Raw genomic sequence first — 72,089 nt, forward strand, 5'->3', positions numbered from 1 at the left:
TACAATTCAGCGTGAACAGTACGGTGCTACTGTTCATCTATTTATAGGCATGGGACGCAGCCCGGGTAAAAGTACATTTATGTCCCCGACATTCACTTATGATCGTAATACAAGCCATTAAGGACTAAGTAGTCTTTTTCCCCTTCGGTCAGCATCATCATCATACTTCATCTCCATTACCAGCCGAAGCTGTCAATCTAGCGATAGCTTCGGCGTTTATTCTTATCATCCTTAGATCATATCTTCATATCGCATGCCTTCATCATGAGGAAAAGACTCGCATCTTGAAGACGAAGCTCCCTGTAATAGCTTATGCTGAATACAAATGGTTAATTATGTTTTTGAGGGCCTTCAGAAGAGGAAGGCCCCCAACAATACCAGTTTTACACTCTGCAGAGGTTGCGCATCTTTACCCACAAGTCATGTTACCCATCTGCCACAGGGCTGTACGAGCCCAATACACTTCAACCAAGGAAGCAAGGCAGGGTAACACTAGGAGGCCTTTACAAAGTTACACTAGCTTCAGAAAACCCACTACAATTTCTAGTGAGTGCAATATAGGAATCCCATGTCTGAAAAGTCGTCGCAGCAAAATCAACCCGAGAACCTCCCTATACCGACAACTCTCGTACTGCACTTGTCCCTTTCGCTCCATGTTCCAATTAACATAATGGTCTTGTCATGAACAGTAAATAACACATTGGTAATAAAAGCATGATCATGAATAATGTGTATCTTAACACCCAAAACTATATAAAGCAATAGAAGGTACTACCCAAAAGTTCAGTGGTAAACAAGGTATAAAGATAGCCAAACTAGGGTGACCTATTGGGTCCCATCAAAATTAACCTATGCAGATCATAATGATTAACATGAACATTATTAGGTAAATAGAAGTGATCAAGGGCACAACTTGCCTTCAACGAGCTCCTGCTCAGTATTTTCCACCTGCTGAGCGCCTAGGTCCTAAGTTGCTTGCCCGTCTACTCGCAACAATACAAACAAACATGGTACAGGAGAAATTAACATCACATCAAACATGATAACATACTGCATAATAATATTCTACGCATCGTAATGAGATCGTAGGTTCAAGAATCACTAAATTCAGAGTTACGGTTAAAGAATTATGATTTTTTCGAAGTTTTAAGTGTTTGGTATAGAATAAACTATGTTGATAATTTTAATCTATGTTTCATGATAAAACAGACTTACCAGGTGATCAACAATATTAATACAAAATTAATGCAACTGGAATGGATCAAAAAGGAACTAAAATGAACTACTTATGAATTAAACAAGATTCTAGAATTATTTTTATATAAAAAATTCAATATCAGTGTATTTTCACTAACTAATAAGCTGATGGGACTGCGAACACTATTATCGGAAGGTTCAGGGTACAAACTGTTAATAACAGGACCAGTTTAAAATGGTTTCTAACGGTGTCAGGACAGTGGGTTGGTTTGTAGAGATTACAGGGTCTCTTTTGCATGATCGCACGGCCGAAAGGGTATCAATGAATCCTGGTCGTCCGGTCCAGCTCCTACGCGCCAGATTAGATTGACGCGGGTTATGAATCGGTACGCATTTGCAACCGTTGGATTAAGATTCGATGCCCCCAAGACATCCCTGCCTCGATCCAACCGAGGCCATCTGATTGGCATCTAGCGGTCACAGTTCAATACGGTGAAATGTTACGTGTCATTTGATCTCAGTCGTTCATCACTTTTCTTATGACGTCGGTTCCATTTCCTACCTCTCGTACCGGAACACGGCGGCTCAAGCAGTCCGCGCGGCGGCGCTCGCCGATGAGCGACGTGCATGACGCTGCAGAGGCCTAATCCTATGGATGACTGGCTCTACACGGCAAGGGGAGCGGGGCGAGCACGATGGTCAAGAACTCACTACAGCGAAAGACACGTCGGGGTCGGTCCACGATGCGGAGCGGAGTTGCAACGGCGGTGAGGTTCGGCGAGGAATTCTAGGTGCTTGGGTCGATCCTCGAACTTGATACTTCACACACATGATCCACGCACGCTCTCGAACGCCCACGACCCAACCGCAACCACCAATCATCGGTGCAGGCACGGGGCAATGATGGCAGACGGCGGCTTGCTCTCTCGGGTTTGTTTTCTCGGTCACGGGAAGGGATGGCTGGCTTCGTGGGGCTTTAGGGTTCCGCGGTTAGGCGTCCGTGTTTATACTCGCAACCTAGGCGGGGGTGGAGGTTATGCCACCGGCGAAGTCAGCACGGTCGTTGGCGTCATCTAGATTCACGGCATGGAGGATTGAGGCTAAAGGAGCGGGCCCAGCTACCAGCCTCACGGGCAAACGAATCTGCACACGGCGAGCGGCAGACCGGTGGGCCCCAAATGCTAGAGTCACGCAGCGCGAGCAGGGGCGTTCGGTGGGAGAAGAGAAACAGTACCAGCGCTGGCATGGAGCTGAGGCTATCATGTGGGGTCTACCTGTTAGTGCGAAGATGGCGTGGTGCAGCGACTGCCAGGGCGGGCCCGCGTGACAGTGGCGCCAGGGGAGCGAACGCGCGCGGTGACACGTGAGTGACCAGTGGGCCCATTTGTCGGCATGTTCAGGCGCGCGGGTGGGGAGAGATTGGTTGGGCCAAAAGTGCAGATTCTGGCCCATCTAGCTTCTTTTCCTTTTTTTCCTTTCTTCTATATTCCAAATTCAAGAGTTCAAAATAGATTTGAATTGCTGGTTTGAATCTCAGATTTTCAAATATCAAATAACACTCTAATATGAATGATACTACCACTGTTTACAATAATCTTATTTATCAACTAATATTGTATTATGTTTTTATTCTTTTAACTCTTTTGCTCACATATTTTCAAGAGTAAAAATTTTAAGTCAAAGCTAGATTTGTTTTAATTATAAATTTGTATTTGATGCACAAACAAAGGAAGTCCAGCATGATGCATAAGTTCATGTGTTTTTATTTGGTATTTATTTGAAAGAAAATATGTCTCATGAATAAGCCACATACTCAAAAGAGCTCCTTTATTATTTCCAATGACAAGAGTCATGTATCCTCTATACTAGGGTCAAGTACATTTATTTACAACCAAGACCCCGTACTTTGAGAAATTTTTATCTGGGATCCACCCAGTTCATAAATTGACAAAAAGAAGAAAGAAAAATGATTTGTGTTGTAAAAATAATTCATTGAACTTAGATAAATTATATCTTCATCGTTTTAACCTCAATTTGATCCGTTCAAGTTGCGTCGGCTTCGTAAGAAAATTGCCTACATAGTAATAACAATATCCATGTCATATCATAGACTTTTATAATGAGATATTCATTTAACCTATGTTCTAACCTTTCTAGATCAAAGTTAATCTGTTGATAATTATAACCTGACTAAAATATGTTCTCTAATTAAGATATAACTTGGGTTAGAGATGAATTAAGGTGTTTATTTAGAATAGCTTTCTCACATGCTTTACATTAATCAACAAAGAATTTAATTTATAGAATTTAATTTGTATCATTTAATCATGGTAATCTTCCGAAAACATATCTCACTTACCGAAACTCTGATTTTAGAGGTTCTCGAACCTACGACCTCGTAGCAACACGTAGAATATTCTTACTCTGTTTGTTCTCATGTTTGGTGTACTGTTATTTTTAAGTACTCCTTGTCTATTTGTTTGTATTGCTATGAGTAGCAGTGAGGTTACGAGTCAATAGAAGACCAAGTTGGTGAAATACCTGGGGATCTCAAGTCTAAGGCAAGTTGTGCCCTTGATCACTTTTCTCTTTACCTAATAATGATCATGTTAATCACTGTACATGCTCAAGTTAATTTGATGGGACCTAATAGGTTTTCCTAGATTTGTTTACCCCACCCCTTCCAAACAAATGAATTATTAGGTAGACTTGCTATTGCTCTACCTATTTTTGGGATTAATGTTACATTTGAATTATGATCATGTTCCAATTATGATGTTGTTTTAATTATTGTTCATGACAAGATCATTGTGTTAATTGGAACATGGAGCTTAACTTGAGATAACAGTGCTACCACAAGGGTGGAATGGGACGCCCTTGACTAAGTAATTAGGAAAGCTAGGGAGAGATTACCTTACCTGAAAGGGGCAAGCGGGGAGGCGTCGTTGCAGAGTATAGGGAGGTTCTCGGGTCGAACTGCTGTGATGGCAGTTCGAACGAGGGATTCCTATGCTTCCTTCTTCCTGAAACCGTAGTGGGTATTGTCGAACTAGTGGAACTTTGGAAAGGCCTCGTAGTGCTACCCTGCCTCGCTTCCTCGGTAGAGGTGTATGGGGTCCGTACAACCCCATGGCAAATGGGTAACACGACTTGTGAGTAAAGATGCACAACCTCTACAGAGTGTAAAACTGGTATATCAGTCATGCTCACTGTCAAGAGCGACTCAGGACTCTCGCATGATTAATTTATGGAACTAAACTTAACCTGTCATATGCATTGCATCGTGGGTGTTATTATCAATTGTGATCTCTTTATTTATTTGGGTTGATATCTACTTATGCTTAGTAACTGCTAATAAAATTTTGACCAACTTTAAAAACAACGCCTAGCTTTAACCATATCCTTTGGTAAGCCATACACTTCACAAGAGCCCCACTGTAAGTGAGCTCATGGACATTATTCCCCACAACTTGTTGAGCGATGAACTTATGTGAGCTCACCCTTGCTGTACTCACATCACCCCCAGGTCAAGGACAAGTACCACATGATAAGGAGCATGAAGTATGTTGCGATGAGATTCGTGAGAGGTCTTGGTCGTCGTCTCCCAGTCAACTATGGTTGTTGGTTCGTTGTCTTCATATGATGTAATTATTTAACTATTTCATACAAAAATCTATTATATATTAAAGATGTGACATTCGTTTCTGTACCATGAATGATCATATGTGTGATATTTGATCCTAGCACACATTTGATTCGTGCCCGGGTTTGCCCCTTAAATCTAGGTGTGACATGCACACCTACACACCACAAGCCGAGGGATATGGTTGCACAACCAAACTCGTACTCTGGTTAGTCCACCGACTCATACCAAAGCACTACCCATGTTGACAAATCACTCATTATCAACATGAACCATAAGGGACAAATCAACCTTGTGTTCGCACTATGCCTTCCCTATAAACAACTTTGGAGTCTTATCACCATTACTAGGTGTTTTTCTTTCTAACTCTATCTTCCACTTGAAGGACTTTGGAGCCATGTCACCATAACTGGGTGATTTTCTTTTTGACTCTGCCTTCCATTTGAAGGACTTCAAAGTCTTGTCACCATTATTGGGCGACTGGTCATGCCTTCCTACAAAGGTCTTTGATATCTTCTTTGTTTTTGTTACACTAAAAGGTGCAACCTCAGAGTTACATTTACAAATTTTGAAGGGATATACACTCTTATGGTCTATTGCGATAAAGGTAAACAAGAAATAAGGAGAAAATATATCAGAATGCAGAAAATCACTAGCTTTCATGACAATTTCTGTTCTCTGGTCTAGCCCCTTAGGACCTAATATATGTGCTTGGAATCAGGAACCATAATATTCATCATACGATCTTTAGAAGGCTCCCTTTTATTTTGATGATGCATGTCCTACACTGGAAACTAAGGGAAGCCCATTAGCACTTGCTTATATGGTGGGGTCCTAGGATGAATGGTGAAGGAACTACCCAATGGCTAGGTAAAGGACTAGTCAAAGAAATAGAGCTCGAAGGTTTTGGCTTAGACTCTTGATGTTGAATGTGTTGTGGAATCTAAGGCCAATAGTATGAAGATGGGTGGAAGGCCTCCTTTGGTTGACTTGTTTACGCAGCAGCAGCAAGCTCATTTTGCTTTTGAATGGTTATTTGGCAGGTCTTCGTGGTGTCACCCTTGTTCTCTCCACAGAAAACTGAAAAAACATTCTTGATTGTCAGTTGAATCTACCTCCAAAGCTTTGCCCCCCTCTTCCTCCTCTTGGAGCTAGATGTCGAAAATTACTTTGCGAAGGTTGATGTTGTGTCCCTAATGTCTAGGATGGGTCTTGTGGCTGATTTTGCTGTCCTTGACCACGACTAGATTTTTGGAGGCTTTGGACATGTCTGGGATGAAACCTCACTATGAACGCCCTAGCGACCTCAGCATATAGGCACCTCTTGCCCGTGCTGACGAAAACCATTGTCTGCTCTTATAAACTAATCCATCTTCTATAGCAGCTTCTCTAGAAAGTGAGGAGGTTTTGTGGCGAAGTACTATGCTACTGGACCCAGACAAAGCCCCTTTCATTTATTTGACGATGATATCATTTGGCACGCTTGGTGCTTGAGCCTGAAGCCGAACAAACCTTCGAACATAAGCTTGGAGTTATTCATCATGCTCTTGGGCGCATTGGAACAGATCTTGAGCAGTTATAGTTTTTTTGAAAACCCTGAGAGCTGGCGAGAAGCATATTTTTAAGCCATCATAGATTAGAAGCTGGGGTGGCCTATATAATGGTGGTACTAGTGTAGCTTGTAGACCTGCTGATAAAGTGAAAGTATCATCATATAGATAAGCATCATGATTGTGCCCATCGGGATGAAGGTTCTTCTGCTAATATGGTTCTTTGAGTTGCTCATTTTGTTGCGTCATATGGCGCGATTTTTCTGATGCTTCGTCAATTTATCGTTGTAGTTGAGAGAATCAAAGCATTTTTTCTTTTCACTTTTCAACCCGCGGGTGAATATCTTCAAGATCTTGGATCTCTTGGTCGAGGTCATCTTGTGATGGAGGTTCTATGTGGCCTTCCTTTTCTACCTTCATGCTTTAAAGAGAAGTACTTCTTCGTTCTAATTCTAAACTATGGGAGTAAGAACAGAATTCTTCAAACGAATGCTTGTTGTCGTGAATTCACTAGAGGTGGACACCAATGTTGGTCACTTGTTTTGATTTCCTAAGTGAAATCAAAACAAAGCAATATAATTAGAGTAGCAATCCATTTAGCTTTTAATTAACTCTATGAAGAGATTAATTAAAGTGAGAAGGTTGAGGAGATGAATAATGAATGAAGAAATCAATGCACAACGATATTTGGAATAGCTTATTCTTGATATAACCTTCACAGACGTGCTGAATTGCTGATTAAGTCTTTAGATTTTTTTTCCTCCTTCGTCTTTGATAACTTGTTGTCGCGTGCCCAGACTACGGAGTCGAAGTTTCTTTGCTTTGCTTTTGCATGTGAGCCGTCCAAATGAAGGTCTCAAATGAAGGTTAACTTTATTATTGTTTCAGAGCATCTGAAACTAACTTAAAAGCAATTGGCTACTCGATGTATAGCAGGGTCTTTTACTAATATCTTCCAATACCTTTAGCAACAAGTATGCTAATACTAGCAGTTCTGTATAGCAGGGTTTTTTGGTTTGAATTGAATAGCGAAGCTCATCTACGTGGCATCGAGTTATTATATAGCAGGAGTAACAGTATCGCTGGCAGTTAGTGTTACTGTTTTGCTTTACCATGGAATAACTGCATCGTGTATTTGGAGCAGTAGAGAACAACATATTTAATTAGATTTCGAGAACGTCTCATGGGTCATTTAGGTCATCTATAGTATGTCGTGTAAACGGTCGTGTAAAGTACTGTTTTGATTACACTGTTTTTAGGTGAAGTTTAAAACGAGAAATTAGATAGCGAGTGAAATAGGGAGTCTTGCTGAAGATAATCTAGTACAAAATGGTGTACGGATGTTGCTATTATCAACTTTTTCTCATATGCACCCAAACTATTCATACCACTAGACTATACAACTAATCCAATTGAAAAAGATCCATTTCGCACCGAAGCAGATTTGTCTAAATAAACTCGAATTCTCTTTGATGCAGTATCTTAGGAAAACGACCAAGCTCAACATAGTGGTCAGCCGCTACTGCGGTCTGTAATACCGAAACGAAACTGAAACCGCCAAGACCAGAAACTGAAAATGTAAAAATAGAACAGGATGAAAAAGTTCATACGATGATAAAAGGGATAATTAATCAATAGTTGACAATTTCTGTCAAAGAATGATAAACGAATGGAAATAGACCAAAACGAATAATTTCGAAAAACAAACAGAGTAACTTCTTAGCAATCAAGTTATAGTTTTACCTGTCGGAGTTCATTTGAAGTGTTATTGACTGCATAAAATATTCGAGTAGACAAAAATGCACTCAAAAAGTCGTCAACCCGAAAGCATCTGAGCAACAATTTCTGTAGTACTTACAGTTTAAAAACGAAACGAGATGGTCGATAAGCCAGTTACCAATTCTTTGTTTGTCATCAGATCAGCTTCCAGTATAAAATGTTTAGGCTCCGCCATAACAATCTACAAGCTTTAGGCTAAAAAACCATCAAAAACATGTATAACTCCCCTATGGCGTAAAGAAAGAGAAATTTGAATTATAGATGATGGTACCAGTTCTTTGTTTGTTATTAGCTTCCGGTATAAAATGTATATGCTCTACTACAATAATCTACGATGTAAAAAGAATGTGTAAAATATTGTTTGTATATCATAAGTGAAAATTAGAGTATAGATGATAGACTCTGATGACCTATTACAAGACTGAACAATGGATGTCACACAAATCATATACATGCAGGCTCCATTGCCCCCAATCCAATGCTCTGCGTTGGGAAGACCCACGCTCCGTGCCACTTAGTAAGTCCATGTGTTAGAGAATGTGTTAGAGAATTTGGGCTTGACCCAAATAATAATTTATGTATATCCCAAAGGTTCACCCACATATGTATGGTATGGTGAGAATTTTAGTACCGCCTTGCTATTTTAGGTGGAGTGATGTCAACTTAAATAGTTGAGATGTCTCCACTTAGTTGAAGCAATTGAGGAGAGGAAAAGGGAGAACTCATGCACACTTGCTCGGGGCGAGGCAATAGGCGTGAGCCCATGACATGCGCGTGATTGATTCGACGATTTCTTGCTTCTGACCTTGTAGGTGCGCGGCTTCCTTTTACTACTTGATATTTTGCATGCATGGCCTGTTTTGGTAAGCAATTATTCCCACATTAAGTGTTTTAATTGTCACATTAGTTCCGTGATTACGCGGCTGATTACTTGTCTATTTTTTGTCATGTTGTGTGTACATATTAAGGGCGAGACGTCGTCCCTCAGTACATCAGACTTTTTTCCTTCTCACACTAGAGCGCTAAGTTGGCTTCGTCTTTCCCATCCCGCCGCCGATGTGTTATCGGGTCGGGAGAGCATGATCTCCGAAGTCTACGTCCCCTCGTGTCCCTGCATAGGGTAGAGGTCGTATCAGGTTTTTTGGGAAGCGCCGTCGCGACTGCTCGTTGTTCGCTTGCTTTCTTTGCGACGACGTCGTCGTCCTCGCTGGTCTGCTCTGTCTACTCTTACGTTGTTCTAGCGTCGACAACCCCACTGTAAGGATGTTTATGCGGATATTCATTCTGTCACTAGCACTAGTATATGAACTGCTAAGGAGTTATGTATATCTTAAATATGTTGTTGTTTCTTGTACTATTATTATTGGAATCAATTTGTTCATCTGTAAATTGTTATTATTTCTAACAATATGCAGTCAGATGCAGATATTGGGATTCACCCTTGGAGCAATGCAGCTATTGTTCATCTGAGCACGCCTCGAAATCATCCATCCGAGCACATCTTGTCCACAATTACTAACTGAGCCACAAAGGAATCCCACTTTGCTTGAGATTTACCAAATGGTTTTTTCGTCTATTGTGACACACTGTGTTCCTGGGCTAGACATTCTATAATTTATAACAGACTTCGTTTCAGCTTTGTATCCATTGTGTTCCTAGTGCCTCCGATTCCAAGAGCCACACTCTTCTTCTAATATCTCCCTGATACCTTTAGCAAATAGTAGGCTAGTATTAGCAGTGCTGCATAGCAAGTCTTTTAGTTTGAATTGAATGACGAAGCTCATCCACACGGCATCGTGTTATTATATAGCAGGAAAAACAGAAATGCCCAAGTAGTAGGACAATATCTCTGGCGACTTCTTTTAAAATTTGTGGATCATATTGTTGGCCACCTACCATGTATATAGCAGTAAAAATTACAATTAATGCGGCAGTTTGTGGTACTATATTTCTTTAACATGGAATAATTACACCGTGACTTTGTTTGTTGCAGCAGAAGAAAACAATATATTTAATTAGCACTACTGGAAAACTAATTATTAGTATCGGTTGGGAATTAGCTACACTACCATATTCTCAACCGATACTGGACAACTAGGACCAAAGATGCTAATCTTTAGTCCCGATTCGATGGACCGGTACTAAAGAGGGACCTTTAGTAATAGATCTAGCCAAGAATCGGTATCAATGCAGATCCTTTAGTACCAAGAACAGGTACTGAATTGAAATTTTATTTTCTACAGATACAAAACTAACTAATATGTGCACATACAAATGCAAAGTATTTCTATACAACTCGTAGTGTTGTAGCTCTCTCAGCTAGCCTCATAGTATTTCTATCTTTGTGAGTTGGCTTCAAGGTTTTTGTTGGGGACTTGCTCTCAAATGCTATGAATCAAGAGCAAGGCAACATAAAATGTTAAATAATGACGTCCTTCGTCCTTAAAACATTATTCCCTTCGGGATAATGGGTCTTGGACGAATGTTGATAAGAGTATAATTACGAAGTTAAACCTTCGTAATAAAACTTCAATAGACATTTATATGATAATATAAAAAGATATAAGATGAATGAATAAATCATAGACTACTTATATTGTATTTATTTATTACATTAAATTATTAAATACAATAATACCTATGCCTTGGCAGAAGTTGAATTCCGAGAGATGCGATTGCAATTATCAGAATGACTGAACGGTAACGGAATACTATTCACTATTTATAGGCACAGGACGCAGCCTGTGAGAAATTACAAGTATGCCCCTTATAAAAACTTACAACATTGACTCAGACTTTTATGGACTAAAAGGTCATTCTATCTTTAAGTCGGTTTGTAATGCCGAAGCTTCACGAAGAGGAACCTTCGACTATCTTATACAAACAGCTTCAGCCGAGGACCACTTCTTCCTATAAGACCTTCGGCGACGAAGCATAAACCCAACAGTAGCCCCTTTCGCGGTGCTAGATCGTTTTTCGTAACGAGCTTGATCCGTGAAAAAAGTCTTTTAAGCTTCGGAGCGCCGAAGGTCTGAAAAAACACCTTCCCTGAGCTCGTTGTCGAGAAACGATTCAATCTCCCAACGCGTAGTGGCCCCACCTTGCAGAGTTACTGTTCGGTCTCTGCGGTCCACCACGCAGCGAGTGCGAGCGGGTGTCCACCTGGTGTAAAAATTCTGGCGCTTCGCCTTCTTACCTGTAGCACTATATAAACAAACGAGTAGGTGTGAAGTTACCACAGCATTCATTGCTATTTGTACTGTCTTGCTGCCAAAATTTTTAACCATCGCCGAAGCTTGTCTGTCGGAATCGAACGAAGCTCCAGCTTGAAACCTGCTTCGGAGGAAGAAAGTATTAAAGTTTCGCAAGTTCATAGTTAAATGGCCAGAGTACGCTCTACCGCCAGGGTTGAGCGTGAGGGAGGCGAAACTGAAGCGTCGGAGACTGTTCCCATCTCCGAAGCCATGCAACGATCCGGGCTGGTGGTTTCTGAAGAGATCCCTAGTGAAGATGCAGAACAAGCAAAACAAGCAGCTGCCGGAGTGGAAGAAGAAGTTATTGAGGAAACTGATCCCGAAGACGATTATCGCATTGCCATGCCAAGCAAGCCTAGCCACTTGGACTTTGGAAAATCTACCGTTTCGAGGGCTGATCTCTCCAAAATGGTAAAATCAGGCTTTTTCAATGAGGATCAGAAGAAGCTATTACGCTTCGGGGGAGAAGAGACTACCCCGAAGCCGGAAAAGGATGAAATTGTCATTTTTAAGAGCTTTTTAAAGTCTGGATTAAGATTCCCCCTTCATGGGATTATTGCAGAGGTGCTGAAGAGGTTCGGTATCTATTTTCACCAACTGACCCCTAACGCTATCGTTAGGCTCAGTGTTTATATCTGGGCACTCCGAAGCCAAGCAGTGGAGCCATTTGCGGACAGCTTTTGCCGGGTTCACGAGCTGCATTACCAGACGAAGGCTAGAAAGGATGGATTGCATGACAATTTTGGTTGCTACAATTTTGCTTATCGGAAAACTACGAAGTTTCCTGTAATCAGCTATCGGAGTAAATGGGCAGCAAGGTGGAAATCCGAGTGGTTCTATGTCAAGGTTAGTGATGACAAGGAGAAGCTCGTGCAAAGTCCACTCGAACTAATCTTCGGAGAAACCCGGCCTCTCTGCAACATGTCAGTAGACGGTACCACACAAAAAGCAATGGATGAATTCAGAATTGTTGCAGAGCATATTAGTACAAGAGACCTGGTTCAAGAGTTCTTAGCTTTCCAAGTTTTTCCTAGTTTAAAAGAGTGGGAAATGTCGAAGCTAAAGGGGAAAAAGAAAGAAGGTGAACTTGTGTGTTTGCCTTACTATTTCAAATTTAAGAAATACTTTAAAACACCTTGCCAAGAGTGGCTGGAAACAATTGAAGCAATGTGCAATGAAATACTTGGCAATTATTCCAAAAAAGAAGATCAATTGATGACCGCAGCCTTCGGCACCCGTCCGAAACGAAGGCTAAATCGAGTGTTGGACGCCTTGGGCTTTGATTACCCTGATTATGAAAACCTGAACAAAGGTGCTGGGGGTCAAAAAAGAAAAAGGATAACTGAGGCCGTGAATGAAGAAAAAGAACCAAAGAAGAAAATTCCGAAGAAGAGGACAGCTTCTTCTCCGAAGCAACAAATATCCGAAGCAGAAGAAACCCCCGCATCACCTTCTGCTGCTGTCGTTGAGGAAATTCTGAAGGTAATGACTGAATCCTTACCTGCGAAGCTAAGTCCACTGGGCCCTCAACTGACAAAGTTTTTTCAGAAGGACAAGGAGCCCGAAAAATCGAAGAAGACAATCAAGGCAAAGAAACAAAGAATTATCACTGTGACAGAGGTAATTGACAAGACGCCGCCAAGAGCTTCAGCCCAGAAAACACCGGCGGCTGCAGAGGGGACAGATATTGAAATTGCACCTTCGGAGGCCGCAGCTGCCGAAGCTGCTTCAGCTGAAAATTTGAACCTGGAGAGTACAATTGAACATATTGATCAAATACTGCTAGACATGGCTGCAGAAGAAGCTACCACTGCTGCCGAAGAGGCCGTGACCGCAGCGTCGAGGAAAGGAAAAGAAACTGCTGATGAAGCTTCAGAAAACGAAGCCTTCGTGTTCCAGAACTTAGTTGGAGAACATCTATCAAAAGCTGAAATAGAAGAGCTTAGAGAGTATGCCAAATCCTGTGGATACAAACCTGGGGCACTCCTCTTCGGAGGCGTTGATGATGAGAAATTGGAGTGTATTCGAGATCAAACAGGGGCCAAAGTTATCAGTACTCTGTCCAAGAGTATTGGATTCCCGAAGCTAGAAACAGATATCAGCCGCTACCGACGACAACATGTCGTTGGTAGTTTATTTTACTCCAACTTCAAGGTGAATAACTTGTCCCTTAACTTTTATTGTTTAGAATAATAAAAACATGTCTGACGAAGGTTGTGTTCGTGTAGAGTATGTTGTTGAGCAAAGCCTTGCAAATGCAGCAAGATTTTGAAGATAAGAAACACGAAGTTATAATTGAAAATTTGGAAAGCAAAATAAAGGAACAATCAGATGCTTTCGAGAAAAAGAACTTTGAGCTCCAGGCAACCGAAGGTTTATTGGCGGAAGCTGAAGCAAAAATAACAGAACTGAACACGAAGCTTCTTCGCCAGTCTGAGCAGTTCGAACGAGAAAAACAAGATCTTAATGCAAAACTTGAAGCCGAAGCTCAACAAAATTCAGATTTGAGAAAACTACTGACAAGTCTTCAAGAAAAATGCTTGGAATTTAGCAACAACTGCATTCAACGATTAAGAAAGATTTTTTACTCAGTTGGAGCCAGCAGTGAAAAATTCACCCCCTCAGCTGAAGATCTACCGAAAACCTTCGAACATATTGAGGGGGAGATTGACGAGCTCGACGAAGTCATAGCTGGGCATGGTGACTTCTGTGCCTGGGTGGCTTCTCGAGGCACTGTTGCGGCTTTCCTGAAGGCTGGCTGTGATCATGGGAAGATTGTCAATAGGCCAAATTTCACTTTATCACCATCAATCCTGGATGACATCCCTGATCTCGCCCGAAGTATCTCGAATCGATTTGTAAAAATGATATGGACAAAAGGTGGGCGAGAGAAGGCTGGAAACGAAGCTCGTAGCCACCTTGATCCAGTAAGAAACCATACCTTGTGCTTACCTTCTCCTGTAAACTTGATTTTGACTTACAACGACCTTATTCATGTAGGATGACGAAGCCGAAGCTGATGATCAAAAATGACGCCGAAGCCGAAGCTCCTTGGAGATTTAGATAGTAGACTGTAGACAGTACTTGAGAAACTTTTGAGATAACTTTTGTAAATGTAACTAAAACTTGTCTTTAATGAATTCTATTCATACCTTGTTATATATCCTTATCCTTCCATTGATGTATGAGAAATGCTTTGGTGTGGACGAAATTTTCTTTTGAGCCGAAGGCGAAAAAACACCTTCCCTTCTTTTCGTACGCAACGAAGCATAGAAAACAACATTTTCCTTTCTTTTTTGTGCACGAAGCTCTTTTTTCCCTTTCTTTTTTCTCTTTTTGCCGAAGCAACCATTTATGCCATGAAGATGATTATCCTACATATGCCTAGATGAATGTTTATGAATGCAAATGCTATGATGTAATGTGATGTGCAAATGAATGGCCAAACACGTATCCGAAGCCATATTCACACCTTAGCTCTGCATTCCCTTAGGAACGACTTTGGAGCTTCTTCGCCTTTACTTTTGGCGGAATCAGCGTTGACTTTTCGCTGTAAGCTCTGCATTCCCTTAGGAACGACTTTGGAGCTTCTTCGCCTTTACTTTTGGCGGAATCAGCGTTGACTTTTCGCTGTAAGCTCTGCATTCCCTTAGGAACGACTTTGGAGCTTCTTCGCCTTTACTTTTGGCGGAATCAGCGTTGACTTTTCGCTGTAAGCTCTGCATTCCCTTAGGAACGACTTTGGAGCTTCTTCGCCTTTACTCTTTGGCACTCGATGGTGCGTTCTCAGCTTTTACATTTACATTCCTTGGGGGATTTTGCTCTTATAGAACTAAAAAAGGAAATTACATATGCTGGCCCCATTAAAAACCTTTCTCCCCCTTTGGAAAGGAAAAGGGTGCCATGAAAGAAAAAATAAAAAATATGAAAAATTACATCGAGTTATACATAATATCGCCGAAGCTCATCCGCATTCCAAGACCTAGGAATGTCATTGCCGTCCATATCCTTCAATCTGTATGAACCGGGTCTTGACGAAGATGCTACTAAGAAAGGTCCGTCCCATTTCAACTGCAATTTGCCCACTGTTTCTGGGTTGGCCACTCTCCGAAGCACCAAGTGCCCTGGCTCAATATTTTTTAGCCGAACCTTTCTATCCCGCCATTTGACTGTTTCAGCTTGATATTTATTGATATTCTCCACGGCTTGCAGTCTGATCCCTTCTAAAGCATCTTTTTCTATAGAATAAGTAGCTTCGGAATCTGATTCTGCCGAAGCTAATATCCTTATTGATCCAGTTTTAGCTTCCTCCGGAGTTATTGCTTCGTCACCGAATAACAACTTAAATGGAGTAAAACCTGTAGACCTTGATGTTGTTGTGTTGTGGCCCCACACCACTTTGGTTAACTGATCTAGCCATTTTCCCCTGGGTTGATTGAAGATTAACTTCATTATTCCTGTAATTATAATGCCGTTGGCTCTTTCAACGAGTCCATTTGACTCCGGGTGCCTAACTGATGCAAAATGGATCTTCGTACCAATTTGGTCGCAGAAATCCCTGAAAGCTTCGGAGTCAAACTGTGTCCCATTATCCACAGTGATAGCCTTTGGCACCCCGAAACGACAAACAATATTCTGCCAGAAAAACTTTTGGATGGTGGCCGAGGTTATTGTGGCTAAAGGCTTCGCCTCAATCCAATTAGAAAAATATTCCACAGCTACTACAACATATCTCAGGTTCCCTTGAGCCGGTGGTAACGGACCTAACAAGTCAAGGCCCCACCTTTGCAATGGCCAAGTGGGTTGTATGAGCTGTGTTAAGGACGAAGGTTGTTTTTGATCTCTTGCACATTTCTGACAACCTTCGCACTTTTGAACCAATTCTGCTGCATCCGAAGCTGCCTTCGGCCAATAAAACCCTTGGCGGAAAATTTTTCCAAGTAGCGGCCTAGATCCGATGTGAGATCCACACAGGCCTGCATGTATTTCTTTCATTAACTCTATACCTTCGGCTCTGGATAGACATTTGAGTAACGGAGCACAAACTCCATGCTTGTACAATTCCCCTTCTATTATGACATATGGACGAGCTCTTGCCTCTATCCTCTTGTTATAAGCTTCGTCATCTGAAAGGAATTTACCCTGAAGGTAAGAGATGATCTCGGTTCTCCAATCTTCGCTAAAAACAGGAGATATATTAAGGACTGCTCTTTCAAGAAGTTCCACCGAAGGTGCTTTTATTGTTTCGAAGAACACGTCCGAAGGTAAAGGCAGCCCCTGTGCTGCTGACTTAGCTAACAAATCAGCATGCTCATTTTGTCCTCGAGGGATATTTTTGACAGAAAACCCTTCGAAGGAAGCTTCAACTCTTCGAACCATATCCAGATATTTTTCAAGCTTCGGATCCTTAGCCTTGGAACTCTTGTCAATATGACCCGAAACAACCTGGGAATCAGTTTTAAGTATGGCCCTTCTGATTCCCATTGCTTTTAACTTCCGAAGACCTAGAATCAATGCTTCGTACTCAGCAATGTTATTTGTGCAGCTAAAATCAAGCTTTGCCGCATAACAAGTTTTAACTTTGGAAGGTGAAACCAACACAGCAGCCGCTCCTGCTCCGAAGGTTCCCCAAGATCCATCACAAAACACTGTCCAGGCTTCGTTGTCTTTATTCGTTTCCTCCTCCTGAGCCCCTGGCGTCCAGTCAGCAATGAAGTCTGCCAACGCCTGGGACTGAATCGAAGATCTATGAACATATTCAATACAAAATTCATTGAGCTCTGCAGCCCATTTTCCAATCCTTCCAGTAGCTTCTCGGTTCCTCATAATATCCTTCAGAGGTTGTGAAGAAGGAACAATTATGTTGTAAGCTTGGAAATAGTGCCGAAGCTTCCTGGAAGCCATCAAGACAGCATACAATACCTTCTCCAACTCTGTATAATTTTTCTTTGATAAACTAAGAACCTCAGAAACAAAATATATTGGGGCCTGCTTCTTGACTTGACCATCAAGCTTCTCCTGGACAAGCGCTGCACTTACCGCTGAGTGCGAAGCTGCCACATATAATAATAAAGGAGCCCCTGGCATTGGTGGAGTCAATGTTGTTAGATCTATCAAATACTGTTTCAGTTCTTCGAAAGCTTTTTGCTGGATTGGTCCCCATTGAAAGACTTCGGCTGACTTCAGCACTTCGAAGAATGGTAAGTTTCTCTCTGCTGATCTGGATATGAATCTATTGAGAGATGCCAATCTTCCTGTCAATCTTTGAGCCCCCTTCTTTGTAGTTGGTGGCTCCATCCGAAGTATAGCTTCAATTTTACTTGGATTAGCTTCAATTCCCTTTGTTGAAACCAAGCATCCAAGAAATTTCCCCTTCTTCACTCCGAAGACGCATTTTTCTGGATTTAACTTTAAGCCAGCTTGCCTGAAACTAGCGAAGGTCTCCTGCAGATCAGCAATATGATTCTCCTGCTTCGTGCTTTTTACAATGATGTCATCAACATAAGTTAGCACATTTCTGCCTATTTGAGATTGGAGAACCTTTGCAGTCATTCGGCTGAAACTTGCTCCAGCGTTTTTGAGCCCCTCAGGCATCCGAAGATAGCAATATGTGCCACTTGGAGTTATGAAGCTAGTCTTCGGCTCATCTTCCTTCTTCATCCAAATTTGGTGATAGCCTGAATAACAGTCTAACAGACTCATGAGTTCTGAAGAAGCTGCTGCATCAACTAAAGAGTCTATCCTTGGTAGTGGGAATTCGTCCTTCGGGCAAGCCTTGTTAAGATCTGTAAAATCGATGCACATTCGCCACTTGCCATTGGCCTTTTTTACCATAACAGTGTTAGCTAGCCATTCTGGGTACTTCACTTCTCTGATAACTCCTGCACTGAGGAGTCTTTTGACTTCGTTGCGAGCACCTTCGGCCTTATCATCTGACATTTTCCGAAGCCTTTGCTTTCTGGGTCTGAAGGATGGATCGACATTGAGCGAGTGCTCAATAACATCTCTATTAACTCCGCAGAGATCATTGGCTGACCATGCAAAAACATCCTTGTTATTGAACAAAAACCTTATCAAGGTTTTCTCCTGCTCTTCGGATAATTGAGAGCCTAACAGCACCTTCTGCTCTGCTATGTCCTCACATAAGAGCATAGGCTTCGACTGATCTGCTGAAGCTGCTTTCTCCCTTCTGAATTTGTACTGTTCACAAGCTTCAGCTCCATCTATGTTATGGATTGCTTTTGAGTCAGTCCAATTGCCTTCGGCCCTTCTTGCAGCTTCCTGACTTCCATGGATAGCAATGGGTCCCTGATCCGAAGGTATCTTCATGCAAAGATAGGCAGGATGAAGGATTGCTTCGAAGGCATTGAGGGTACCACGACCAATAATTGCATTGTAAGGGTATTCCATGTCAACAATGTCAAACACAACTTGCTCAGTTCTAGTGTTGTTGATGAACCCGAAGGTCACTGACATGGTGATCTTGCCCAGTGCTACAATCTGTCTTCCTCCGAAGCCACAGAGAGGATGTGTAGCATCATGAATCTTATCTTCTGGCTCTTGCATTTGTCTGAAGGCCTTAGCAAATATGATGTCAGCTGCACTGCCTGTATCAACCAAAACATTGTGGACCAGAAATCCTTTGATAACACAAGAGATAACCATGGCATCGTTGTGTGGGTAATCTTTGAGCTGAAGGTCCTCTTGGGAGAAGGTAATAGGAATGTGAGACCATCTTGACTTGATGAAGGGTCCTTGTACCCCAACATGCTGTACCCTTCTCTGTGCTTCCTTCTTCTGTTTCTTGTTAGCTGGCTCTGAAGACGAGCCACCTGTGATCGGGAGCACCAGCTTCGGGTCCGAAGCAGCTCCAGCTTGGTCGTTGAACGAAGCCATCAGCTCAAAAAGTGGAAGTGAGTTCACCGGAGGTGGGCGCCAATGTTGGGGACTTGCTCTCAAATGCTATGAATCAAGAGCAAGGCAACATAAAATGTTAAATAATGACGTCCTTCGTCCTTAAAACATTATTCCCTTCGGGATAATGGGTCTTGGACGAAGGTTGATAAGAGTATAATTACGAAGTTAAACCTTCGTAATAAAACTTCAATAGACATTTATATGATAATATAAAAAGATATAAGATGAATGAATAAATCATAGACTACTTATATTGTATTTATTTATTACATTAAATTATTAAATACAATAATACCTATGCCTTGGCAGAAGTTGAATTCCGAGAGATGCGATTGCAATTATCAGAATGCGTGAACGGTAACGGAATACTGTTCACTATTTATAGGCACAGGACGCAGCCTGTGAGAAATTACAAGTATGCCCCTTATAAAAACTTACAACATTGACTCAGACTTTTATGGACTAAAAGGTCATTCTATCTTTAAGTCGGTTTGTAATGCCGAAGCTTCACGAAGAGGAACCTTCGGCTATCTTATACAAACAGCTTCAGCCGAGGACCACTTCTTCCTATAAGACCTTCGGCGACGAAGCATAAACCCAACAGTTTTCAAAAAGGATCTCAATCTTATAATTATGTTGGGTGCAAAGCTCTTTGTTCATCGGTTAGGTTATGCAAAAAATGATTTAGCTTTTAAAAATTGTTTACTCTTCCTTGTAGATAGTTTTTTCGATAATCCATTGGCTATAGGTTATCCTTCAAAATCCCTACACATGGGCTTTAGTGTCAGAAGGCGTCACAACAATTTATGCAAGTGACTACAATGTTTTTCAACTAGACACATGAGTGTAATTACAGTGTTAGTCTTTTTTTAGGATTTGTGTTCACGTAGAAGCTAAAAGTGTTTTCACTTTTATTGTACCTTATCGATGTAATAAAATCGTTAATTAACATAAGTCTTCCTTTTATCAAAAAGTTATGACCACTATAGAGACTACATGACACCCGAAATTGGCTCACTTTGGATCATTAAGTGCTGATTTGGTGGACAGGGAATTAGAGGGGATCCATGGGGGAGTAATCCCCTCCCTATTTAAATTTGAATAGGGAGGGAATTACTCCCCTATGGATCCCCTCCAATTACATGTCCACCAAACCAGCCCTAAGAGGGAGCTAGGGCACTAGAAACTCATGAGAAATTTTTTAAAAAGCAATGTTGAACAATACAACAATCATGGATAGCATACATAATGCATATTACTCAGTTGTGACACTCTATTTTAGAATTACTTGAGCACTTCAACATTAAACCATTAACCAAAAAGCTAATGAAACTTGTGAAGATGGTGACGCCTATTGGTCACTTGTCAAGGTTCCTACAGGAGACTAAAACAGGACAACACATTAAACAGATATTAAACTGATAGTACCTTCTTACCTTACCATCATGAAGAAGGAAGATATGGAGAGAAGGACAAAATAATGGAAACTAATGGAGCATAACAACAAATGAACGAGAAATGAAACCAGCAATCCCATATTCCCTTCTTTATTGAATTGCGGTCACATCTTAGCACAATCTTCTGGTGAGCCACATCTTCACAAAGGAGTACTAATTTTGGCTGGTCCATTGAAGGTACCTTTCCCTTGATTTCCATGTGTTGCTCTAGTTTTTCTATTTCATCAATGTTATGCAAGCCTTTGATGCTATCTAACTTCCTTCAGCCCTCCTAGCATTTTCTTGGTTGTCATATTGTCGGGGACCATAATTAGGGGTAACCCCCAAGACTCCTAAACTCGGCTGGTAATCACCATCAGCACAAAGCTGCAAAGGCCTGATGGGTGCAATTCAGGTCCAGGCTCCGTCCACCCAAGGGACGCGATCTCGCCTCGCCCGAGCCTAGCCTCGGACAGGAACAGTAGACCCAGGTGGATTTACGCCTCGCCCGAGGGCCTCCTCAAGTAACGGGCACTCTTTCAACTCGCCCGGGACCCAGCTCGGGCAGGCTTCGCCGTGAAGCAACCTTAGCCAGATCGCCACGCCAACCGACCGTATAGCAGGAGAATTCAATGCAAGGATCGCCTGACACCTTATCCTGACGCGCGTTCCTCAGTCGACAGGGCCGAAGTGACCGCAGTCATTTCGCTCCTCCCCTGACTGACCTGACAGGAAAACAGCACCGCCTGCCCTGCTCCGACTGCTGTGCCACCCGCCAGGGTGAGGCTGACAGCAGCCAAGTCCAACCTTGGGCGCCATAGGAAGCTCCGCCTCGCCCGACCCCAGGGCTCGGACTCAACCTCGACCTCGGAAGATGGTCTCCGCCTCGCCCGACCCCAGGGCTCGGACTCCGCCTCAACCTCAGAAGACGGTCTCCGCCTCGCCCGACCCCAGGGCTCAGACTCAACCTCGACCTCAGAAGACGGTCTCCGCCTCGCCCGACCCTAGGGCTCGGACTCAGCCTCGACCTTGGAGGAGTCACCGCCTCGCCCGACCTCGGACTCGAATCAACCACGCTGCAGGGGGGTACATCATTACCCTACCCCTCGCTAGCTCAGGCTACGGGAAACAAGACCGGCGTCCCATCTGGCTCGCCCCGGTAAACAAGTAATGATAGCACCCCGCGTGCTCCATGACGACGGCGGCTCTCAGCCCCCTACGGAAGCAAGGAGACGTCAGCAAGGATCCGACAGCCCCGACGACTGTACTTCTACAGGGTTTAAGCGCTCCTCCGACGGCCACGACATCACATGAACAGGGCAGCAACACCTCTTCGACAGCCACGTCGGCATGTACATAGGGCTCTGGCTCCTCTCTGCTAGACACGTTAGTACATTGCTACACCCCCATTGTACACATGGGCCCTCTCCTTACATCTATAAAAGGAAGGTCCAGGGCCCTCGTACGAGAAGGTGGCCGCGCGGGAGAACGGGCTGACGGGCAGGCTCTCTCTCTCTCTCCCTCACGAACGCTTGTAACCCCCTACTGCAAGCGCATCCGCCCTGGGCGCAGGACAACACGAGTCGCGGTTCTCCTTATTGTTCCCCCTTGTGTTCCGTCTCGCGCCGACCCATCTGGGCTGGGACACGGAGCGACAATTTACTCGTCGGTCCAGGGACCCCCCGGGGTCGAAACGCCGACAGTTGGCGTGCCAAGTAGGGGCCAGCTGCGTGTTGACGAACAGCTTCCCGTCAAGCTTCAGATGGGTAGTCTCTAGCAACCTCTCCAGCCCGGGACGATGCTCCGTTTCGAGAGTCTCGAATTCATGTCCCTCGACGGCAGCTACGACATGGTACTCCTTCCTCCGTCGCGCGACAACGACAATGGCGGCCTTCAGCCCGCCCGCCGGCGGCGGAATCGACGACGTCTTCCCCCCGTGGCGGAAGAACAGCATCCGAGCCTGTCCCGTCACCTTCCCCGCCGCAGGAGGAGGAGGCGGGGCAACCATGGCTAAGCAGGAGGCGGCACCTCGTCGGCTGTCGAGCGAGTCGACGACGTCGGTGCCCCAGCGGGGGACACGTCGGGCGTCGACCTCGCGTCTGAGACGAAGACGGGCGTCGTTGCCCCGCAACACGCCAACCCCAAGCGGACGGATGATGCCAGCACGCTCGCGAAGGACCTGCTGGGCGTTAGCCCCGTACCTGAGATAACGGTGCAGTCCATCCCCGATGCGACTTCGTCACCATTCGTCGATCAAGAGGTACCGTCTGTTTTCCACCCTGTGCCTTTTAGATTCAGCTTCGACCCACCAAGCAATCCCGCTTCGGTGGACGCTTTCATAAAGGCATATCCAAACCTTCTGGGGTACCATATGTGGTCAACCTGGGACCGACTGACGGCCGTCTCGACCTACGGGCCCCCGGGTTCCGAGGAAGATGACGAGCCCGACTATGGTTGGGATTTCTCCAGGCTCAGTAACCCCAGCGCCATGCGAGACTTCATGGCCGCATGTGACTATTGCCTCTCCAATTGCTCCGATGGTGGCCACAGCCTTGACGACAAGGACTGTGGCCCAAGTCGCGAATGTTTCCACGTCGATCTAGGGGGTCTCGACGAAGGCAACCACCTTGGTATGCCGGAGGACGGCGATCCTCCTAAGTCTGCGCCTCGCGTTGACATCCTTTGGGAGCTAGCTGTGGTCCCAGTCCCTACGGGGGGTCAGGACGCACAGCTCGAGCAAATCCGTGAGATGCAGGCTAGGCTCGACGAGGAGGCAGGACAACTTGTGCAGCTCTGGCAGAACATCGGGCAGGAGTGGGCAGGCCGAGCACCAGCCGGAGAAGCGCGTCATCTGCTCCCGGACGTCCAGCACCGCATCGCTGACGATGCCAGGGCAAGGTTGCCCCCGGCTTCCAGTGGGGTCGGCCAGAACCTGGCTGCAGCAGCAATACTACTCCGAGCGATGCCGGAACCATCCACCACCGAGGGGCGGCGTATCCAGGGAGAACTCAAGAATCTCCTAGAGGATGCCGCGGTCCGACGGGCCGAAAGCTCTGCCTCCCGAAGGCAGGGGTACCCCGGAGCATCGCGCCACGACTTCCCGATTCATGCGGGAAGCCTCGGTCCACACCGGGCGCACGCGGGACACAGCGCCTGCGGCCCCGGGTCGCCTCGGCCACGAGCACCACCGCCGTGACCGTCGAGCCCACCTCGACGAGAAGGTGCGCCGAGGCTACCACCCCAGGCGTGGGGGACGCTACGACAGCGGGGATGATCGGAGCCCTTCGCCCGAACCACCCGGTCCGCAGGCTTTCAGCCGGGCCATACGACGGGCACCGTTCCTGACCCGATTTCGAACCCCGACTACCATCACCAAGTACTCGGGGGAGACAAGGCCAGAACTGTGGCTCGCGGACTACCGGCTAGCCTGTCAGCTGGGTGGAACGGACGATGACAACCTCATCATCCGCAACCTCCCCCTGTTCCTCCCCGACGCCGCCCGGGCCTGGCTGGAGCATCTTCCTCCTGCGCAGATCTCCAACTGGGACGACCTGGTCAAAGCCTTCGCCGGCAACTTCCAGGGCACGTACGTGTGCCCTGGGAACTCATGGGATCTTCGGAGCTGCCGCCAGCAACCGGGAGAATCCCTGCGGGACTACATCCGGCGATTTTCGAAGCAGCGCACCGAGCTGCCCAACATCACCGACTCAGATGTCATCGGTGCGTTCCTCGCCGGCACCACTTGCCGCGACCTGGTGAGCAAGCTGGGTCGCAAGACTCCCACCAGGGCGAGCGAGCTGATGGACATCGCCACCAAGTTCGCCTCTGGTCAGGAGGCGGTCGAGGCCATCTTCCGGAAGGACAACCAGCCTCAGGGGCGCCAGCAGGAAGACGTCCCCGAGGTGACCGCTCAGCGCGGCGCAAAGAAGAAGGGCAAGAAGAAGTCGCAAGAGAAACACGACGCCGCCGACGCAGACCTTGTTGCCGCCGCCGAGCACAGGAACCCTCGGAAGCCTCCCGGAGGCGCCAACCTGTTCGACAAGATGCTCAAGGAGTCATGCCCCTATCATCAGGGCCCCGTCAAGCACACCCTTGAGGAGTGCGTCATGCTTCGGTGCTATTTCCACAAGGCCGAGCCCCCGGTGGAAGGTGGCAGAGCCCACGACAATGACAAGAAGGAGGGACACAAGGCAGAGGAGTTCCCCGAGGTCCACGACTGCTTCATGATCTACGGTGGGCAAGTGGCGAACGCCTCGGCTCGGCACCGCAAGCAAGAGCGCCGGGAGGCCTGCTCGGTGAAGGTGGCGGCACCAGTCTACCTAGACTGGTCCGACAAGCCCATCACCTTCGACCAAGGCGACCACCCCGACCGCGTGCCGAGCCTGGGGAAGTACCCGCTCGTTGTTGATCCCGTCATCGGCAACGTCAGGCTTACCAAGGTCCTCATGGACGGAGGCAGCAGCCTCAACATCATCTACGTCGAGACCCTCGAGCTCTTGCAGATCGATCTGTCCACGATCCGGGCTGGTGCGGCGTCCTTTCACGGGATCATCCCCGGGAAGCGCGTCCAACCCCTTGGGCAACTCGATCTGCACGTCTGCTTCGGGACTCCCTCCAACTTCCGAAAGGAAACCCTCACGTTCGAGGTGGTCGGGTTCCAAGGAACCTACCACGCAGTGCTGGGGAGACCATGTTACGCTAAGTTCATGGCCGTCCCCAACTACACCTACCTCAAGCTCAAGATGTCGGGCCCCAACGGGGTCATCACCGTCGGATCCACGTACCGACACGCGTATGAATGCGACGTGGAGTGCGTGGAGTACGCTGAGGCCCTCGCCGAATCCGAGGCCCTCATCGCCGACCTGGAGAGCCTCTCCAAGGAGGTGCCAGATGCGAAGCGCCACGCCGGCAACTTCGAGCCAGCAGAGGCGGTTAAGTCTGTCCCTCTCGACCCCAGCAATGACGCCTCCAAGCAAGTCCGGATCGGCTCCGAGCTCGACCCCAAATAGGAAGCCGTGCTCGTCGACTTTCTCCACGTGAACGCCGAGGTTTTTGCGTGGAGTCCCTCGGACATGCCTGGCATACCGAGGGATGTCGCCGAGCACTCGCTGGATATCCGAGCTGGAGCCCGACCAGTGAAGCAGCCTCTGCGCCGATTTGACGAAGACAAGCGCAGAGCCATAGCGAGGAGATCCACAAGCTGATGGCTGCAGGGTTCATCAAAGAGGTATTCCATCCCGAATGGCTAGCCAACCCTGTGCTTGTGAAAAAGAAAGGTGGGAAGTGGAGTATGTGTGTAGACTATACTGGTCTAAACAAAGCATGTCCGAAAGTTCCCTACCCTCTGCCTCGCATCGATCAAATCGTGGATTCCACTACTGGGTGCGAAACCCTGTCATTCCTTGATGCCTACTCAGGGTATCACCAAATCAGGATGAAAGAGTCTAACCAGCTCGCGACTTCTTTCATCACACCCTTTGGCATGTACTGCTATATTACTATGCCATTCGGTTTAAGGAATGCAGGTGCGACATACCAAAGGTGCAAGAACCACGTGTTCGGACAGCACATTGGCCGAACAGTCAAGGCTTACGTCGATGACATCGTAGTCAAGACAAGGAAAGCCTCCGACCTCCTCACTGACCTTGAAACGACATTCAAGTGTCTGAAGGCGAAAGGCGTAAAACTCAATCCCGAGAAGTGTGTCTTAGGAGTCCCCCGAGGCATGCTCCTGGGGTTCATCGTCTCCGAGCGGGGCATCGAGGCCAACCCGGAGAAAATCGCGGCCATCACCAACATGGGGCCTATCAAGGACTTGAAAGGAGTACAGAGGGTCATGGGATGCCTTGCGGCTCTGAGCCACTTCATCTCGCGCCTCGGCGAAAGAGGCCTACCCCTGTACCGCCTCTTAAGGAAGACCGAGCGCTTCACTTGGACCCCCGAGGCCGAGGAAGCCCTCGGGAACTTAAAGGCGCTCCTTACAAGCGCGCCCATCCTGGTGCCTCTTGCTGCCGAAGAAGCTCTCTTGATCTACGTAGCCGCAACCACTCAGGTGGTCAGCACCGCAATCGTAGTCGAGAGACGAGAAGAAGGGCATGCATTGCTCGTCCAGATGCCGGTCTACTTCATCAGTGAGGTACTGTCTGAGACCAAAATCCGCTATCCGCAAATTTAGAAGCTACTGTACGCGGTAATTCTGACGTGGCGAAAGTTGCGACACTACTTCGAGTCTCATCCGGTGACTGTGGTGTCATCCTTCCCCTGGGGGAGATCATCCAGTGCCGAGAGGCCTCGGGTAGGATTGCAAAGTGGGCGGTGGAGATCATGGGCGAAACAATCTCGTTCGCCCCTCGGAAGGCCATCAAGTCCCAAGTCTTGGCGGACTTCGTGGCTGAATGGGTCGACACCCAGCTTCCAGCAGCTCCGATCCAACCGGAACTCTGGACCATGTTTTTCGACGGGTCGCTGATGAAAACCGGAGCGGGCGCGGGCCTGCTCTTCATCTCACCCCTCGAGAAGCACCTCCGCTACGTGCTGCGCCTCCATTTCCCGGTGTCCAATAACATGGCCGAGTACGAGGCTTTGGTTAACGGGTTGCGCGTCGCCATCGAGCTAGGGGTTCGGCGCCTCGACGCTCGTGGCGACCACTACTACAGATCATGTTATATGAGACGGTTAATTTTCACTTATTAAGACGTTTCTCAAGTGTCCAAATTTGATGGAGTCGCAAAAGATGTCCCACATTTAAGACGGTTGCAAACCGTCTTAAAATGATATTATATAAGACGTTTTTAGTTTATAACCGTCTAAAAAGGTATTTGTTTAAGTCATTTTGTCCAATAACCTGTCTTGAATTATGTTTTATGTAAGGCACTTTTTCTAAACAACCGTCGAGTATACGAACATTTTAAGTCACAAGTTATTTAGTAAACTGTCTAAAATATTCTATAATAATAAACACTTGCGATATGAAAACCGTCTTATTTAGGTGACATATATTGGACATTTTGGAAATCGTCTTATTTAGAAGACCGATATTGGACATTTTTGGAACCGTCTTAATAAGATTTAAACAAATTGACTTAAATTACTATATATTCTTCCATTTATATTCATTTTTGAGATTCCACATTATAATAATTTGAAAGAGAAATACACAGACATATATATTTAATAATAATATAATTAATATAATATAGATGAGTACCAGTCAATATTTCATACATAAGTATACTCTTAAATCCAAACCAAAACACTAAGATAATCTTGTAATTAGCCAAACAATTTGTGCAAGTGTAGAATACAGTGTACACTAGATTGATTTGCATCTTGTCAAAACCAGATTGTTCAAGGGATACATCAGTTGCCGCTGCTGCACCCCTCCTGCCGATGTTCCATGACTCCATTCTTGCTGACCTCTTTCTCCCAAGCATTTCACCAAACAGTTCAAGTGTAAATGTTAGCTGTTTGATGACTCCAACTATAGAAATCAAGCAGTGTTACTACTAAGAACGCCATTGTATCTTCTCGGAAGGTCACTGATATGCCACAGTAGTTGCATACACAATTCGCTGTAAGTCAAAACCAGCAAACAAAAGTAATAAACATGCAAAGAAAAGGTGAAGTTGTGTGAGGGAAAGCACTTGCTTGTAACAAACTTACAATAATGAAAAAACTATGACACCCGTCAGCATCTATATAGACTTTTGAAGCATTGATTATTAAAAAAATACAAGTAGTACATTTATGTAGTACTTAGGCTGGCTCCAACAAGGCCCCCTAAAGGGTTCTCTACCCTAAATATAGAGGACTAAACGGTCATCTACGCTCTCCAGCAACGTTCTCTAAACGGTCCTTTAAATTTAGAGGACGCTGATGGATTCTCTATATATAGAGTTTCTCTAAACGGTCCTCTATCCATTTGACTACTTTAAATAACCGGTTTAGCAAAACTAAAATATGTACAATACATTTGAGAGTATGATAAATACGTATGTATAAAAATAAAATTAAAAAATGTCTTTAATATGGGTATTTGAGTATAGAGGACGTGATTTAGAGGACGTTGTTGGAGAGAAATGAGATATAGATGATGAAATCTTTTAGAGGAGACTGTAAAAGACAGATATAGAGGATGAATATAGAGGACGTTGTTGGAGACAGCCTTACATTAATGCCTTTTATCACTCTATATCCGTTTTTCCTGCAAGAAAAGGGTTTGGTAATATGAAGATGCATGGAAAAAGAAAACATCATTAAGGAAGAATATGCTAGCTAGCTATTAATTCTCCAACTTACAGAACAAGATATAAAATTACCTCACAGTAATTCTAGATTGGTTCTAGTGGCGTCTATATGCTAAGTGTCAAGCTCTCATTTGAGTTACAATGACCTCAGTTTCTACAACCTGTAGATATTAAAAGACCATAAACCTGTCGGTAAAAAATTCTAAGTTGAGATTAAATTTTCTTCCAAAACAAATTACGACATCAAATGTTATACACTATGTTAACAGCCAAAAAAATTGTTCTACACTAATGAAACTCTTGATAGGCTGCCAATTATCAAAGCATTATTTCTTACACATATCGTAAGGCCAAATGATTTATCTCATTATATATAGTATTGTATATGAAATTAATCCTCCTTATAATATTATTATGTAAAGAATGATGATTAGGTTAGTCTCAAGAATATGAATCTATACAAATATAATAACGATAAACTAATGTAGAGGGAAAACAAATGCCAAACACCAGATCAGAGTTGAATCAATGTAATCCTGTTTTTATGTAGAGAACAAGATTGCAGATCACCTTCAAAGTTGGAAGTCTGAGTTAATGAATCGGGTTGGTCAAAAAGCTATAGTGCATTTTGTTCTCAGCTCTATGATGGTCTATCTTGTTATGACAGTTGATCTCCCTCCATGGGTCATCATAGAAATTGGTAAGATTCGTAGAAGATTCTTTTGTTAGGAGAAGAAAAGAAATTAATGGTGGTTATTGCCTTCTGACTTGGATTAAGATTTGTCGCTCAATTGAATCCATCTCCAACGTGCAACGAAAATTAAGGACCTTGCTCCACTGTTCTTTGCTTTGTTGCCCAAAAGAAGAGCCCATAAGCATACAATATTAGAGAGACTTACTAATAATACTTAAAATTTGAATCGCTCCTGATCCAATTCAAATACACAATATGCATCCATCTGGGCAAAACCTGAAGCAACATGAAGTAGAGAGGAGATGAGCATAGAACGTCTCTTACCTGTGTGTGTTGCAATCGTTGCAGTAGAAATCCTTGCGCTAGAGGAGGGACCTCGGCCAACCTTTTCTTGTGAAGTAAAAAGCAAGGTACTGAAATAGCAAAATCCAAATGTAATTCTTATTTGAGTGTGTATGGACTACTGCAACAAAGATTATAACTGAAATAAGCTTTAGAAAAATTGATCCATGTGTTTAACCTTAAATTATAAATATTGAATGGTCAGCAGGTAACGTAACAACGAAATAGGGCACCATATAACATTTTGGTATACAATCATCAAGTAATCCTGAGACTATTTGCAGCACAACTATCACTTCAGATGAGAAATGTGATAATTAGGGAAACAAATAACATTCAGGTACAGGAAAGATGAGGAATATACGAGTTCAACAAATGAAATAAAAACATAAGCCATCATTTATTTTAGAGCAGTCTCTATTTGCAAAAAGAAAAGATTAGCACACTAAAAATCTTTAACTAACCTGCTAGTATTGTAGGCTATTGAAGTAGGCGATGAGAAAAATGACAGCCTGCAAACATGAGCATATGCACCATGACTCCATGAGCAACCAAAAAATCAAAGTAAGAAAAGTAGCAGTTAAGTAACCACACAACTGATTTAAGTGTCCAAAACAGATTTAAGTGTTCTTGAAAGGTCATGTGTAAAGAAGGAAAAAGTAATTAGTCTTAGTTTGCTGCAAGGAATGACCAGAACATATTGCGAGGGCGAGGAAGATATTATAGATGACAAAAAGCTTCAGGGCTGAGCATCAAACCGCGTGTAAATTTTAGGAAAAAATCAAGACAAATTTTAGATGACAAAAGGCTCAGTTTGTTCGTTTCAATTTTAAAAATGGGACAAAACGAAACGCAAGCAAGGCACATACCACTTGGTTTATCCCTGAGAGGAGTCCCTCCGTGGAATCCCCTAATAGGGAGGCCAGAAACCGTGTGCTTTTGGTTCTCATTTTAAATTCAATGGCAGCGGAGGAAGATCGTGAGACTACCACCGGAGAGGAAGGGGGCGAGTTCTTACCGCTGCTGTTGCACGCTGAGGTCCTGAGGATGCGACCATCCATCGCCCAGTGGCATCAACTCCCGTCTATGGCTTGCGTTCGGAGCTCCTATCCAATCTAGATTTTAGAAAGGGAGAAAAAGGAACAACAATCAGGTAGCATGACAAAACAATAAATAATTTGTTGTAAGGCATGTCTTGTTCAGATACAGGACTCGGCTAAAACTGCATTATATATATTTATACAGCGTGAAGTAAGTTAACAATATTGTACCACAATAACCAGACATCACTCTATCCTTATGCATTTACCATTAATCTCATTTGTACTCGTGTATGGTATCTGACTGAAGAAACATAAAACCTGAGTATCCTAGACATCAACCAAAGTACTTCAATCAAAACATGTTAATAGGAGATTTATTCATCAATACAAGCATACATCGCTCTTTGAAGCAAATGATCATGTTGCCATTGTCACATTAATCGTAGAATCAGATTTAAATTGATTACCTAAACAAGATTATGAGGAGGACCACTACTACTCAGCCCTACATTATCATACTTAGTCATAGAACTTCTAGTTACATCAAAGCACAATCCAAGCTTTCCAAGAAACATACATGAACTCAATCTTTTCTAATTATTTACTAGTTCTACTTTTAATTAGATAATAGATATTATTTTAACACTATATGGAAACATTCAGTTTTGGACTAGTATTTTTATGAGTGATAGGTGATAACCAATCACGATTAAGACACAAATTTCACATGATCATGCTCTATATATATAACTTACCCCAGAAGAGGCTCACTTGCATATTTTACCACTAATATGGATTGGGTGACTCCTAAAGCAAATCATTGACTTCAACACCTCAACACAATCATCACAATAAGACTAATAGGACCTGTCGGATAATCGATATAAATTCTAAACTCATCCTACGCAATATTTTAGTTCCCCAAAATCACAACATCGAACCTATAAAACCATACTTGGTAATCATGAGAGCATCACCGACACGAACATCTAATCATCCATTCACCAAATTAATTTGCAAGGATAGTGACGGGGCTCACCATGTCATAAACCAAATCGATATGTGTAAGGGCGATGACGATTTCTGGTTTAAGCTTTTTGCCAAACACCTAGAGCGAGCCAAATGGACTTTCCTCTTCCACGACAAACCTAGGGTTTTTACTCCACATATTTTACATGCATAAACATACATAATCATAATACGGAAAAGGATGACAATACAAATTGAAAAGAGAACAAACATCAGCTCTCACCGGCGATGAACAAAACATTTGCGGGGTGCTACGACAGGGAGAAACATAGCCCGGCTACAGCATCCGCGTGGGGCAAAGGAAAACAGGGAGACCCTAGGCTTGAGGGCGAGATGCAGGGTAGCGCCAGGGGCTCACTGACGAGGTCGGCCGACCATGGGGGTAGGGGCAACGGCGTGCGTGCTGTAGGGACATAGAAGCTTGGGCACCAAGGACCAAACTTGAGGAAAGGGAAGGGGAACATAGCACCTGCGATGGAGACGATTGGTTGGGTGAGCTCGACATGGGAAGAGGACTAGGCGCCATGGGAGGGGCTCCCTGAAGGGGTGAGCTCGACCATGGAGGGGCGCCAACCAGGGAAGTGGGCGACCAGGGAAAAAACTGAATGATCTAATGTGCAACCAAGCACAAGAGCTATCTCAGATCAAAAGAGCACATATTGTAGCAGGTTGACATAATTAGATTGATACGCTGGATGCAGCGATGATGTAGCAGGTTGACACGAGGGATGCGGTGGTGACCGGGCGTATTTATATGTGGAATGACTAGGCGACTCAGCAAATCGAAGATGGACTGGTGATTTAGATCAATGAGCAAGATGCAGTGGTGATTTTGTAGATTGAAATGCAGGATGGGGAAGCAGGTATTTAAGGGGAGGGAAGTACTAACCTTAGGGCTGTAGAGAGGAGCACCACACTTTCGCCATGCATTGACAGTGCAGATCATATTTTAGGTTTTAATTATCAACTTGTACTCAATCTCGATGTCAAGACAATTATTCAATAATTACCTCTGTCATTGGAGCTCCCTTGCTTTTCAGAGGCAACCTTCCCTGAATATTTGTCAAATCTGAAAAAATTGGGCAGCAAGGTTCGGACAATAAAAGTACATTTATTATGTCAAAAAAATAGGGCAGTTTTGGTCTAAAAAACAACAGTATGCATAGCCTTGTAAAATGCAATTTATTGTGCATTTACTTAAGTACCTTTTGTGTTTGTCATTGTTGCTTTCATCGTAAATCCAATTTGGTATTAGGATAATGGCATGTCTAACAAGATTATTTTTCAGAATTCCAGTTATTACCTCCAAGTCCAGTAGCATTACTGTTTTTTAGTTTAGCTGGTGAATAGTATTGACGCATTAGAGACATACATTGGTAAAAATTCATTTGGATAGAGCATTGAACTGCTATTGATTGACCTTTGGTCCTTCTGCCCTCAAACAAAATCATGGCTTTTCATTTGGTCAACAATGAAGACCCGTTAGCTTTCTGGATTGCTCAAGGTAGAAGGGGAAACTGTAGTGAAGTATGTGATGGATATTTGACCCTCTCTTTGTCAAACAAATGGGTTCTTATTCGGTGACACATGTTTTTATGTTCTTGTTTGTTTGCTCAATGATAATTATGGTTTCCACCTGGACAGCAGGTATGCACTTGCATGCTTGTAGGTTGAACTAATTCAGTTGTTTCAGTTCACAGGTGAAATGATCAATTGAATGCATTACTATATTTTATCTATGCCCTAGCATGGTTGATTGAGGTGGATAGATGGTTGTATCTAATAATGTATAAACATGAAACTAAAACACTGACCTACCCATCGAGACTATGTCGCAAGGCTGCCTAAACTAACATAAGCAGAATACATAGCTACAAGATGCATTCAGGGCAAATCAAAGAGGTAAAAATAATGTGGATCGAAGAAAACAATATTAGCATGTTACCGTTCTAGTTCATGCAGCTGATTCCTCAAACTTCGAAGAGGCTGGCCATGGCCACCGTCCATCGTCTGAGATGTGTGATGCATGCGCGCGTGGCCCTCATACCAGAACTGCTGCACGACGGTCTCGTCTGAAGCCGGGCGCGCGCGCGACCAGGACAGCGAGGGCCCCGTGGAGACGCGGAGCACGGCGCGGAGCAACACGACGGAGAGGACGAGCGCCGCCGCGCAGAAGGGGCTGCCTCCTTCTGCTGCTCCTGGCCGGGGCTCGCCGGGGCCGCGTCCGCCCGCTGCCGCGCCTGGATGGGGCTCGGCCGTGCACGCATGGCAGCGGCTATGTTGTGCAGGTGCCGGAACTAGGGAGTGGGGAACTAGGGAATGATGGTCTAGGGTAAGAGAATAGATGCTGATGGTGGTGAGCGTGAGCCGTGAGTGATGGACATGGACCGATGGTGGGCTGGCCGTGGAGTACTGCTGATGAGCCGGACTGAGATCAAAACCATGTTCGGTTGTTTTCGATATCCGCCGATGACCCATGGGTAAAATATAAAAACCAAAATCGATCCATTTTTATCATAGGTTGTACACAAACGATATCCGTAGATCAAATATTATATCCGAATCTGCAGATAAAATTGTCATCTCTAATTATTTATAGTGGGGTCTATAATTTTGCTTTTTTGGAAATTAACGTGAGAACTTATGACGACCAACATTGTCATAAAAAACAGTGACACTAGCTAATTGTCATGAAACTAAAAGAGCGTTCATCACAAATATGACATCTTCCATGTTTATGACTATTTTGCATTGGCCTTAATGACGATCATTTCCTTTTCGTCACTGAAGTCAATCAACCCCTACCAAACGTCATAAATATGAGAGACTTATGACCTTTTGATCTATTGTCACAAGGTATTCGTCATAGAATGCTATATGTCTTGTAGTGTCTAGACGACTCTAATGATATCTTTATTTGAGATGGTTTCATATACAGAAGTGTCTAATATAGTAACCAAAATCTAAGACAATTCTTGCAATGTTAATGACTCAAAAGGTATATTTATTTAAGACAATTTTCAATAACAATCTGTCCTAAATTAATATAAGACATTTCTTATGATGTAACTGTCTCAAAACACTTCTTTATTAAAGACGGATCTCCAAAAACCGTCTTATCTTACTCATCACCATATAATAAAAGACGCTTCTATAAAATGCACAAATATCCGTCTTAAAATGTGCGTCTTAAATAAGCATATTTCTAGTAGTGGACTCGCAGCTTGTCATCGACCAAGTCATGAAGAACTCCCATTGTCGCGACCCGAAGATGGAAGCCTACTGCGATGAGGTTCGGCGCCTGGAAGACAAGTTCTACGGGCTCGAGCTCAACCACGTCGCTCGACGATACAACGAGACTGCGGACGAGCTGGCTAAAATAGCCTTGGGGCGGACAACGCTCCCCCCGGGCGTCTTCTCTCGAGACCTACATCAACCCTCCGTCAAGACCGACGACACGCCCGAGCCCGAGAAGGCCTCGGCTCTGCCCGAGGCGCCTTTGCTCAGCCCGAGGCACCCTCAGTCGCCGAGGGTGAGGCACTGCGCGTCGAGGAAGAGCGGAATGGGGTCCCGCCTAATCGAAACTGGCAGACCTCGTACCTGCAATATCTCCACCGAGGAGAGCTACCCCTCGACAGAGCCGAAGCTCGATGACTGGCGCGGCGCGCCAAGTCGTTCGTCTTGCTGGGTGACGGAAAGGAGCTCTACCACCGCATCCCCTCAGGCATCCTCCAGCGATACATATCCATCGCCGAAGGTCAGGAGCTATTGCAAGAAATACACTCGGGGGCTTGCGGTCACCACGCAGCACCTCGAGCCCTTGTTGGGAACGCCTTCCGACAAGGTTTCTACTGGCCAACCGCGGTGGCCGACGCCACTAGGATTGTACGCACCAGCCCTTGTTGGGAACGCCTTCCGACAAGGTTGCAAACAATACCCATCACCTGGTCGTTTGTTGTGTGGGGTCTGGACCTCGTCGGTCCCTTGCAGAAGGCACCCGGGGGCTTCACGCACCTGCTGGTCGCTATCGACAAATTCTCCAAGTGGATTGAGGTTCGACCCCTAAACAGCATCAGGTCCAAACAGGCAGTGGCATTCTTCACCAACATCATCCATCACTTTGGGGTCCCGAACTCCATCATCACCGACAACGGCACCCAGTTCACTGGCAGAAAGTTCCTGGACTTCTGCGAGGACCACCACATCCGGGTGGACTGGGCCGCCGTAGCTCACCCCATGACGAATGGGCAGGTAGAGCGTGCCAACGGCATGATTCTGCAGGGACTCAAGCCGAGGATCTACAACGACCTCAACAAGTTCGGCAGGCGATGGATGAAGGAACTCCCCTCGGTGGTCTAGAGCCTGAGGACGACGCCGAGCCGAGCCACGGGCTTCACGCCATTCTTTCTAGTCTATGGGGTCGAGGCTATCTTGCCCACAGACTTAGATTACGGTTCCCCGAGGACAAGGGCGTACGCCGACAAAAGCAACCAGGCTAGCCGAGAAGACTCACTGGACCAGCTGGAAGAGGCTCGGGACATGGCCTTACTACACTCGGCGCGGTATCAGCAGTCCCTGTGACGCTACCACGCCCGAGGGGTTCGGCCCTGAGACCTCCAGGTGGGCGACTTGGTGCTTCGGCTACGACAGGACGCCCGAGGGCGCCACAAGTTCACTCCTCCCTGGGAGGGGCCATTCATCATCGCCAAGATTTTGAAGCCCGGAACATACAAGCTGGCCAACAGTCAAGGCGAGATCTACAACAACGCTTGGAATATCCGACAGCTACGTCGCTTTTAACCTTAAGATGTTTTCAAGTCGTTCATATACCTCGTTTACATACACAAATAAAGTCTAACCATCAAGGAAGGGTCAGCCTAGCCTCGGCAAAGCTCGACCCTCCCTTGGGGGCTAGAAGGGGGGAACCCCCTCTGCGTCAAAATTTTTCTCGGAAAAAGTCTTTCTGTCAGAACGTCTTTCACGCTCTTCGACTACTTCGATGGTGGGATCCTGAAAACGACGGAGTACACGTAAGCGGCAAGGCTGACCGAGCCGATGGACTCCTACGCCTCCGGGATACGGATACCTCACTCATCACCTTCTGCGATAAGTAACTCACGCTCGGATAAGTGATTCCACTGACCGATCAGGTCTTAACGCTCGAAAAAAAATTTGCCGAAACAATTTTTCGTGCCTTCTCGACTATATCGATAACAGAATCCTGCAGATGAGTAAGAGCACACGTAAGCGGCAAGGCCGACCGAGCCGAGGAACTCCTACGCCTCCGGGATACGGATACCTCACTCATCACCTTCCGTGAAAAGTAACTCTCGCTCGGATGAGCGATTCTGCTACCGACAAACAAGTCCTAATACTCGAAACAAGGGGAAAAGAAACGCAGCTTTACAACACGACGACGGTATGTTTGGGCCTCGGCGGCCGCAAAAAACATACGCATATTACAGACAAACTGATCCTGCAGGTCCAGACATCAATAGGGGGCAGCAGCACCCCCGGCGTCGACTCCACCTTCGGCGGAATCCGGCCCGGCCTCGGACGGCGACACGGTCGGAGGATCTCCACCTCGAAGGAAGATGTCAGCACCACGCCTGGGACATCGCCGCTAGGGTCTCCTCCAGGAACCTGGCCCAAGCAGACGGCTGGTCCGGCCGCTCCGTAGCCTCATCCAACTGTCCCCCGAGGATGCCAGCCCGGCTCACGGCCTCGGCAGCCCGACTCCAGGGTTGGTTCCGCCAGTGGACGACCCGGCCAGGCTCTGGCCGACGAAGCTTCTTTTCGAGCCAACTCCGCCTCTATCCACGCTCACACTGCTGCCTCCGGCTCCAGCTCATCGCAAAGCGGCCGAGGGTTCCTTAACTGAGCAAGAGAAGCCTTGAGTGGCAAGGCCGACTGAGCCGAGGGACTCCTACGCCTCCAGGATACGGATACCTCACTCGTCACCTTCCACGCAGGGCAACTCACACTTGGTTAAGCGGTTCAGCTAGCCGACAGGCGAGTCCTGGTGTTCGAAATGAGGAAGAAACACGGTATTGCACCCAAAATACCTAGATGTTCAGGCCCCGACAGCCACAATGAACATACACCGGCACTCAAGATGCCATTACAGACGGAACTCCGGTTCCACTCCCGCGGGTATGAACAACCTCCATATCGGAGGGCCTGCGGGACGACAACTTCCAGGTGGCTCGCCGCCGCCCACTCCTGCAGCAGCGACAACGACCTCCGCTCCGGGCGGCCAAACAACAGCAGCGATGACCTTAGGGCAGACGCTGCTGCGACAAGGCCCTCGCCCACGTCCCCACTCGAGGGGCGAGGACAAGCTATCAAAGCCAAAGAGCCGGAGGCCCGAAGCACAGATGGCGTCGATGATCTCGTCGGCGACGAGGCCTTCTCCGGCTGCCACCACCTCAGCGCCGACGGCGGCAGCCACCTGCCCACCGGCAGATCCCCACTCAAGTCCTCCTGGACGGGCGAGCACCGACCTCCGCGTGGAGGCATCGTGCCGGAGCAAGGGCAGGACAGCCCAAGAACACAAACGCCGCCCTAGCGGCGTGCGACGTCTTGGGCGGTCCCCCGGTGTGCGCGGCGCAACAGCCGCCCGTACGGCGGGCAGATAGCCGCACTCCGCCCAGCGGTGGGAGGGGGCACCGGAAGCTATGCTAGAGCCAGCTGAGCCAGCGAACCAGGCATGCTGGAGCTGACGACGCTTGCGGCTGACCGGCCCCGCGTTGTCGAAGTCCGCCCCCTCCGCTAGGCCGGTGAGAGCCCTCTCCTCTGGATGCTGAAGGAAGAGGTGGCCCGCCGGCCCGTACGGGAGGTAGAGCTCTGGCTCAGCTCGCCCTCTGCCCCAACAAGGATGATGAAGATCCTTGAAGCTGAGGGCGGGGCAGAGGTCGCAGCCCGGCTTGCTTCTCCCCACCATCGAACTGGTGGTCACCGTCTTGGGTGACCACTGGTGAGGGGATGCAGCCGGGCTGCCTGATGAAAATCCTTGAAGCCGAGCGATGGCTGAAAGGTGCCAACCTCCACGAGGTTGCACTCCTCCCACAACAAGACGAAGGCAACGCGGGTGCTCCCCATCCGGGGGCTCGGAAGGTGGAAGGGCGCGATGCATGAGGAAAGTGCGAAGGCGTGGCTGCCACCCAGGAGGTTGATCCCTTTTTAAAGGCGACTCACCCCGCTCGCGTCCTCAGGCGTCGCGGGCTAAGTCTTCACCAACGCGCTCAAAGGTCCTCCCCCTACGACACGGGGGCTGGGTCCCACGCGTCATATGAGCTGGCCCAGGACAGAAGAAGCCAAACCACCGCGCGTAGAGCGTGTAACCGCCCAGCGGTTACCAGCACTCCTCCACCTTCGCCTAACCCAGCAGGTGAAAGGGCGGACCGCCATGCAGGCGGCATGCAACTGCACCATAGGGATGCACCCTTTCGACTTCGACGCATCCAGCATGGCGGCCCAGGCCCACACGTCATGTAACCGGCGCGCCGGTTACTACATGCGAAAAACTGCACCGCCACTTGCGCCAGTGCCGCGCCTCCTCGACTGCGGAACCGGTGCCGCGACTCAAGACAACCCTGCACATGGACCAACGGTGCCAGCCGAGCACGTCGGTCACGGGTCAGTCAGCCGCGGGAGAAGGCGCGACGGTCGATATGGCCAGAAGTGGGACGACAGTAACGGCGCCAGCAGGCGAGCGGAAGCAGCAGTCAAATCGTCTGCAGGCTCACGTCCCCTCCTGGTGCAGCAGGAGAGCCCTCTCCCACGGCGTGAAGACGACGCGCCCGTGTTCCGTTCCTCGAACGGCTCATGCAACGGCTGCCCCGCGAACCACTCGTCCCGTCGCATTAACTCCACGGCAGGGCAGGCGACACCTTTGGCAGGCGAAGCGGGCGATGCTTCACCTCCGCCATGATGACCGCGTCAAAAAAGGTGCGCCACATCGTTCAATTTCGTATCCTTTTCCTCTTCCCCTTTCTCTCTCTTGCTACAGGGACCGGGAAAGGGGATACTCCGAAAGGGATCCTTCTCTACGAAGGAAGCGGGCCCCGAGCCCTCCTACTGATCAGGGGTTCGAAGGCTGGCCCCTCGGAAGGGTTCGACATCCGCCTCAGAGCACTCAGGCTCCGCGCCCACTACTGGTCAGAGGTTCGAAGGCTGACCCCTCGGAAGGGTTCGATAACCGCCTCAGGCCACTTGGGCTCCGCGCCCACTACTGATCAGGGGTTCGAAGGCTGGCCCCCCGAAGGGTTCGACAGCCGCCTCAGAACACGCAGAGCGAGGGATGACTCTGGGTACGTCCGATACATGGCCGAGGCTCGGGCTACGCTCCCGAGGTACCCTAGGACATTTCTGAGACCAGCAGGAGCGATTCTGTAACGGAATCCCATCAGAGGGAGGCATCGAGCCCTCGGACCCTATCAAACGGGACCGGGTCCGGCAAATCACCTGTAGGTACTTTTGGAGCGCGCCTCTGGGCCACTAGCCGACCCTTATCGAACAGGGCACGGGCGTCCACTCGGATCACCCGTTAGCAACTCACTGGAGACACCATGTTCGGCGCCCTCCGAGGGCAACATGGCGCTTTCCCCCCTCCTCCTTGCGGAAAGGCGACGAAGGGGCGTATGATAAAAGCCGAGTCAGTCCTTGATCGTCCTCTTGCTCTGTGCGGGGGCTCGGGGGCTGCTCTCGCAAACCCGGCTCCGACCAAACTGTTGACAGCGTCAACATACCAGCCCAAGAACTCGAAACCTGACTATGCACCCGAGCTACGACCAGTTCGCATGAGGGAACAACCAGACCGGCCGAGGCATCACGAAAGGCACTAAGACCTCAGAGGAGTCAAACCACTCCTCCGAGGCATCGGGGGCTACACCCGGCGGGTGCGCTCGCGCGCACCCACCAGAACAAAGTGTAACCGAGAAAGGCCGGTCCCCTTGCAAAAAGGTGCGACAAAGCCTCCAAGCGAGTACCAACACTCCCTTTGAGGCTCGGGGGCTACTGTCGGGGACCATAAATAGGGGTACCCCCAAGACTCCTAAACTCGGCTGGTAATCACCATCAGCACAAAGCTGCAAAGGCCTGATGGGCGCAATTCAGGTCCAGGCTCCGTCCACCCAAGGGATGCGATCTCGCCTCGCCCGAGCCCAGCCTCGGACAGGAACAGTAGACCCAGGTGGATTCACGCCTCATCCGAGGGCCTCCTCAAGTAACGGGCGCTCCTTCAACTCGCCCGGGACCCAGCTCGGGCAGGCTTCGCCGTGAAGCAACCTTGGCCAGATCGCCACGCCAACCGACCGTATAGCAGGAGCATTCAATGCAAGGATCGCCAGACACCTTATCCTCACGCGCGTTCCTCAGTCGATAGGGCCGAAGTGACCGCAGTCATTTCGCCCCTCCCCTGACTAACCCGACAGGAAAACAGCGTCGCCTGCCCTGCTCCGACTGCTGTGCCACCCGCCAGGGTGAGCCTGACAGCAGCCAAGTCCAGCCTTGGGCGCCATAGGAAGCTCCGCCTCGCCCGACCCCAGGGCTCGGACTCAACCTCGACCTCGGAAGACAGTCTCCGCCTCGCCCGACCCCAAGGCTCGGACTCAGCCTCGACCTCGGAGGAGTCACCGCCTCGCCCGACCTCGGACTCGGACCAACCACGCCGCAGGGGGGTACATCATTACCCTACCTCTCGCTAGCTCAGGCTATGGGGAACAAGACCGGCGTCCCATCTGGCTCGCCACGGTAAACAAGTAATGATAGCACCCCGCGTGCTCCATGACGACGGTGGCTCTCAGCCCTCTATGGAAGCAAGGAGACGTCAGCAAGGATCCGACAGTCCCGACAGCTGTACTTCTACAGGGTTTAAGCGCTCCTCCGACAGCCACGACATCACATGAACAGGGCAACAACACCTCTTTGACAGCCACATCGGCATGTACATAGGGCTCTGGCTCCTCTCTGCTAGACACGTTAGCACATTGCTACACCCCCCATTGTACACCTGGGCCCTCTCCTTACATCTATAAAAGGAAGGTCCAGGGCCCTCGTACGAGAAGGTGGTCGCGCGGGAGAACGGGCTGACGGGCAGGCTCTCTCTCTCTCTCCCTCGCGAACGCTTGTAACCCCCTACTACAAGCGCATCCGCCCTGGGCGCAGGACAACATGAGTCGCGGTTTCCCTTATTGTTCCCCCTTGTGTTCCGTCTCGCGCCGACCCATCTGGGCTGGGACACGCAGCGACAATTTACTCGTCGGTCCAGGGACCCCCCGGGGTCGAAACGCCGACACATATGCTGGTATTGGCCCATGGATACTTGACATTTTCATACATAAATATATTGGTTCTACTATAGCTTCGAAGGCATTCAGTGTGACCCTGCCAATGATTACGTTGTATGGGAATTCTATATCAACAATGTCAAACATGATACCTTCTATTCTGTATTATGAACATAGCCAGAGGTCATTGGCGTGCTCATTTTCTCAAGCGCCAAAACATGTTTCCCTCTGAAGCCGCAAGTGGGTTTGTTGCTTCTTGTAGCTTGTCTTCAGGTTCCTGCATTTGCCTGAATGCCTTAGCAAAAATAATGTCTGATGCATTGCCAGTATCTACCAAGACATTGTGCACAACGAAGCCTTTAATTATGCAGTGATTACCATGGCATCATTATGCTGGTAATCCTTAAGCCGAATGTCATCATTGGTGAAAGTGATTGGGATATGTGACCACCTGGATTTAATGTATGGGCCTTGTACACCCATATGTTGGACTCTGCTTTGTGCTTCTTTTCTTTGTGAAAGGGAAATAGGCTAGTTATCCATTTCTACTTGTTTTGGTGATTGAATATCCAACACACCATCGTGGACTAACTTAATTACTATGTGTATGAACATAGGTTCACTTATATGCAATTTGAAGGTTTTGAGTCCAAAAGCGCTCAAAAGAAGCCAGAAAGTGCAACTTCGGGTAAAACGTTAAAACTATGAGGTTTGAACCTTTACATAAGTTGCATATGCCTATTACAATGTTTCTAACACATTAGTTTGATGTCTAACTCAATTCTATGAGATTAGTGCATTTTGGACTTAGTATGGAGCATAACTCAAATGTTAGAGAAACAATGAGTAAAAAGGTGAGTTTCCTACACTTTGTCAATTTGATTATGTGCTAACAATGTTTATCTAAGTAGCAGGGAAGCTCATAAGAAAGTCCAAGTCAAAAAGAACAAGTTTTCAAGAAAAAAGACTTCATTGTACTGATCTACGAGTCACCGAACCGGTCCGATGGTGCACCGGATTGCCTCTGTAAGAACTTGGCAGCCTCGGGGTTTTATTTATAAAACTTGGACCGAGTACTGTGCATGATCCAGACGTAATAACTTTATATTGTCATTAGTTCACAAAACACAATTAAGGGCCTTGATGCTTTCAATTGCACATATACATTTTTATATAGATTACTTTTAGGGGGAATAGAAGGGCAAGATTAATGATGCAGTGGCGAGAGCTATTTTACTAAGTCACTAGGTCACGGGCTGTCTTTCTACAGTACGGGAGAAAGGATTGTCATGGTACGAGGTCGTGGGACGAAGCTTGGCGGGATGAGCCCCTCGTCTCCCACCCCGCGTCCAGCCCCCAGCTCCTCGTCTCCCACGCCCAACCCATCGTCTCCCACGCCCAACTCCTCGTCTCCCCTCCCCAGCCCAGCCACCTCCACCCAGGACGCCAACGGCCACCACCACCACCCCTTCTCGCCGGACTTCATCACGAAACCGGCGACCACCTTCCCAAACCTCCCATCCCTTCCGGCCTCTGGCTCTTCTGTGCACACAGTGCACACCGTTTTGGCTCCCCAGGGTGGGCGGGCAAAGTCTCAGAGGTGGAAAGACGCCAGCCCTGCCCCTTCGAGTTCCGGCGGCTCTGGGACGGTATCCCGATCCTATAAGGATGCTGTGCTCGTCCTTGGTGGGAGACCAGAACCTTCCCTATCGAGTGTGGACACTTCTTCTTCTCCACTGAAGGTTGCTCAACATTTCATACCGGCTGTGAAGGCGGGCTGCAGGCGTCCAACAGGGCAGACTGGATCGCTAGTGCTCCCTTCTCAACCTGAAGGTGATTGGCAGGAGGTGGTGCATAGGAGAGCTAGACGTGCTGCATCTGATCCTCGTCGATGGTCCCCAAAGGATCTCCGAGGTAGATGCTTCAACTGTCTGTCTCCCTCCCACTTCGTTGCTGCCTGTAGACGACCTACACGCTGTTTGGTGTGCCACGGTCTCGGCCACCGGGCTTCTGCGTGCTCGTACCAGAAGAATACGGAGAAGACAGCGAGGTCGCACCGTGCGCGTCAAAGTCCTCGCGTACCGGTGTGGCAGCGCTTAACAAGGATGCAAGGATCTAGTTCTCAAGGAGGTGATTTCCAGATGTCCAGGCGCAAGGAATCAGTGTGGAAGCGAATCTCTCCGTTGCAGTCGGCCACCGGGGACGAATATCATTCACCCCTGCTGTTGGCGTCGGGCTCCGGGGAGGCTGTTCCACCAGTTCATCGCAGAAAGAGGAAGAGACGTCGAGCGAAGCGTCGTCAGGGGGCAGCAATGCAACAGTTATCACCAACTTCTGTTTCTTCCGACGATGCTGTTGCTCTGACAGCTTTGGAGGAGACTACAACGGTAGAGCAGAAATATGGTCAGCAAGGCAGGCCTGTGTTCTCTCCTTTATGTGTGCTGGAATTCTCGGCGGAGATGGCGCGTGAGGATGCAGCTTTGCGGAAGGCTCTGTTTGTCACAATAGTTGGTACTAGGCCAGAGGTCCTAGGGGCTGAGATCATCAATGAAGTTGCTCGAAGTTTTAACATCGATGGGGGTTCTATGTCCATTCACCAGGCTATGCCCGAGGATTTCATTCTATTCTTGCCGGATGAACGAACAGCTTCAAGGGTATTCAATGATGGAAGTATTTTCAGAGGACCACAATTTGACCTTGTGTTTAAGAGGTGGACGCGTTGTGCAAATGCGTCTGCGACATCGCTCCCGACCTTGATTGATGTGGAGATCAGGGGCATTCCGGCCCATGCATGGTCTCGATCTACAGCAGAATTTCTGCTGCGAGATTCGTGCATCATTTCCGAGCTGCACCCAGCAACAGCATTGAAGACTGACCTATCGTCCTTCATGTTGAAGGCGTGGTGTCTGGATCCGAGGAATCTACATTGTGACATGACTCTCATCATTTCGGAGCCAGGGCCTGCGGCAGGAGAAAAGCGTTGTTTATCCTACAAGATCAGCCTGAAGGTCACCCTTGTCGATGCCTCAGAAAAAGCTATTGTTATTCCCACTCTGCTGAGCGACAATGACCCCCTTGATGGTGACGGTGATTCCTTCTTCCCTGGGTCGCCACAGAGACGTTCAATGCACAGTGCTGGTGGGCGACGCTCAGTCCACTCTCGTTTGGGCCCGCAACTGCCTTCTCGACGTATGGAAGGAGGTCAACGGGAAGCCGGAGAACCATCCTTGAAGATGCACAGCTCTGTGGAGTCTGCTTTGGGGACAACATCTGATCCGTGCATGCGCAGGAATTGTTTGCTGGGCGGTTCCAGCCTGGGACTGCTTGCTGGGGCTACTGAACAGACTGCTGGACTGGTTTCCAAGGAAACAATTATGCTGGACAGTGTATGGGATGGCAGACTCGAAGAGACTCAATCTGAGGAAGGGCAGCTGGAGCAGGACAGTTTACGGGATGGCAGACTTGAAGAAACTCACTCTGAGGATGGACAGCTGGAGCAGATCGCATTACTTTCCCCCCAACAATCTGCTGGTCCGCTGAAATCTAATGGGCCTCTACAGCAGGATGAGGGCACTCTGGGTCCGGTGACCCACTCTGACGTAGGGCCGCTGGGGCAAGTCACATTAATTTCCCCCCAACATTCTGTTGGGCCGCTGGAAACTGATAGGCCTGTCTCGCCCCAGCGTCAGAGCTGCAGAATGCATCCAAATGTCTACGGGACATCACTTAAAGTTTATAGTAGAAGAAGACAGCGTGTTTCAGTTGGACAGGTTGACGCGCCAGAGGACGTATCTCCTTCCAAACAGCAGTTCTTTGAGATGGTGTCCAAGAAAATTGGTTGTTTACTTCCTACTCCAAAAGCTAAGAAGAGGAGAGAACCTGCCATCCCTTCGCAGGGACTCCGTCGTAGTCGACGGGTGGCTGGTCTAGGCGCTGAGCACATTCCACAGATCCCCAGGGCCAGGATTTTGGTGATGAAGACTATCCATAATACTTCAGACAAGAATCAGCTCAACAGTGAGGATCTGGAGACTTATGCCAAGCTGTTCTGCCACCCTCTTTCCTATTCACAGATTCAAGCCCTTGCAGCACTTTTCGGTTGGGCAGTCCCAGATGACTTGGGTGGAGCGGCCACCATGGTCTGCTAATTTGAGGAATGTGTGTTGTCTTGTAAGTGTTTACTTATGGATCCTTCCATGATTCTGTTCTGGAATGTCCGCGGATTAAACTCCGCCGCGAGGCAAGATTCTGTAAGGAGTCTAGTAGAGTCGGTCCGTGCAGACATAATTTGTTTACAAGAAACCAAGATGCAGAGCTGTAGCCGTCGTCTTGTTCTCTCGTTATTGGGTCCTGACTTCGACAACAATTTCGTGACTCTTAATTCTGTTGGTGCTAGCGGTGGTGTACTGCTGGCCTGGAGATCTAAATTGGGAGCTATTGTTGACTCCCGGGTTGATGTCTTCAGTGTCTCTGTCAAATTCTGTCCAACGATTGGTGATGAGTGGTGGTTGACCTGTGTGTACGGGCCCCAGGGTATTGATAGGAAGCTCATGTTCATGCAAGAACTGCGCCTTATTAGAGCTAATTGTGCTGGACCTTGGATTGTTGGTGGAGACTTCAACTTGATTTATAGAGATGAAGACAAAAATAATCCTAATCTCAACCGATTCATGATGGGGAGATTCAGGAGATGTATTCAGGATTTAGGAATCAAAGACATTGATCTGCATGGAAGGAAATTCACCTGGTCAGGGGCACATGATGTGTTGGTACGACTAGACAGAGTCTTCTGTTCCGTTGAGTGGGAGCAGAAATTCCCAGATTTCTTACTCCAATGTTCCGCTTCCGAGGGCTCTGATCATTGTCCTCTCCTTCTTGGATTGAAGGATAATCTTCGGGGCAAGAGGAGATTCCACTTTGAGTCTTTCTGGACAAAATTTGAGGGCTTTCATGATGCAGTTTCTAATGCTTGGCACTCTGTACAGTTTAATGCTTGCCCTCTTAAATCCCTCTCCCTCAAGTTCAAGGCTACAGCCAAGGGGCTACAACGATGGAGTGACAAAAAAGTGGGCAACTTCAAGTTACAGCTCGAGTTAGCTAGAGAAGTGATGCTGCAGCTAGAATCAGCAAGGGATGGTAGACCTCTCTCTGATCTCGAACGCTGGCTGCTACAGCAATTAAAGAAACATTGCTTGTTCCTTGCTTCCCTGCTCAGGACGGTGGCTAGGACCAGATCTCGGCTGTCTTGGCTCAAGGACGGCGACGCCAACACCAAGTTATTTCATGCTTGCTCAAGATTTCGCAAGAGGAAGAACTTTATTACTGCAATTCGGGATGGAGATCAGCTGTTCACCTCCCATGATGGGAAGGCTGAGGTTTTCTAGGATTTCTATATGAATCTAATTGGAAGTGAAGTGCAGAGAAACCAAACTATCAACCTTGATGCCTTGGGACTGCAGCATCATGACCTTCAGGCTCTTGAGTTTTTAATTACTGAGGAGGAGATCTTGAACACTATCAAGCAGCTCCCCGCGGACAAGGCTCCTGGCCCCGATGGGTTCACCGGGCAGTTTTATAAAAGCTGCTGGCCTATTATAAAAAATGACAGTATGGCAGCTGTTTCAACTATTTGGGGGAGAGATTTCAGAAATTTCAGATTCCTTAACACAGCTTTCATTACGCTGCTTCCAAAACATAATGATGCTATTGCTGCCAAGGATTTCAGACCCATTAGTTTGATCCACAGTTTCGCCAAGTTGGTGACTAAGGTTCTTGCAAATAGGTTGAGGTGTCATATGGAAGGGCTGATCTCTAAAGCACAAAGCGCCTTCATCAAAGGTCGCTTCATACAAGACAATTTTATGCTTGTCCAGCAGACGACAAGATTTCTCCATGCTAAAAATCAGCCCAGAATTCTTTTGAAGCTGGACATTTCCAAGGCCTTCGACTCGGTCTCTTGGCCTTTCCTTCTTGAGGTTCTGGAAAAATTAGGCTTTGGCCCAGTGTGGAGGGATGTGATAAGTGGTTTTCTTATGACCTCTTCCACCCAGATCCTGCTCAATGGGGTGCCTGGAAGGTTCATTTCGCATAGAAGGGGCTTGCGGCAAGGTGACCCCTTGTCTCCGCTGCTTTTTATAATTGTTATGGATGTCCTCACTTTGCTGTTTATCAAGGCTGAGGAGCATGGGTTGCTGCAGCCCATTTCTTCTAATTCTTTTCAGCACCGGATCTCGCTCTATGCAGACGACGTGGCTCTCTTCCTAAAACCAGAGCCTAGGGACTTAAACACTGCTGTGAGGATTTTGGATCTGTTTGGGGATGCTTCAGGATTGAGAACTAATATGGCAAAGAGCAGTATTGTACCCATTCGTTGCACACATGCTGATTTGAATTTGGTCCAGCAGCTCCTTCCCTGCAGATTTGAGACTTTTCCAATTAAATACTTGGGTCTCCCTCTCTCCCTGAAGAAGTTATCCAAAGCTCAGCTTCAGCCTCTTATTGACAAGGTAGCTGATCTCTTACCGGCTTGGAAAGCTGACCTGATGACCCGTGCTGGCAGAGCTACCCAGGTGCAATTTGTGCTCACTGCTACTGTTATTTATCAAATGATGGCTCTGGATTTGCCTAAGTGGGCTATTAAAGCAATTGATAAAATCCGTCGTGGGTTTTTGTGGCGAGGGCGTAAAGAGGCTAATGGTGGTCATTGTATGGTGGCCTGGGGCAAGGTCACACGCCCAAAAGAGTTAGGGGGGCTTGGTATTTCTGATCTCCAATGCTTAAATAGGGCCCTTCGTGTTAGATGGATTTGGCTCCAAAAAACTGATTCTTCCAAACCTTGGACTGATTTGCCATTCCATTCAAACCGGTTCTTGGATAGCTTGTGCTCTTTGGCAATGGCCTCCTTAGTGGGTGATGGGCAGTCCACTCTCTTTTGGCATGACAGATGGATCCTGGGTCAGAGGATTGCAGACTTGGCCCCTCATGTTTTTAATTTGGTTCCTAAAAGGCTGGTGAAGCGAAGGACAGTGGCTGATGCTCTGTGTAGCTCATCATGGATTGGGGATTTAAGGGGAGTGGTATCTTGGGAGGTCATTGCTGACTTCATTTTGCTGGCAGATGTTGTGGCTGATGTTGATCTTCAACCGGGAGTTCCAGATAAACATTATTGGAGGTTCTCTTCCAATGGTATCTATTCGGCCAAATCTGCTTATGAGATAATGTTCTGTGGTTCTACCTCCATGGCGGGCTTTGAGAGAGTGTGGAGCACCTAGGCGCCGCCAAAGTGTCAGTTTTTCCTTTGGCTGGTCCTACATAATAAATGTTGGACGGCTGACCGGCTCGCTAAGAGGGGTCTTCCCCATCCTAGTTCTTGCCCCTTATGTGACCAGGAAGGAGAGTCTATTCATCACTTGCTTGTTTCTTGTGTCCTCGCGAGGCAATTTTGGTATCTTCTCCTCCAGCGGGTCGGCCTGTCCGCACTCTCCCCCGGGATGGAAGATATCAACTTTGAAGCTTGGTGGAGTAGATCGGCTGAGGTGACTCCTAAGGACCTTAGAGATGGCCTTAACTCTTTGGTGGTTCTTGGGGCTTGGACTATCTGGAGGCACCGTAATGACTGTGTTTTCAATGGTGCTCAGCCTTCTATAGCTAGATTGCTTAACTCAGCCAGTGATGAGTTCAATATGTGGTGTTTTGCGGGGGCCAAAGGCTTGACCCGTCTTTCGGACCTAGCTTTTGTGTTCAACCCCGGTTAGAAGGGGGTTATTATTACTAGTGTTGTTTGTGTGTGTGTTTGTGGGAGTGGTGTTTAGGTCATTGTAATTATTATCATCCTTCTTTTAATGAAATGATACGCAGCTCTCCTGCGTGTTCGAGAAAAAAAAAAGGATTGTCATGGTTTAATACTGTATTACATTTTGTCATACATAACTCTTGTATTTCTTCTTCCTCGGGTTCGATAACAATGTTACTGAAACTATCTAATAAATTTAGATGCGGGGTGCGGACATGGAGAGATATGTCAAGTTCCCTTCCATTTTATTAAAAAAAAGACTTGGAGGCATGCCTGGTACTTGATTGCCTTGGGCTTTGGCTTAATTTTGAGAGCCAGCCAGCGAGGACAGCTAGTGGTCTGTTGATAAACGAGCTTGTGTTCAGTTTGATGAACGTTGAAGTACGTGCGGCGTGAATGGTGTTTGGTTGTGATCAATCCTGCCAATTATTTTAGTCACAGACGCTTCACACTTGGAAGAATTTAGCTAGCATGTGCCCTCGCATCAAGCGTGCCAGGCCATCAAGACACCGAGGAAAATTTTGTTTCCGTGTGGGTGGGTGTAGTACGGGTGCAGCAAATATCTACATACTAGGTAGTATGTTACACCCATGTGTTGCAACGAGAACATATAATACACGATAACCTATATATAAATGTGTGTTATATTATTATGTGAAAAGGTTTCGTAATCAATTTGTGATCCAAACTATACATAAATTTTGTTATTTTAATTTAGATATTTCATTATTACATTGCAACCATCAATAACATGCAGACTTCTATATATGATAGTAGGATGCCCGTGCGTTGCGACGGAACACAAATCATTCAATAAAACATTAGTGCACAACGATTACAGTTTGCCAGCTTCTGAATATCACAACATTTATAAGGTCAAATTAAGCTATGTTCTTTTGTACTTTGTTAAAAAAACAAGACGAATTACAAACCAAATTTTACGCACACCATTCGATCATGAAGATGAACAGAATTAATCAATCTTGAAGATGAACAGAATAAATCAATCTTGAACCTAGATGAAGCAATCTCCAGATTTCTAAAGGATGGTCTCTTTCAGTTATCGTACACGCAGACTTCAAAACGTCTGCGGCCTCTGGCAATTAAGCAGCTGCGAAGATCCTCCCACGTTGGCTTTAAACGTACAAGCGCACTGGTATCCCTAATCTGTAGAAAGCAGAAAAAAAACAGACAACTGATTGACAAGTTTTGTGCAACCAAATGAGAAAGTCCGAACAAGGTTGAAAAACGCATGCGACAAGAGGCATAATAGCTGATGACACCATGTGTTGAGGGGTCTATTGTTTCAGCTCAGCTATACAAGGAGAGATCAATCTAGAGGACTCTAAATTCTCAAAACTTCTAGGATCTATCTCCAGTGATGTAGCTACAACTTCCACTGCAGGGAAAGAAGTGTGTGGCTCTAGGGTGGTGATTGGTCCTCATAACCATTTTTCCATTATTGGTGGAAGAACAAATCCATTGGGTTCTTTTGCCACTCCTGTTATAGGCAGCGGATGACACTTCTTTGGTCCCTGCATCAGTCCAGATGTCTGGAGTTTGATCAAGATTAAGAACTGGAACTGGTGGCAGCAGACAGCAGTTGTGTCTCAATATTATCAGACACCATCACTAGTGAATAGGTTGTATGCTGTACTACACAAGATAGCAAAAGGGGAGGTTCTGGTGGCTATGACTACCTTGGTTTACCCTCCAATGGTTGTGCCAGGTCAGGTGTGGCAGCCATGTCTAAATTCGTTGCATCTAATGCAAGCGATGGATGAGGAGCTTCCTCTAATGTCACATATATGGCCTCATTATCGGCTGAATTTTGCAATACATGTGGGTTTGCAGTCTGCACCAGAGGTAGAGAGGGAGGTTGTAGTTGTGTTAACTTTAAATTTTCAAACCCCGAAAGTTAGGTACAAACAATAAAAAAGCAAATTTCTTGTTCCATAACGCACAAGATAATCATGAATGCAACATATGCAACTGCTTAATCACTAAGATACACCAAGTATTGTGGGTGCCAACGTGACATAAATTATTTAATAAAATGTTAGTCTTCAAAGATTACATGAAAACGGACAACACATATATCCTTAATATCTCACAAATTATTTGGCAACAATTCCATCTAGTAAACTAAACTAAACTTTTTTGAACTAATACAGTGGGTTACCGAACAACTTCATATATTGTGATGGTGGGCCGGAGCAGCTGTTGCTACGAAGTAGTATTATCGAACAACTTAAGGGATGATTTGGTGGATAGGTTCCTTGTCCACCAAACTAAAACTTTATTTTAATTTCCGTATTTAGTAATTTAGGGATTAAAATAGAATAAAATGGAGGGACTAAAAATTAGTCCCTAGAAACCAAACACCCCATAAATACTCCTATGACATAGATGTTTTTGACAAATTTGCCTCAGGGTTGGAGGACCGACCTGAAGGGACAGGGCTAGCTACATGAAAGACACCTTCATAGCCGACAATTGTTGATGCAACACTGTTGTAGTCTTGAAAGTCGCCTAGAGGGGGGGTGAATAGGGTGAATCTGAAATTTACAAACTTAATCACAACTACAAGCCGGGTTAGTGTTAGAAATATAAACGAGTCCGAGAGAGAGGGCGCAAAACAAATCATGGACGAATAAAGAGTGAAACACGATGATTTGTTTTACCGAGGTTCGGTTCTTGCAAACCTACTCCCCGTTGAGGTGGTCACAAAGACCGGGTCTCTTTCAACCCTTTCCCTCTCTCAAACGGTCACTTAGACCGAATGAGCTTCTCTTCTCAATCAAACGGGACACAAAGTCCCCGCAAGGATCACCACACAATTGGTGTCTCTTGCCTCGGTTACAATTGAGTTTGATCACAAGAATGAAGGAAGAAAAGAAGCGATCCAAGCGCAAGAGCTCAAATGAATACGACAAATCACTCTCTCTAATCACTAAAGCTTTGTGTGGAGTTGGGAGATGATTTGATCTCTTTGGTGTGTCTTGTATTGAATGCTAGCTCTTGTAAGGTGTAGAAGAGTGGAAAACTTGGATGCCATTGAATGTGGGGTGGTTGGGGTATTTATAGCCCCAACCACCAAAAATGGTCGTTGGAAGTGTGCTGTCGCATGGCGCACCGGACAGTCCGGTGCGCCACCGGACACTGTTCGGTGCGCCAGCCACGTCAGCAGACCGTTGGGGTTCGACTGTTGGAGCTCTGACTTGTGAGGCCTCTGGGCTGTCTGGTGGTGCACCGGACAGGTCATGTAGACTGTCCGGTGCGCCTTCTCACGCGTGCCTGACTTCTGCGCGCTCTGGCGCGCATTAAATGCTGTAGCAGGTGACCGTTGGCGCGGAAGGAGTCGTTGCTCCGCTGTCACACCGGACAGTCTGGTGTGCACCGGACACTGTCCGGTGACTCACCGGACAGTCCGGTGAATTATAGCGGAGCGCCCTCTGATTTTCCCGAAGGTGATGAGTTCAGCCTCGAGTGCCCTGGTGCACCGGACACTGTCCGGTGGCACACCGGACAGTCCGGTGCGCCAGACCAGGGTGCCTTTCGGGTTGTCTTTGGCTTTCTTGTTTGAACCCTTTTCTTGGTCTTTATATCGGCTTATTGTGAAACTTTGGCACCTGAAGAACTTATAGACTAGAGCAAACTAGTTAGTCCAATTATTTGTGTTGGGCAATTCAACCACCAAAATCATTTAGGAAATAGGTGTAAGCCTAATTCCCTTTCAATCTCCCCCTTTTTAGTGATTGATGCCAACACAAACCAAAGCAAATATGGAAGTGCATAATTGAACTAGTTTGCATAATGTAAGTGCAAAGGTTACTTAGAATTGAGCCAATAGAAATTCTCATAAGATATGAATGGATTGTTTCTTTATTTTTGACATTTTGGACCACGCTTGCACCACATGTTTTGTTTTTGCAAATTCTTTTGTAAATTCTTTTCAAAGTTCTTTTGCAAATAGTCAAAGGTAAATGAATAAGATTTTGAGAAGCATTTTCAAGATTTGAAATTTTCTCCCCCTGTTTGAAATGTGTTTCCTTTGACTAAAACAAAACTCCCCCTCGATAAAATCCTCCTCTTAGTGTTCAAGAGGGTTTTAAGATATCAATTTTGAAAATATTACTTTCTCCCCCTTTTGAACACAATAAAATACCAATTTGAAAATCATTAGTTTTAAAATTAGGTGGTGGTGCGGTCCTTTTGCTTTGGGCTAATACTTTCTCCCCCTTTGGCATGAATCGCCAAAAACGGATACTTTGAGTGAAACATAAGCCCTTATAACTACTTTATCCCCCTTTGGTAAATAACATATGAGTGAAGATTATACTAAAGTTGAAGAGTTGCTCGGAGCGACGGCGAAGGATGAGTTATGGAGTGGAGTGGAAGCCTTTGTCTTCGCCGAAGACTCCAATTCCCTTTCAATCTATGACTTGGTTTGAAATACACTTGAGAACACATTAGTCATAGCATATAAAAGAGACATGACCAAAGGTATATTTATGAGCTATGTGTGCAAAACATCAAAAGAAATTCCTAGAATCAAGAATATTTAGCTCATGCCTAAGTTTATTAAAAGTTTGTTCATCTAGTGGCTTGGTAAAGATATCGGCTAATTGTTCCTTAGTGTTAATATATGCAATCTCGATATCTCCCTTTTGTTGGTGATCCCTTAAGAAATGATACCGAATGGCTATGTGTTTAGTGCGGCTATGTTCAACGGAATTATCCGCCATGCGGATTGCACTCTCATTATCACATAGAAGAGGAACTTTAGTTAATTTGTAACCATAGTCCCTAAGGGTTTGCCTCATCCAAAGTAGTTGCGCGCAACAATGACCTGCGGCAATATACTCGGCTTCGGCGGTAGAAAGAGCTACGGAATTTTGCTTCTTTGAAGCCCAAGACACCAAGGATCTTCCCAAGAACTGGCAAGTCCCCGATGTGCTCTTTCTATTGATTTTACACCCCGCCCAATCGGCATCCGAATAACCAATTAAATCAAATGTGGATCCCCGAGGGTACCAAAGCCCAAACTTTGGAGTATGAACTAAATATCTCAAGATTTGTTTTATGGCCGTAAGGTGAGCTTCCTTAGGGTCGGCTTGGAATCTTGCACACATGCATACGGAAAGCATAATATCCGGTCGAGATGCACATAAGTAGAGTAAAGAACCTATCATCGACTGGTATACCTTTTGATCTACGGATTTACCTCCCGTGTCGAGGTCGAGATGCCCATTGGTTCCCATGGGTGTCTTGATGGGCTTGGCATCCTTCATTCCAAACTTGTTTAGAATGTCTTGAATGTACTTGGTTTGGCTAATGAAGGTGCCCTCTTGGAGTTGCTTCACTTGAAATCCTAAGAAGTACTTCAACTCCCCCATCATCGACATCTCGAATTTTTGTGTCATGATCCTACTAAATTCTTCACATGTAGATTCGTTAGTAGACCCAAATATGATATCATCAACATAAATTTGGCATACAAACAAATCATTGTCAAGAGTTTTAGTAAATAAAGTAGGATCGCCCTTTCCAACTTTGAAGCCATTAGTGATAAGAAAATCTCTTAGGCATTCATACCATGATCTTGGGACTTGCTTGAGCCCATAAAGCGCCTTAGAGAGTTTATATACATAGTTAGGGTACTCACTATCTTCAAAGCCGGGACGTTGCTCAACATAGACCTCTTCCTTGATTGGTCCATTGAGGAAGGCACTTTTCACGTCCATTTGATAAAGCTTAAAGCCATGGTAAGTAGCATAGGCAAGTAATATGCGAATTGACTCAAGCCTAGCTACGGGTGCATAGGTTTTACCGAAATCTAAACCTTCGACTTGTGAATACCCCTTGGCCACAAGTCGGGCTTTGTTCCTTGTCACCACACCATGCTCGTCTTGCTTGTTGCGGAAGACCCACTTGGTTCCTACAACATTTTGATTAGGACGCGGAACCAAATGCCATACCTCGTTCCTAGTGAAGTTGTTGAGCTCCACTTGCATCGCCACCACCCAATCCGAATCTTGTAGTGCTTCCTCTACCCTGTGAGGCTCAATAGAGGAGACAAAAGAGTAATGCTCACAAAAATGTGCAACACGAGATCTAGTGGTTACCCCCTGATGAATGTCGCCGAGGATGGTGTCGACGAGGTGATCTCGTTGGATTGCTTGGTGGACTCTTGGGTGTGGCGGTCTTGGTTCTTCATCCTCCTTGTCTTGATCATTTGCATCTCCCCTTTGATCATTGCCATCATCTTGAGGTGGCTCATCCTTTTGATCTTCTCCTTCATCAACTTGAGCCTCATCCTCATTTTGAGTTGGTGGAGATGCTTGCGTGGAGGAGGATGGTTGATCTTGTGCTTTTGGAGGCTCTTCGGATTCCTTAGGACACACATCCCCAATGGACATGTTTCTTAGCGCGACGCATGGAGCCTCTTCATCACCTATCTCATCAAGATCAACTTGCTCTACTTGAGAGCCGTTAGTCTCATCAAACACAACGTCACAAGAAACTTCAACTAGTCCTGATGACTTGTTAAAGACTCTATATGCCCTTGTGTTTGAATCATATCCTAGTAAAAAGCCTTCTACAGTCTTAGGAGCAAATTTAGATTTTCTACCTCTTTTAACAAGAATAAAGCATTTGCTACCAAAGACTCTAAAATATGAAATATTGGGCTTTTTACCGGTTAGGAGTTCGTATGATGTCTTCTTGAGGATTCGGTGTAGATACAATCGGTTGATGGCGTAGCAGGCAGTGTTGACCGCCTCGGCCCAAAACCGATCCGAAGTCTTGTACTCATCAAGCATGGTTCTTGCCATGTCCAATAGAGTTCGATTCTTCCTCTCCACTACACCATTTTGTTGTGGCGTGTAGGGAGAAGAGAACTCATGCTTGATGCCCTCCTCCTCAAGGAAGCCTTCAATTTGAGAGTTCTTGAACTCCGTCCCGTTGTCGCTTCTAATTTTGTTGATCCTTAAGCCGAACTCATTTTGAGCCCGTCTCAAGAATCCCTTTAAGGTTTCTTGGGTATAAGATTTTTCCTGCAAAAAGAATACCCAAGTGAAGCGAGAATAATCATCCACAATAACTAGACAGTACTTACTTCCGCCGATGTTTATGTAAGCTATCAGGCCGAATAGGTCCATGTGTAGGAGCTCGAGTGGCCTGTCAGTCGTCATAATGTTCTTGTGTGGATGATGAGTCCCAACTTGCTTCCCTGCCTGACATGCGCTACAAATTCTGTTTTTCTCAAAATGAACATTTGTTAGTCCCAAAATGTGTTCTCCCTTTAGAAGCTTATGAAGATTCTTCATTCCAACATGTGCTAGTCGGCGATGCCAGAGCCAGCCCATGTTAGTCTTAGCAATTAAGCAAGTGTCGAGTTCAGCTCTATCAAAATCTACCAAGTATAGCTGACCGTCTAACACTCCCTTAAATGCTATTGAATCATCACTTCTTCTAAAGACAGTAACACCTACATCTGTGAAAAGACAGTTGTAGCCCATTTTGCATAATTGAGAGACAGAAAGCAAATTGTAATCTAAAGATTCTACAAGAAAAACATTGGAAATTGAATGGTCAGGAGATATAGCTATTTTACCCAATCCTTTGACCAAACCTTGATTTCCATCCCCGAATGTGATAGCTTGTTGGGGATCTTGGATTTTCTCATAGGAGGAGAACATCTTCTTCTCCCCGGTCATGTGGTTTGTGCACCCGCTATCGATAATCCAACTTGAGCCCCCGGATGCATAAACCTACAAAACAATTTTAGTTCTTGACTTTAGGTACCCAAATGGTTTTGGGTCCGTTGACATTAGATACAAGAACTTTGGGTACCCAAACACAAGTCTTTGACCCCTTGTGCTTTCCCCCAACATACTTGGCAACTACCTTGCCGGATTTGTTAGTTAAAACATAAGATGCATCAAAAGTTTTAAATGACATGTTAGAATCATTTGATGCACTAGGAGTCTTCTTCTTAGGCAATTTTGCACGGGTTGATTGCCTAGAGCTAGATGTCTCACCCTTATACATAAAAGCATGATTAGGGCCAGAGTGAGACTTCCTAGAGTGAATTCTCCTAATTTTGCTCTCAGGATAACCGGTAGGGTACAAATGTAACCCTCATTATCCTGAGGCATGGGAGCCTTGCCCTTTACAAAGTTGGACAATCTTTTAGGAGGGGCATTAAGTTTGACATTGTCCCCCTTTTGGAAGCCAATGCCATCCTTAATGCCAGGGCGTCTCCCACTATAGAGCATGCTTCTAGCAAATTTAAATTTTTCATTTTCTAAGTCATGCTCATTGATTTTAGCATTAAGTTGAGCTATGTGATCATTTTGTTTCTTAATTAAAGCTAGGTGATCATGAATAGCATCAACATTAATGTCTCTACACCTAGTGCAAATAGTAACATGCTCAATGGTAGATGTAGAGGGTTTGCAAGAATTAAGTTCAACAATCTTAGCACGCAAAATATCATTGTTATCTCTAAGATCGGAAATGGAAGCATTGCAAACATCTAATTCTTTAGCCTTAGCAAGCAATTTTTCATTTTCAATCCTAAGACTAGCAAGAGAGGTTTTCAATTCTTCAACCTTAGCAAGCAAATCAACATTATCATTTCTAAGATTGGGAATTGAAACATCACAAACATTTGAGTCAACCTTAGCAATTAAATTAGCATTCTCATTTCTAAGGTTAACAATAATATCATGGCACTTGCTTAGCTCACTAGATAATCTTTCACATTTTTCTACTTCTAGAGCATAAGCATCCTTAACCTTAACATGCTTTTTGTTTTCTTTAATTAGGAAGTCCTCTTGAGAGTCCAAGAGATCATCCTTCTCATGGATAGCACTAATTAATTCATTTAGTTTTTCTTTCTGTTGCATGTTTAGGTTGGCAAAAAGGGTACGTAAATTTTCTTCCTCATCACTAACATGATCTTCATCACTAGAGGATGCATATTTAGTGGAGGATCTAGATTTTTACCTTCTTCCTTTTGCCGTCCTTTGCCATGAGGCACTTGTGGCCGACGTTGGGGAAGAGGAGTCCCTTGGTGACGGCGATGTTGGCGGCGTCCTCGTCGGAGGAGGAGTCGGAGGAGCTCTCGTCGGAGTCCCACTCGCGGCACACATGGGCATCGCTGCCCTTCTTCTTGTAGTACCTCTTCTTCTCCTTTCTTCTCCCCTTCTTGTCGTCGCCCCTGTCACTATCACTAGATAATGGACATTTAGTAATAAAATGACCGGGCTTACCACATTTGTAGCACACTTTCTTGGAGCGGGGCTTGTAATCCTTCCCCCTCCTTTGCTTGAGGATTTGGCGGAAGCTCTTGATGATGAGCGGCATTTCCTCGTTATCGAGCTTGGAGGCATCGATGGGTGTTCTACTTGATGTAGATTCCTCCTTCTTTTCTTCCATCGCCTTGAATGCGACCGGTTGTGCTTCGGACGTGGAGGGGCCATCAAGCTCGTTGATTTTCTTTGAGCCTTTGATCATTAGCTCAAAGCTCACAAAATTCCCTATTACTTCCTCGAGAGTCATTAGTGTATATCTAGGATTACCACGAATTAATTGAACTTGAGTAGGGTTAAGGAAAACAAGTGATCTTAGAATAACCTTAATCATCTTGTGGTCATCCCATTTTTTGCTCCCGAGGTTGCGCACTTGGTTCATCAAGGTTTTGAGCCGGTTGTACATGTCTTGTGGCTCCTCCCCTTGGCGAAGTCGGAAGCGACCAAGCTCCCCCTCGATCGTCTCCCGCTTGGTGATCTTGGTCACCTCATCTCCTTCGTGCGCGGTCTTTAATACATCCCAAATCTCCTTGGCACTTTTCAACCCTTGCACCTTGTTATACTCCTCTCGACTTAGAGAGGCGAGGAGTATAGTGGTGGCTTGGGAATTGAAGTGCATGATTTGGGCTACTTCGTCCTCATCATAATCTTCATCCCCCACGGATGGCACCTGTACACCAAACTCAACAACATCCCATATACTATTGTGGAGTGAGGTTAGGTGATATCGCATCATATCACTCCACCTAGAATAATCTTCACCATCAAACGTTGGTGGTTTGCCCAATGGACGGAAAGTAATGGCGTATGTTTAGGAATGCGAGGGTAGCGTAGGGGGATCTTACTAAACTTCTTGCGCTCATGGCTCTTAGAAGTGACGGACGGCGTGTCGGAGCCGGAGGTGGATGGCGACGAGGAGTCGGTCTCGTAGTAGACCACTTTCCTCATCTTCTTCTTCTTGTCACCGCTCTGACACGACTTGTGTGAAGGGGATTCCTTTTCCTTCCCCTTCTCTTTATTGTAGGACTCTCCCGATGGAGCCTTCCTGTGGCTTGTAATGGACTTCTCGTCGGTCCCCATCTCTTTCTTGGCGTGATCTCCCGACATCACTTCGAGCGGTTAGGCTCTAATGAAGCACCGTGCTCCGATACCAATTGAAAGTCGCCTAGGGGGGTGAATAGGGCGAATCTGAAATTTACAAACTTAATCACAACTACAAGTCGGGTTAGCGTTAGAAATATAAACGAGTCCGAGAGAGAGGGCGCAAAACAAATCGTGGACGAATAAAGAGCGAAACACGATGATTTGTTTTACCGAGGTTCGGTTCTTGCAAACCTACTCCCCGTTGAGGTGGTCACAAAGACCGGGTCTCTTTCAACCCTTTCCCTCTCTCAAACGGTCACTTAGACCGAATGAGCTTCTCTTCTCAATCAAACGGGACACAAAGTCCCCGCAAGGATCACCACACAATTGGTGTCTCTTGCCTCGGTTACAATTGAGTTTGATCACAAGAATGAAGGAAGAAAAGAAGCGATCCAAGCGCAAGAGCTCAAATGAATACGACAAATCACTCTCTCTAATCACTAAAGCTTTGTGTGGAGTTGGGAGAGGATTTGATCTCTTTGGTGTGTCTTGTATTGGATGCTAGCTCTTGTAAGGTGTAGAAGAGTGGAAAACTTGGATGCCATTGAATGTGGGGTGGTTGGGGTATTTATAGCCCCAACCACCAAAAATGGTCGTTGGAAGTGTGCTGTCGCATGGCGCACCGGACAGTCCGGTGCGACACCGGACACTGTCCGGTGCGCCAGCCACGTCAGCAGACCGTTGGGGTTCGACCGTTGGAGCTCTGACTTGTGGGACCTCTGGGCTGTCCGGTGATGCATCGGACAGGTCCTGTAGACTGTCCGGTGCGCCTTCTCGCGCGTGCCTGACTTCTGCGTGCTGTGGTGCGCATTAAGTGCTGTAGCAGGTGACCATTAGCGCGGAAGGAGTCGTTGCTCCGCTGTCACACCGGATAGTCCGGTGTGCACCGGACACTGTCCGGTGACTCACTGGACAGTCCGGTGAATTATAGCGGAGCGCCCTCTGATTTTCCCGAAGGTGATGAGTTCAGCCTCGAGTGCCCTGGTGCACCGGACAGTCCGGTGCGCCAGACCAGGGTGCCTTTCGGGTTGTCTTTGGCTTTCTTGTTTGAACCCTTTTCTTGGTCTTTATATTGGCTTATTGTGAAACTTTGGCACCTGAAGAACTTATAGACTAGAGCAAACTAGTTAGTCCAATTATTTGTGTTGGGCAATTCAACCACCAAAATCAATTAGGAAATAGGTGTAAGCCTAATTCCCTTTCAAGTCTAATAAACCAGCCTTGAGAAGCTGCAACCTTTCCCTAGCTCCTTCCAGAGCCTTGAGACGAGCATTCTTGCTAGCACCTAGAGCAAAAACAAGATATATCTCATCATATATACAATGAGATAGAACTGAATTGAATCATGTGTCATTCAGCGTCAGGGAATGATTAAGTTATCTCTTTCTTCGTGCCCAGGTCAAAACTTGAGTAGGTACAATTATATAGATAGTACATGAACTTTAGATAGCAATGAGTTTCTGCAAGTAAATGGTGTTAACAACAATGAGAAATTTTACCTGTGACTGCAAGCACTTGACCAACATCGTCAGATGATAAACTTAGCGCACCATACTTGCCATTTTCAGTCCATAGAGAGAACACCTAGAGATAGTTTTTATTAGTGCCCTGACACATGTTATAATTCTCTATAGATAGGTACTGAGCACACATCATTTCATCTACATAATTTGTGACAACAACCGATGTTTGATAGGATCCATGTTAAAATCCTACTTTTCATAACAAGAACAATATGACAATTACTTTATAATGTGCACACTACTATAGAAACGAAGAAGGCACATGATGGCACAAATAAATTCTATGCACCTAGCAGACTACTCAAATTGATCCAACCTATTTTCGAAAATAAACAACACTGAGAGTATTTTGTCTCTATGGTGTGAGCGGGTTCTAATGTGTACAAAGACTTTGTTTTCTTCTCAATATAATGAGGTACATGATTGTTGGTCACTTGTTCTGGAATGTTGTGGGTTAAGAACAAGGCAACACAACTGTTAATTATTATGGACCTTCGTCTTCCGAAGCATTATCCCTCATGCGTATAATGCTTATCGGACGAAGGACAAGAAGGATGTACCTTCATCATGTAATATATGAATAAGAATGCATAAGAATGAAGACAATAATTACATCTTGTTAACTCATTCATATTTGCATTCTATAAAAATGTATGAATATTAACATAATTCGTATTACATTGATACCTTCAGCTTGCTTGAAGGTGGGGACGTGAGAGAGTGATTACAAGTCAGCGTGAACAGTACGGTGTTACTGTTTATCTATTTATGGGCATGGGACACAGCCCGGGTGAAATTACATTCATGCCCCTAACATTCATCTATAATCATAACATGAATCATTAAGAATGGAGTAGTCTTTGTCCCTTTTCGGTCATCATCATACTTGGTCTTCGTCATCACATCAAGCCGAAGCTCTTCAGCTATAGCTTCGTTGTCCATTCTTATCACCTTCGGGCTACATCTTCACCTTGTCATGAGAGAATACCTTCATCCCTAAGTCGAAACCCCCTGTAATAATACATGTCATACTGAAAACATATGGCCGGCCACGTTTTTTAGGACCTTAAGAAGAGGAAGGCCCCCAATAGTAGCCCCTCGCAGTATTGATTTGTTTCTCTGTAACAAATTTAGACTGTGACGTGAACGAAGGCCTTTAGCCGAAGGTCTGAAAAAACACCTTCCCTTTGCTAGAATAGCAAATCACTCTGAATTGTGGGACCCACCGAACTGTGGGGTTCTGAGTATATATATAGAAGCCTGTGTCGTGAGTATTTTTCGTGCTATCTAGCTGGTTGCGCTGTGTTTGCCATTTTGAGTTTCTTTGCTTTCTTGAGCTCGATTGACTTTTGAGCTTCGGCATCTGCGCAACCATCATCTAAATGGCTGAGGAGAATAAGATCATTGGCCCTACGCTGACTGGTTTTTATGAAGCTATAGAGAAGACCAATATAGAAAAAATCACCAATGAGATGTTGGTTGGGTTGTCTGAGAATTCCAGCGATAGGGAGAGGTTCGATGTAGAGAGCGGGAATGAGGAAGTTGAAAATCGGCCGTGGAGGCCTAGTCATGTTGTTTTTGGAAACTCATCTATTAAGCAAGGCAGATCGAAGCGATGAAAGGCAGATACTTTCGTGATATTTCTATTGTGAGGGCCGGAGGGGAGAATATCGTTCCTCTTCCTGAAGCTAATGAGGTGGCAGTTTTCAGAAGCTTCATGAAGCTGGTCGTTTCCCACTGCATAAGATGTTGGTCGAAGTTCTGAAAATTTTTGAAATATACCTTCATCAACTTATCCCCGAGGCTCTTATCAAAGTAGGAGTTTTCATATGGGCCATGAGGAGCCAAGGGTTAGAACCAGATGCCAGGTGCTTCTGTAATATTCATGAATTATCCTATCAGACGAAAGTGACTGGGAAAGAACAATACCACAACAACTTCGGCTGCTACAGCTTCGTGCCCCGCTCTGAGGCCAGTTATCCTGTGCCTACCTTTCAGAAGAAGTGGTCGGGCTCTTGGATGCAGGAGTGGTTTTATGTGAAGAATAACCTGAACTAGAGGGAGGATATAAGGGGCATCATTCAACATCCTATATGGTCCTGCTACGGCATCAGAAGACCTTCAACCGCACTCAAAAATGATGTGCAAGCGTCCCAGACGGCTTTCAATACTATATGCACCTATATCAGCACGAGGGATTTGGTCCAAGAGCATATTGCTTACAGAGTATGGACCCTTGCAAGTGGATGGGAAATGTCGAAGGAGGCTGCCGCCTGTTCTAGCCAAAGTGCCCTGATTTATCAGAAGTACACATTTCGATTCAGGGATCGGTTTGATGAGCCAAATGATGATTGGTTGGATGCTGTAGAGGCGACAAGTGATGAGCTGCTTGGAGCCTACTCGAGGGCTGAAGACGAAGCTATGACAGTCGCCTTCGGTGCTCGAGGGAAAAAGAGACTGAATAGGGTTTTTGATGTTATCGGGTTTATCTACCCTGACTACTGTTTTCCTGTTCGAAAACAAAAGGGGAAAAGCAAAACTGCTGCTTCGGCATCCTCTAGCGCAGAAAGTGAAGGTCTTGACACGTAGACCATGACGCATTGAGATGGCAGATGTGCCGGAGCTTATTTGACGTGCAGGAGTTGCCACTTCTACCATAGATCTAGGTCATCCTGTGCCAGTCGAGGCTAGTACAAAACCGACCGAAGAGCCGAAATTAGAGAAGAAAGCAGATCAGTTAAAGGTGTTGAGCCCACTAGGTACAATAGTATTGCCGAAGCCATCAAGCGTTCTGCAGTAACTCCAAGAAAAAGGAGAATGGCTAGCGTGCTAGACACTATTTTGGAATCCGTAAAGACATTAGCTCCTGCCTCTGCCGAAGCTCTCAGCGCACAGATTAAGGATGCAAGGAAAACTGTTGTCGCGAGCGTAGCCAATGCTCCTGCTGAAGCTGGACCTTTGGAAGCTCCTGCCGAAACTGGACCTTCGGAAACTGCACTGATAGCACTGGAGAAAGTGAGTGTTCCTGAGAAATCTAAATCTTCTGCTCCTAAAGCACCCCTTAAAGAGCTAGAATTCATTGTTCGACATGCTTCGAGAAAGCAATTATCGAAAGAGCAGGTTGTCGATGGGCAACACTATGCCAAGGATCTGAAATACCCCCGAGGGTCCTTGGTATATGGTGGCAATGACGAAGATGACTTCCTTTACTGTCTACCAGACAGTAAATAAATACATGTCTGCCGAGAAATAATGGACAATATAGGATATCTGAAGCTTTAACTTGGCCTATTTACAATGTCGAAAGATCAACTTGTAGACAGTCTTGCTTACAATAGTCTAAAGGTGTGTGCACTTTGACTTGTCTACTTTTATGGCTTTTCTTGCCACTGTTACATTCTCACTCTTTGTTTTCTAGGGCTTAATTCTAAGCAAGGCTTTGAAGGCCCAGAAGAATGCAGAGGATGAGAGCTGCCGCATAGATCTTGGGAATCTGCGCTCAGAAGTTATCATGCTAAGAAATGAAGCTCTTGAAAAAGACAAAATACTACTCTCCTTAGTAGATAAACTGAAATCTAACGAGGCTAAGCTTGCCGCCCAAGCCGAAGCTCACAAAGCCGAAGTACAAGAGCTAAAGAGGAAGGTTGCTGAAGCAACTGAAAAATTTGAAGTTGAAGTGGTGAAGCACGAGATATGCAAAATCGAAAGATCAAGAGCGCAGAAGAATGCCGATGAGCTTCGTTCTGCCAAAGAAAAATGTTATGAGATATCCATGGAGTGCGCAGAAAATCTAATGAGTAGCTTTGCTAAAGTTGGAGCCTTCTCCTCGGAGCAAAAAATCATCTGCGATGACCTAGATGGAGTTATTCAGTGGATCAGTGGCGATGTTGAAGCTTTTGAAGAGATTCTCAATGATAGAGGGGATTTTTGCGCCTTCGCCGGTGCCCCCGGAGCCGCATCAATTCTGAAAAAGGTCGGTTGTGATCATGCGAAGGCTGTTGTTCAGCCAGAGTTTGCTCTCTCAGCCGACGACATGAAAAATCCTTCAGCCGAAGCTTCTGCGCTAAGTGGTAAATTTTACTCCGAGGTATGGCTGAAGGGCGAGCGAGAAGTCGCCGACGAAGCCATCAGAAGAAAAGAAAAGGAAACTCATGATGCTTCGAAAGAGGCAAAAAGGGATGAAGAAGCTACCGAGTGGGCTACGCTTATAGGTATGCATCTGTTGTGGTTTAGCTTCGTAATCCGTTTTAGCCTCGGAACTAACAAAGATATACTATGGTGCAGTTGAACTATCTCCGCCTCTAGAGCCATACGATCCAGAAGCCGACCCATTCCTGAAGGAAGCACTCGAGACTATCAAAATTGCCAATGAAGTTGTTGACAAAGTTGTCAATAAGCTGTTAAACGAAGCTGTCGAGAAGGTCCTAAAGGAAGACTAGAACTTTTATTTTTGCTAGTTTAATACCATTGAACCTGATCTCTAGTCTTGCAAGAAACACTTGTAAATAATTTGTGTGTATATTGATGTAATATATTTCTTTGTGATGCATGAAACTTCCCTACATATCGTTTTTGAGCCGTTGGCAAAAAAACATGTTCCCTTCTTTTCATGCTTCACGAAGAAAAAGATTCCCCTTCTGTCGACTCAATAGTGCGTATTTGCCACGATTGCTGCATAGTAATACTGCTGACGAAGATTCCTCTCATGTGTAAAAATATATCTGCCGAAGGCATATTTTGTGCTACAACACATTATTTCATGATCCAACATGTATTTTCGAAGGAGCAATTTTTCTTCTTCTCCACGGCTTTTTGCTGATGCAAAATGATGTTGATATGATGCTATGCGATATGATATGATGGTATGATGCAAAATGATGTTTATGCCGAAGATAAAAAAACCCACACGAGTACACACCAAGACTCTGCATCCCCTTAGGGATGACTTTGGAATCTCTTCACCTTTTACTTAGGTAGTTTTTTAGCTCTGCATTCCCTTAGGAACGACTTTGGAGCTAAGCTCTGCATCCCTTAGGAACGACTTTAGAGCTTCTTCACCTTTGACTTAGGTGGCATTTAAGCTCTCCATCCCCTTAGGAACGACTTTGGAGCTTCTTCACCTTTTACTTAGGTGGTACCTTAGCTCTGCATTCCCTTAGGAACAACTTTGAAGCTTTGTAACTTACTCTGTATTCCCTTAGGAATGACTTTGGAGCTTCTTGATCCGTTTTTGTTACACTTGATGGTGTAACCACATACTTATTGCATCAAACTGAAGGTTAGACCTTCTTGTATTGTCTTTTTAAAAGAAAATGTAAAGGCAAAAAAGAGTAAAAATACATTGGAGCAAGGCACTCTTTGGCCAAAACGTTGTGCCACCTTCAGTAGATATGCCTCGACTCAGGCATAGTGTTGTTGACTGTGTGAGCTTTGGACTCCTCCCGAAGGTCGCGTTGTTGCTGAGCCTAACGATGCCCTTCTGGATGTTGATTATGAACCAGGGCAGGCGCCAACGGTGGAGGTGGTGGAAACTGAGCCCAAAAAGCTTGGGAGTGACTGGCCAAAGCAACGGAAGTCATAGGCTATTGATTGCCCACATACTCTGGGATATACGGAGAGTAGCACGAAGCAGTATGCAAGACCTGCTTCGGCGGGTTCTATCGTGCTCGGCTTCAGCGATTTCCTTCTACTTCTGGATTGTGACTTGGCACGTCTTTGTGGTATGTCCCTTATCTTCGCCACAGAATAGAAAGAACAGTCTCCTGGGCTGATTACCATATCTTCCTCCGAAGCTTCTCCCCCCTCTACCTCTTGGAGCTGGTGGCCTGAAAGAACTTTGTTGTGCCCCTGATGATTGAGAGCTGTGTTGTTGCTCTTAGGTGTGATTCCCCCTATCGTCGCTTGAGCTAGGATTATGGATCGACCTGACATGCCTAGGGTGGAGTCTTCCTCCGAAGACCATGGTCATCTCGGAGTATCTGTAGGCTTCTTCCCTTCTTTGTCGAAAGTCATTGTTAGCTCTGATGTACTCATCCATTTTTCTGGAGAAGCTTCTCCAAGGTTTGCGGTGGATTCCTTGCAAAATATTACGCCGTTGGTCCTAGTCTGAGCCCCTTGATCATGGCTTCAATGACAATCTCATTAGGCACTGTAGGCGCCTGAGCTCTCAGTCACAAGAACCTTTGGACGTACGCCTGAAGGTACTCCTCATGGTCATGCACTGGAACAGAGCTTGGGCAGTGACTGGCTTCATGTGGAAACCCTGGAAGCTAGTGAATAGCATGTCCTTTAGCTTCTGCCACGACGTAATTGTCCCCGGCCAAAGAGAAGAATACCATGTTTCAGCCACATTTCTGACTGCCATGACGAAGGACTTCGCCATGACGGCAATGTTGCCCCATATGAGGATATGGTTGCTTCGTAGGTCATCAGGAACTGCTTCGGATCTGAGTGCCCATCATACATGGGGAGCTGAGGTGGCTTGTAAGATGGTGGCCACGGGGTAGCCTGCAACTCTGCTGCTAGAGGAGAAGCATCATCAAAATCAAAGTTACCATGATGAAAGTCATTGTACCATTCATCATCATTGATTGGGCTTTTTTGACGAAGCTCCCTGTGTTGGGGCCTTTGGTCTTGGTCATCCTAATTAAGGTGACACATTTATTCGGCAGCTTCATCGATCTTTCTCTGAAGGTCGGCGAGCCGAAGCATCTTTTCCCTCTTTCTTTGCACTTGTCGATGAATAGCCTCCAAGTCCCTGATCTCCTGGTCCAGCACCTCCTCCTAAGGTATTGGGCTAGTAGCCTTTCTCTTCTGGCTCCTAGCTTCTCGCAGGGAGAGTGTCTCCTGATTTGTGTCCAGTGGCTCCAGGACAGCCCCTGACGCTGTTGTCTTCTTCGGCGGCATGGCAAAGGTGGATGCTTGCCGAAGGTGGTTGTTTGAGTTCACCGGAGGTGGGCACCAATGTTGGTCATTTGTTCTCGAATGTTTTGGGTTAAAAACAAGGCAACATAATTGTTAATTATTACAGACCTTCATCTTCTGAAGCATTATCACCTCATGGGTATAATGCTTATCGGATGAAGGACAAGAAGGATGTACCTTCATCATGTAATATATGAATAAGAATGCATAAGAATGAAGACAATAATTACATCTTGTTAACTCATTCATATTTGCATTCTATAAAACACGTATGAATATTAACATAATTTGTATTACATTGATACCTTCGGCTTGCTCGAAGGTGGGGACGCGAAAGAGTGATTACAAGTCAGCGTGAACAGTACGATGTTACGTTCATCTATTTATAGGCACCAGACGCAGCCTAGGTGAAATTACATTCATGCCCCTGACATTCATCTATAATCATAACACGAATCATTAAGGACTGAGTAGTCTTTGTCCCTTTTCGGTCATCATCATACTTGGTCTTCGTCATCACATCAAGCCGAAGCTCTTCGGCTATAGCTTTGTCATCCATTCTTATCACCTTCGGGCTACATCTTCACCTTGTCATGAGAGAAAACCTTCATCCCGAAGCCGAAACCCCCTGTAATAATCCATGTCATATTGAAAACATATGGTCAGCCACGTTTTTGAGGACCTTCGGAAGAGGAAGCCCCCCAACAACGATATCCTATGTTCTAGAAACAAAAAAGATTACTCTGACTTGATTGCATGCAGTCCTAAACTCCTAAACGCAACTATTTGACACATGAATGAGCATGAGCCTTCGATAAGATCATTGAATGTTTACATGCATCATTAAATAAAGAGAAATCACTTTATGTTGGACGGTAACTAAAATAAGGCTATTGTGAAAAGAAGTATGTAATTTGAGTACATAAAGAAAACAAACCTCATATTCAACTTTTCAAAGCTCAAAAAGTCTTGTGTCAAGCATTTGTCTCTGATGGTGGATGCAGAGGTGAACACCACCGTGAGGATGACAGCGACAAGCAGGAGGGCACCAGATCTGTAGACTGCATCCCTCGACTCTATCGGCCATTAGTTTGCACATGGTCAGAAGCAGCAGGAGGAGGATTCACTTAATCAGGCCTTCTTCAGACTATTCATTCAGGGCTCCATCTCCAAACACTCTGCAATAAACACAAATATAAAATAGTCATGATCAAAACCACATTCATCATTACATAAACTATGGAGAAAATGGAAATGTTATGTAGGATATTTGAATGTTGGAAGAAGAAGAAGCATGCAGGAATATCAGCTTGATCAAGAGAATGGGCACATGAAAGGAAAATGCCATTTGTGATTTACAGCTTGCCCATTTACCCTCGCTTTGAAGTTATATCCTAAAATGTTGTCACTGATTGAGTATCACTCAATTGCAAGCTCCTCCATAAAAGGAAGCCAGGATAAAAGAATAAGCCAAGCAAGAATCCAATCCTAATCTACCTGTCTCAATTTCTCAATCTGACTTGTTTGTATAGGCTCTAGGGAGGCAGGGTCAGCAAGGAAAGGAACTTGTTGTTCTGTCAAGCTTCATCGCTGCCACTTCACCACCTAATGTCGGCAACCGAAAAGGCTAGAGCATTTGCATCAAAGTCCCAAGATTGCTATATCACATGGCATATGTTGTTTGCCCCTTAGAAGATTAGTAAGTTATGAAGTTGGGAGATTTCCAATACTATCTTCTACATATGGTTATTATTAAATAGATCTCCCTGGATGCTTGTAAATCAGTGAACAAACCTCCAACTACTGCTCTTACTGTTGTTCAGGCACACTGTTACGCTTGTTGGGAACAAGCCATCCGCCCCATAGTGATGGTGTTACATGTAATGAAAATCATCACCAATCCTAAACAGATCCAATGAACTCTAGATGGTTCCCAAAAGTCAGAGACAGAATATGCAATTAAAATTTATATAACAAAAGAAGTCAACTGGATTTTATATTTACCACAAAGTACTGCAAGGACAAATACAGTTTATGAGATATGGATTTTGTACCGTCTTCCTTGCTGCTTCTTGAGCCTCCACCATGGCGATGTTTGCTGCTCTGAACATGGTGTGCCCAGATTCGTGGCCACCTACAGTTGCAGTAAGGAATAAGCTAGGGATCGAGTAGACGCGAGGAGTTAATCAGACACTTCGATTTCAACCTGATGATCTGGAAGACTAATGATGTTCACTGACGATGGACACCTCATTCTTTCAGCGACGTAGAACACAATCTTCTTATCTAGACTCGAGTGGGTCATCGGCTCTGGTGTCGTGCTCTGTTGACCGAAGCTACTCCGCGTGGTAAAGCGATGGTGATTGACAGTGACAGCATGGCCAAGGACGAAGAGGGACCTCGATGAGGAGACAACTCGGACTGGTTGACTGTGGCCCAAGATGACGCCATTGCTGGAGCAATGTCCTGGCACTGGAGCGAGTGATGTTGGCGAGGATGGTGCCTCTGGTGTTTGTTGCGGCCATGGAGGGTGACGGTGGTGAGGTGCTGGAGTAAGGGAGCGGCTTTGCATCGGTGCTTGAGGCCATCGACGGCCATGGAGAGGACGACGTGCTGGTGGAGGCGAGCGGTCGTGCTTCACCGGCGAGGTCAGGTGCGACGCAGCAACGGTGGAGTGAAGGAACGGCGGTGCGACACCAGTTCCACTCAAGGAGGAGCGACGACTGTGTGGGGAGCCGAGCGAAGACGGAGGAGAAGGGCGTGAGAGAAGAAGGGGCGTGCATGCGTGCAGCGGCCTAGGGGCGAAGGGAACGAGGAGGGGTTGTGGACGTGGGGAGGAAGCCGCCAATCTCGTCACGGTGACGGCTGTCTCGTGGCAATCTAGACGATGGTCGGACGGAAGGGTGATGGACTGAGACATGGGGACCCACCTATCATATGGTCGGTAGTGGGCGGAACAGGGAATGGT

General features: G+C 46.1%; 1 long non-coding RNA gene across 1 annotated transcript; it reads right to left on the reverse strand.

Moving 5' to 3' along the window:
• Positions 1-27,967: 27,967 nt before the first annotated feature.
• On the reverse strand, positions 27,968-29,444 carry LOC103646686 (uncharacterized). Its single transcript, XR_002267589.2, has 3 exons — positions 29,095-29,444; positions 28,946-28,979; positions 27,968-28,347 (listed from the first exon to the last, which is right to left on the reverse strand). It is a non-coding gene; the product is annotated as an uncharacterized lncRNA (long non-coding RNA).
• Positions 29,445-72,089: the final 42,645 nt, after the last annotated feature.

The sequence above is a fragment of the Zea mays genome, chromosome 2 (genome assembly GCF_902167145.1).
Source record: "Zea mays cultivar B73 chromosome 2, Zm-B73-REFERENCE-NAM-5.0, whole genome shotgun sequence".
Lineage (NCBI taxonomy): Eukaryota > Viridiplantae > Streptophyta > Magnoliopsida > Poales > Poaceae > Zea > Zea mays.